Source organism: Eulemur rufifrons, chromosome 25, assembly GCF_041146395.1.
Source record: "Eulemur rufifrons isolate Redbay chromosome 25, OSU_ERuf_1, whole genome shotgun sequence".
NCBI lineage: Eukaryota > Metazoa > Chordata > Mammalia > Primates > Lemuridae > Eulemur > Eulemur rufifrons.
In genome coordinates, this window is record NC_091007.1 from 4,454,566 (window position 1) to 4,526,654 (window position 72,089).

Sequence of the window (72,089 nt, forward strand, 5' to 3'; positions counted from 1 at the left end):
ATTTGCTTCTAACTGATACAGTTAATACAGGAGGAAGAAGCTTATTTAGAAGGAAAATGATGATATGTGTAGGAAGATCGAAATGCCTGTAGGAGTGCAGGGTTACAGGCATCCACTGCACAGACACTTGGAGTTAGTTTGAGCCAACCATGCCCAAGGCGTGAGATAGCACAACATGAAAATGAAACTCTGGTCATCCCGTAAGAGGCCTCTTTCGAAAGGGTCTAAGCTCAGGGAAATGCCTGGAAGCAGAGAAGACCAAGGGAGGCAGAAACCTAGGGAAACAGGAACAGGAATTTGTTTTTTCTAGGAAGAAGCAGCCACTCCAGACCGATCCACACAAGGGCATTTGAGATTGCCAGTCAGATGGTGAGAGTCTAGTGTCAGCAGGTGGGAGGAACAGAGACACATGACTTTGCTTGAACCACAGAACCGCGACCAGGGGAGTGTGGGGTACCAAGTCAGTTCTTTTAGGAATTCTTCCAATTGTTAATTCTCAGGAATCTAGGGGAACTAGAAGAATCCATCTGTGCCCCCAGAAGAGGCCATATAAAGTCTTCTAGGCAAAAGAGATTGCAGAAGGTGGGCTGGTTGCTCAAGCTAGGACCTCTGAGGGACTGATTCTGAAAGCATCATCATGGCTAGAACCTCTGGCTTTGAGCATAGCACAGACAGAACAGCTTCCAGCAGAACTAGTGTACAGTGCAAAGAATGCTGAAATGTTGACCCACTAGGTCATTAATTCTTAAACTGGTGCAACCCATGGACCATCTTGCCATGCAAATGCATGTTACATGAAATTACCCATACAATCTCAGGATGTGCACAAGACTTTATAAAGGCTTTCCATGGAAAATCTAAAGGTCTGAGTACCCAAAGCTAAGAACCTAATGTAGAAAAAGGGTAGGGGAGGGAGCACAGTGGTCATGGGTAATTGAATCCTCCCTCTGGAGAATTGTGCTGGGACCAGGTCAGGGCGAGGGTATTATACAAGGTAAGCACGGTTTAACCATGAGGTTAGCCAAAAAGACTCCAAGATTGGTTAAGAACACATTGAAAGTAGCTCAGAAAAACCACCGTTCGTGCTCCATTTTGGTGTAGTGGGTACTGAGGCTAAGAGAACGGAGCCTGGTGAAAAAGTGGGGTTTTGGGAATTTGAGAGAATGAAGGGTTCCAACTTTTACCTGTTAAAAAAAAAAAAAGCCAAATTCAAGCGTTCCTTATAAGATTTGCTTTGAAAGAGGGATTTAAGAAACTTAACTTTCACCTCCCTGGGTTTAGAATATAGTGGCAGGACAGTCGACCCACGGTCTGCTTTGTCTAGGAATGGCACATGTGGCTTGGTGTCCTTACAGAGGAAGGACACTGTGAGGCTTGCGTCTGCTTGTCTGTGAGGGGCGGGCAGCAGTCTGTGCAGGAGGAGACCCAGTTGCTACTGCAGAAAGCGTAGGTGTCCCAGGAATAGCAGACGGGTCTGTACTGCAAAGCATATAGGCATGTAGAGGATGGAGTTTGGGGTCCTTTTGAGCTGCTGAACTACTTCCTGTTCTAAGAAGCTGGAGGTCCTTGCATGTGCGTCCCCACCGAGCACCTGGGGTCTACACATCGGTCATCTTACTCTTCACCCGGTTCTCCGAGGGGAGGGAAAGCCATAGCCTCAGTTGTCCTCCTGCCCTATCTCCTCTTGAGCATATCTCATCTTCTCCTCTCTTTGGGATCCATATGCGTGCTGTTCAGAAGCTGTGCCTATGTGTGCAAATTATTATGAACTCATGTGTATTCAGAGCATGCGATTTGGATTAAACACCTGATATACAGCATGGAAAAATGTGAGGGAGACGAGACACTTGGGGGTACAGGTTCTCAGCCTCACTGTGAGTGGGGATCAGCCCTTCCTACAGTAACCTTCTAACTTGTTCATGGAGTCCTCCCACTGATACTTCTTCCTCCTCAGCCCCCTAAGTCACAGCAGTTCCTCTAAGTTCATTCAAGAGACGAACGTTTCTCATAAACCAACCACTAGCAAAGCACCAAAGCGTTGCATGACATATCCTGGCTACAGTCACCAGTTTGGTTGACAGAGAACATCCTCTGTTCGGATGAGGGATATGACAAACCAAACTCAGCCCCCTTGCCACCCTCATGCCAGATCTGAGTTCTTTGCATATGTTAAAAAGGGAGGGAAAGAGACATGTCCCCAGTAGCTTAGATTTTTGGAGACGGATGATTCAATCCAAGAGAATAAGAAGCCCAGTAAGTGGGAGAACTTGCTTGTGCAAATTCAGCAACGTGGTGTCATCAGCCACATTGAACTCCGAATGTAGTACATTGGAAATACCATTCCGAAAACTCAGAATACTTTTAAAATAAGCCTTGAGAATATAGTTTGTTTGTTTTTGTCTAATATACCAAAAGTTTCCAGAGAGTACAAACAGCACACTGGAACACGGATGTGGGCGGAGTACTCGGTGCTCTGTGTTTATTGAATAATAATGACAAACCACCCTTCTAAATCTTTACCAGGCAGGCACAAATGTGGCACAGAACAAAAACAACTCTAATGACCGAAAAGAACATTTTGTATAATAACCTTTTGATGTTACACAGTAATTATAATTAACTTTAAAGGACCAGCGTGTGATGCATAGTCCTCTAAAAAAAATCCTCATCGATTCCAAGTTGACGCTAAGATTGAACAAACGAATGCAACGAAGAGTAGCTACAGTAACAAAATGACGTTTCAAATGCCCTGTTCCCCGGGCCTCTCCTGCCACCTGCTCGAGGTTTTACCTTTCTCAAGTTCTGATTGCAATGACCCTGACACTTGACTATAGATAAAGCAACACATTTGCCCAATTAAATGTTTTCCCTTAAATATTCAGTGCATCCTAAAAGAAGATGGTGTATAGGATTAACACATATTATTCCTCAATAAAATCCAGTCACGAGCCATTTGTTTTAATGAATCTACTCTAAGGAGACTACCTGTTTGTGCAGAGGGGAGATACCATTGACCAATGCAATGTTCTCTAGGTGAACCCTTTGGTACCTGGATTAAAAAGCATTTCAAGTATTATTTGAATAGGTGAGAACTTGCATCCAGAGAGAGTTGGGAACCGAAGGAAAGCAAGTCTATCTACAGCATTTAATTTCAAATCTTATATTCTACCCAAATACTGAGGCTGAGACGCTGATGCGGCCGAAATCGTGTTCTGGAACCTCAGGCAAGAATGAAAAATGAACACGTTTATTACATGTGGTACCAGCTCCTCTTCAGGAAACGCCATTTATAGATTTATGTCACTCCGCATTCTTTCAGAGGGGCTTTTTTCCACTTCTACCACGGTTCTGCAGGGACTTGGCAATGGGTTATGTACAGGGGCCGTGACTCAGGTTGAGCGGTCGTAAAAAATCAGCATCGAAACACGAAACCCCGGCCACTGCGGCAAACAAACCTCACCTCATGCGATGGGGTGTGGTGAAGTGGCCAGGGTTTCTGCCTTCTTAGCTCCTTGGTTACCGGCCACCTGGCCCCAGGTACAGAGACGCGATACATATGCCTGTAGTTAGGAAGCTGCACATGCCGTTAAGTTAGGCCTGTCTGTGCAAATTATTGTGAACACGTGTGTGCATTCAGAGCTCACTATTTAGATTTGACAACTGAAACTAAAAACCTCAGACACGTTGGACAATCTATGGGACTTTGTCAACTTTTGAGAAATCAAGGACTGATGTTCCACTTTGAATAATTTAGCATTTTGCTTCTCTTTCTTCCCTTATGCCCATATTTGGGCCTGATTTTTAAGTGCATTGATGAGAATTATTAACTATTAATAGTATAAATGGGAAGAACATTGGAGAAAGGTCATTAAGAGCAATGGCTTTTGAAGAAACTTATATTGAAATTTTTAGCTCCATCTCTTAGAATCTGTGACCAGAGCTTGTCACTTCACTTCTCTGATAGTCAGGTTCCCTCCCCTGTAAAATGGTGATAAAAGGAAGCATGTTCTGCTAGGTGTGCTGGGTAGATTAAATAACGTGATGCTCTAAAAGCAATTAGCACAGTGCCTGGCTCAGAATATACATTTAATAAATATGAACAATCTTTGTTTACTAGCAATAGAAAAAGTCGTATTGCAAAGAATATATATTTCTTCTTGAAATCCAGTTGATAGCATGAAGGGTGTGCCCATCAGGACTGTAAAAATGGGACTTAATAGAGAAACCACAGTTGTTCCATAGTTAGAGTGATCTCTTTGCTCCAAAATGTTCAGCCAACATCTAGCTTTAGAATTCCCTCTCTTCTTTCTTTGCAACCAAATGGTGTTTTAATTCCCCTCTAAAATTTCATGAAATATAATTTCAGCCTCGCCATAGTGCTTCAACCCAAATCTCAAAAAAAAAAAAAAAAAAAAAAGTTCAAAGGGAGAATGAAGGGAAACAGAAACGACTCACTTGAAGTTATTGGCACTGGCAGAGAGAGCAGGAATGGGGAACACAGCAGCAAGAGCTGAGAGGAAGATGTTCATGGCGCTGTAAAAATTGTGGTACATCTCCAGTGGGGGGGTTACAGCATCTAATCAGGATCATAAAGAACTTGTGATAAACCCAAGCCCTACGCAGCCCAGAGACACATACACATGGTTAAGTGGGAAACAAACACCGCCCCTGTAGCTTGGGGCTGGGGAAGCCTGTACTGAAAGGAGGCACATTGAAACCACAGTTTCTTCTTCTAATACATTCTGTCTCTAACTTTTTAAAGGTCTAATTGACTGCATTATAAATTTAAGGAATGGCCCATCTGTGTCTTGTTCTATCTTACAAACAAAAAACAAACTTAGCTCCTCTATTGGCATTCGCTCAGTAGCAGTTGAGAGAAAGCCTTTGGTGTCTGTCTTCCTGGGAGTGGCAGCTGGGCCCACGGAGACAGGCTGTGCGCCGGACCGTGCGTGAGCGTTCAAGCCCTTGCTGAACTTGTGTGGTTTTATTAAAGTCGCCAAACCCTGGCTTCGAGTCCTAAAACACCAAGGCTCACTCTGACTTGTGTCTATTCACAATAAACAATAACACTTTCTGCACACTGTAGGAACTCACTTTTTTTTTTTCTGTCAGAATATTACGGGGATACAAATTTTTGGTGTTACATAAATTGCCTTTGCACTGTTTGAGTCAAAGTTAAAAGTGTACGCTATCACCCAGATGGTGTGCATTGTACCCATTAGGTGTGAATTTACCCATCCCCTCCTCCCGCTCCCACCTGCTTGATTTCCAAGGAATGTTGTTTCCATATGTGCACATGAGCGTTGATCGATTAGTTCCAATGTGATGGTGAGCACGTGTGGTGTTTGTTTTTCCATTCTTGTGATACTTCATTGAGAAGAATGGTCTATATTTCCATCCAGGTTTTTCTTGCAGTAGTGTTATGGTCTGGACAAGCCAAACGCAGCAGATACTGTGGTTTGATGACTCTTTATATTTAGGTAAAGCCATTTCCATTTCACGATTTGTTATTGAGCAATTGACTAGGTAGCAAACTTGAGACTTGGTGGTGAGATTTCAAAAACGGGCAATTCTGGCTTCTCCCTCTAATGCTAGAGGGAGATATTTTTATTTTGTTGCCTAACACGGTCTTTGGCTATTTTTTAATAGGCAGACACTTGGTGAGCAGGTATACGTTTCTAAAAAGCAGGGAGGTGCCTCAGAACTGTACCTGAGAGCCGCAGCAGCTGGCCTTTTGTTTTCAACAACTTGTCACAAGTGAACCACAAAATGGATAAACCGGGGGTGGCTAATTCACAGATACCTTTTTCTGTCCTTTCCTTACTGGTACTCCCTGGGAGATTTGGAGTGGTCTCCAAAACAAGAGACTGTGTATATCGAGGACTTAGGAAGGCACAAAGAGGAAATGTACATTTATGTTCAGAAATACTTTGGACTTCATTCGTATCTTTGCCAAGTAGTCCTAAAGGTGTCCTATACCAGTGTTTTCATCAAATCACGCTGTAACCATAAATCTTCAATTTCATTTTCTATTTCTAACCACAGGAAGAGTTAGATAAATGTGTGCGTATTGAAACACCTGATAGAGCTTTAATGGTGCACCGCTCTGTTGGGTGGGGAATTGGAAATCCAGTCTTGTAGGAAGACTGAAATCTGTTCTAAAGGAATTTTAAGTGTGCTGAGAAGGCCCAAAATAGCTCCGTGCAGTTTCAAAATGAGAAAAATAGCCAAGAGGACAATGAACTGGAGGTAGAATTATTTTCCATATATTTTGCAAATCTAGGCAATGCATTCTCCATTCAAGCCACAAAATGAATGAACCGCCCAGAGAGAAGCCCAAGATGAACGCTCAAATGGCTTTTACCTCGGGGCCACTGTCTTCTGCCTCTTGGGAAGCATTTCAATCTAAACTCTTATTTTAGGGGAGTAGGAAGGAAAAGGGGACTAATTATCACAAAAGTAGACCTCATCACTAATCTCATTACCAGAACTAATGTACGTGAAAACTTGACATATTTTACTTTTTGCAAAAAATCCATTCTGTCTCTGAATGACATAAGGATAAATGCTTTTTTTCTAACAGTTTGCTAATGAACCTCTATGTCTTTAGTGTTACTACAGAAGGTGCTCAGATTTCTTAATGCCTAAACACAGACATCGTTAGGAAGCAATATCTGGGATATTGTACACACACACACGTCCTTAAATAAACTTAGAAGGTTAATATTCATGATGTGTAATGGTAAAGGTTGGAATACTATAGAGAAAAACAATATTAAAGCATTGTTTAGAAGACTTAGAAATAACTCTCATAAGGTGAAACAAATTAGCATAAGGTACTATATATTTAGTATTTTTGCTGCAGCTCACTAGGAATTAATGCATCAAATGTTCCAGTCAAACAGAAGTTTCATGGCTACAAAGCCTTGACCAAAAGGATAAAAACATGTTGAAATTATTTAATTCAGTGGGTTTATCTCCTGGAGACAGTAAAATGACCTCTAAGTTTTCTCATAGCAGTAGTAATAATTCTGAGAATCATTATATAATTTATGTTGAAGTAAGCCAAGAAACAAACACGAGTACTTAGGAAAAGAACACGTGTTGCATTTACTTAACTGTTTTTTCTACAAAGAGCTATTTTGATCGATTTTGCTAGAAACCTACCAGTTCTAGCCAGCCTCCAATCGGTTAGCAAAATAGACATCTCGATTAGATACTGGGGGGAGAAAAAGTCAAATAAGCATGTCTGACTTCACTGTTCATGCAAACATTTTGTTCAAAGCAATAATTACTGGTGTGGATAACTTCAATGTTCTGTTAAAAAATTGAAATATTCTTGATGTCTCTCCTTTGAATATGTATGTTTTATGTCACTATTCTATTCCTATCCTCCTAAAAATACCATTAAAATATGTAATTCCCACTGTAGAACGAAGCTGTAGATTTTCCATATGGTCAAGAAAACCTCTGTCTTTACAGCTGAATCACCCCTAATACGATTACTCTTCTGGCTGACTTACTGGTCAAGTCAGAGTCCGTGGTTGATTCTGTGGTTTACCACGTAGTCAAACATGAAATGAGCTTACAGCATTGAATGGGCTGTGCCCCAGCCAATTTGGTCCCATTGTTCGTGCACGCTTAAACTGAGCAGAGTCCAGGAAATGAAGATCATGTGTGTTTGCACAAATATTCTGTAAAACTCTGTGCTAGAACATAGAGTCACATGAGTTACGCAAAAAATAGCAAAGTCATATACCGAGTGGGAGGCATGCTTTTGGAAGGCTCCTTTTAATCAATCCAAGGACCTTACTTGAGAAAGCAAATACAACAAATTGTTTGGAACCACAGTTCAGCCTAGGAAATTACTAGCCTGTAATCGTGAGCCAAAAAGCATTTGCATCATGTGCCTGAAATGCGTGATCTAGGCTGAATGTTCTGCCAACATTTTCAGGGCTATAAGTCATTTTACAACCCCAAATGCGATTCTGAAGCTTGGAGAGCGCTGGTGTTTTGTTCTGTGTTCCTTCACATTCCTTTCTGTCCCAACCCTTCTGTCGCTTTTAAACCAAGTAAATAAGGCCTTGGCTTTCAGAGATAAATAGAGAGGCCTCCAGGAGTCGGTGGCTGTGTTGAGTACGGCAAGTTAGGACGCATTTAATGGAATATCCACAGAGCTCAGATATCTGTGTTCTACTCATAAAAATGTAACTGAGAAGATTTGACCAATTTTACTCCTCCAGGAGTCTTTAGAGGAATTGACACTGTAATGGAAAATTCACTGGACAAAGGGGGGGGGGGGAGACCAGTTTGAGTCCCAGTTCTGAAACTAAAGAAAATTACATAAACTCTTGGAGGATAAAAGTGCTTAGTAAATTAACTTGGTACGACTGACCCGTGGTTAGTTGAAGATGAGCTTTGAACCGGATATGATTTTCTAGTGATCAATTAAGAGGCAGGCGTCGCCGCCACCGTTGGGGCCTTCAGCACGTATTTTCACTAGTTGTGGGTGGTAGTTATGGTCACGAAACAGGAACTTTGACACGAATTGTGTGTGGTTCACGGCGGGAGACTTGGTTCCTTGTAACGTGTTCTAACCAACTGAGATGTTTGTGAAATGGTCACTTTTTGAGGGGTACCTTAAAGCTCTCTGGAGTTGCTAGAGTCAAATTAGAACACTGAAATCATAATTTAGTGGCTAAAACTGGGATGGGCCAACCGGATAAAGCAGTGTCATAAAGGGACTGGGTGTATTTTTTCCATTTATCCAGAAAGGACAGATGGTTTTTCTGGAAAGATGTCATGACTGGAAGATAGCAGATGATGGTTTAAATCGAGGCCAGTTAAGAACAAACTATATAACCTAGGATAAGGTTGCCCTCGCCTTTTTCTGAAGTGTTTTCTAGTGCTAGAATTCCATGGCTGTTTTGATTCAAGGGGAAAACCAAGGGAAACTATTACTGAGATTGTCTTTAAACACCACTGTGGTATTACATGATCTCCATAAATATTCAAAGGCTGTTTAATGGGGGAAGCTGATCCCTGACCAAGAGCAATTTTATTCCCTTACACTGTTTATAACGTTCGTAATATTCCTAATGCTGAAATACTGAACGAAGATTCCACATCAGCCAAGCACTTGAAATGAATAATGGAAGTGCTCTTTGGGGCACCTCCTCATGTGTTTTTGTTTAGGTATGTCATTTTTCAGTGTTACATTTTATTTATGTAAAGAGGATGTCAGAAAAAAAAAAATAGGAAACATTAGCAACGTGAGCTTCCTGACAGCCTAACAAAATGCTTGCCATAGGGATTGAGTCCCGTTTGTAACTTGTAGGTTCAAACAAGGAGTGAAACTACAGGTCTATTCTTCGATAGATCTCAAAGCCACACCTGTGTAGAAGCCCATTCTGAAACGCAGCAGGTGTTTTTCATTCATCCCGATTTTCCCCAAAACAGTGCTATCAAAAGAAAAACATGGTAAGGAAGGGAGCAAGGACGAACATTACTAACTCTTTCTCTGTTGTTTTTAGAACAAGACCATTAGGTAAATTTTCTTGCTCAGATGCAAGACTTCAGGGGAAAGGCATAGAAGGTGGAATCCTTCAAAACTAGCAAGCAAATCGCTTTTGATGAGGTTCAACTGCTTGCCCAAGATCCCTAAAAATGGGAAAACAAAATTTTGGTTTTGCGAATCCCAACAATAGAAAGTTCTAAATATCAGTTGACTCAAGCCAAGCATTTGTTATAACCATGGTTATATCCCAGAAAGGTGTGGAATTACACAGAAGCTATTTGGTTTGGGGATTTCCAGCTTAAAGTAGCTGCTTGATTTAGATGAAAGAAAGCATTTTTGAATACCAGATGTGTTTGCCTCAAGACAACCAGATTAATACTGGTCCAGGGACCCAAAATCATTCATCCTTAGTGACTGCTGATTCCCTTAGGCAAAATAACATCCTGGACTTAGCGCATCCCGCAGGATACTTAATTGACTCCAAAGACAAAATTGGACGTTGCAGATGCCTCTGTTGTTTCATCTTAGCATGGGTGGGGTTGGATGGCTCTGGGAGCCAGACTGTTTCATCATCTTTAATGGGTGTGCTTTAAGGAAAGATTTGAGACTCCATCGAGGTTGGATTAGAGGCAAGGGGGAAAGATCTGGATGAAATAAAAGCAAATGAGGCCTGACCTCCCAGATAGCTCTGCGCTTGGGTCCTACAATCAATACTTTCCAGCTCCCCCCCGCCCCAGCCCAACCACTTGCCACATGGCAAGGTCTCGCCTCACACTGACACCCAATAGATGGGGTGATTCAAGGAGTCTCTGGAAAGTTCCTACTCTGCCAAACACATTCGCCTGTTGTTGGGGAATTCCTCAGTAAACAGCAGGGGTATTCTCTAGAACTAACTATCTTGAGTAGAACTACCTAGAACTGGAAGAACCTGTAAAAATACAGCATGGGGGTCCCCTAAATCAGCAGGCTTAGTATGTGAAATGATAAACACTCTGGGGGTGGGGGCAGAAGGGGGTGGCTGTGATTTACGCCCAGGGTTGGGAACACCAGCCTCAGTGGGCTGGCATGCAAAGCAGCCTCCTCACAAATGTAATCCCGGACAGAACCATTGCTCCTTCCTGCCCTAATTGTAACTTCAATCACGTTCTCCTGTCATTTCAGTGTCAGTACAGTCTTGGTGTGTTCATCTAGTCTACTGTGCCCTGTCTATATTCTAGGGGAGAGAACTAAGTCCACAGAGAAAAATGAGGTATTCCCCAAGGTCACACAGGTTTGCTGGCAACAGCTAAAGCCAGAATGCCATTATTTCTGATCCAGTAAACATTCTATGACACTTTGCCACCACCGGCACCACTGTCCATTGTTGGCTTGTTTAGCATCTGATTGCACGGATATTCTGAAATATTTTCCCAGGCTAATAAGCGGTAGGAAAGCTGGAAGGAGAAAATGGTGCAAAGTACCCAAAGCTCTGTTTGCAACAGAGAACACGGTTAACAAACATTCAAGGAACATTCCCTTCCTTAAGCCTGCCTATGTGGCGTGCCCCAGCAGAAGTCTCTGAACAACCATGCAGAATGTTGTGGTTGGAAGCAAAAGGAGGGAAGAAGAGGCTGGGATGTGGTAATAGGAAGAAGTGCAGGGGTGCGGAAGTCAAGGCAAACTTTGCGGGACTGGCTCTGTCCCTGCTAATAGATTCAACAGATTCTTCTAACAAAGGAACAGATAATTGGCTTCCAAAATCTCCTTAAGGAACAGATGGGATGTAGGAGTTGAGAACTCTATTCAGGGAGTGCAGTAATCACATTAGATGGTACGGTTTTAGCCAACTCACCCAACTGGCTTGTGACTCAGTTCTCTCCATCTGCTAATGTGCTAAAGTAATGGTCTGCAACGACTTGCCTCACAGACAGGCTTTGAGGGGCAGCATACAAGCCCCCTAAGACACTATGCATCGATTCGAAACTATTCAAGGTACAAGGAACTTGCTAATCACTATCGCGTTAAGCAGAAATTAATTTTAACCTTTGTACCCCATGAATTTCTGAGGCCCTTTCTAAATGTAAACATTATTTTTCAAAGGAACAATTGATCCAGAACGTATTTATGTGGCTCGATATATTGTGCTGTGCATCGTATCAATTAAGATAACTAGTGCAGGCTGAAATACACTCTGATATTTTGATCCAAACCAAAAGGCAGCAACACAACGAACCTCACTTCTCTGCCGTCAGTTAAATAATATCCATCAAAACGGATTCACTACCAGCTTGATGGAATGTGGCACAACCCCCAGCATTACTAATTAAAGCTGTATCTTTAAGATACCCATCATTTAAAGAACTGAAATATTCTTCCTCTGCAAGCAAAAATACATTCTTCGCATTCTCTCTCCCTCAAGGCTTCCTTAAAATGATGCCAACTCTGAACAACACAATTTTTCATTCTAAATTTTAGAACATGTGTGAAAATTATCTTATTCTGTGAGTGGCTTTGGAAAGTTTATATAAGTTACAATTTGAGGGTGGTATTTTTTTTTTTTAGCAATGACATTTTTGATGGTTCATTTAAAATGATTATTGCTTCAAGATGTTTTCGCTAATGTGAGAGAACTTAAAAAAATCTTAAATTTAGCTTTCGAGAGACGTGCATGTTCTTTGAGTTTGGAAGTTGGGAGTTTGAAGAAAGTAGTTTTTCCTTGAGTCAACTTCACTTAGAGGAAACCATTCTTTCATGGTAATAGAGATTTTTGTCTGTATAATGCCCAAAAAGTTAACAGATTCAGCAAGATCAATAAAAATAGTACAACTACTTCTTTGGTAAGTATGAAGCAACGAAGTTAATTGGTTCTGTTGCTCACTTTTAGACCAGTTACAGTGGTTGGGGTGAGGGGATGGTGGAACTCAGAGTTGAGAAAAGAGAGAAGAAGCTGGTAACAGTCGAAATACACATTTTTGCAAATCCTTTTGTACAAATAAAGGAGTTAGAAGCAACATGACCACACAGGGCTTTAGGATAGGTTACTGTCTTTTACGAATGGAAGAGTGTTGGTAGGTGATGAGTTTGGAGGAGGTAGTTCATATGTTCTACTGTGATCTGTGACTTGAGTTTCAAAGGAGAGATGAGAGAAATACCCTGCAGTGGGCCAGCGCAGGTCTGTTCCTGTGTATGCCCCGAGTGGCTGCATGGGAGACAAGGGACAGTTGCTGGCCTCATGTAGACAGGGCTAGAGCCAAGAAGGTGACCAGAGTCCCCTGCATCCCATCCTGACTCTATGGGGTGACTTGGAGAGAATCTCTGTAGCAGGTGAGCCCTTCTGGGGGGATAATCCTATCGTGGGAGGAAAAGACCCATAGAGAGATGGCAGAACAGGTGCCTTCGCTCCCCCTAAGTTCTGTCGCTGTGCCTTGCACGCCTCCTTATCATCCCATTTGACTTTCTCATTTGTGAGCTGCAAGGATGCCACCTCCAATAAATTCACCTCGGCAAAGCACTTGGAAGAATGGTCCCATCGTCGTCTCGGTAATGCCTTTTAGAACCCATAAGTCAAAAACACTTGAAATGATGACACAGTTGTAATAAGCCATATTTGTAACAAAACATCACCGAGATCACTTCAAATTACTGCTAACAACCCTAAAAATCCAACGTGATGCAAAAGCTCCTTCCCTGAAAAGTCAATGTTATCTCTGTCCTTGTCTAACTTGATTTGCGGGGTTAGTGAGAGATTAATGACAGTCGAGAGACGCAGGAAGCCTGGTAATTATACACAAACACTTGAGTACACACACCTCTCTCTAGATGTGTAGACAGACAGAAAGATAGATATATATGTATAAGATCTTTTTGCCTTTTCATATCATAACAAGCTAAGACAAGCTATTTGTCAAAAGGCAGACGAGGCAGAGATTTAGCACAGCCCCTCATAGCTGCAGAGAGGGAGGAGGCGGAGATTCTCCACTCATCCATAGCATCATCTAAACATTTAATAAGACTCGAAAGAGATCTGTGATTTCAGCCTGGTACGTAGTTAATTTTAGGAGAGAAAGAATCACCCAATCTACTTGTTACGGCATGATGTAGCAGAAAACATCGGTTGGCACAATGAAAATTTCCCTTCGAGTTGACTTGTCTCAGTATTAGGTAGACCCACCCAGAGAACTATGACAGTGGCTTTTATCCAAACTATGGGCAACAGTGTTTTCATTAAAAAAAAAAAAAAAAAAAAATGCTTTAGGGGTAAATCCAATCCAATCCAATCATATAGTCCATCTTTAATTTGTGGTCATTTTCCCTAGGATATGGTGATTATAAGCATTTCTACAGATCGTATGACAAACAGGAGGCATGATGCAGTGAGGGGCAAACCACACATAGATAAATGGGAGTTCTAATCTCAGATCTGTCACTAATTAGCTGGGACATTAAGCGTCCTTTCACCAAATAATAAGAATTCTACGTGCTGAGAACTCTGCTAGATGCAGGGACACGTAGATCAGAGAGAGAACGTAATTGTTCTGATTAACAGAGACTAATCTCGGGAGAAGCAGGTGACTTACTCTTCTTGGATGGAGGGAACAACATAGGCAAAGGTGAAGAAGTTCTGCAGCAGGAGATCCTAACACGAAGGTAGAAGGATGTTGAGTCACAGCCAGGAAGCCTCTTGACGCCTCCAGCCATCCCATCTTTGAAGTAATGGGCTTGTATTGGATGCCTCCTTTCTGCTAAGATGGTGATGCTCTTTTGTTATTTTCCTTTGGGGGGACATATGCTTCCATTTGGGGCCACCACATCTGACCAGTTTGCAAGTACCTTCAGAGCCAGATTTTTGTATCAGGTCCTCCTGATTTAGCGAAGCTGACTGGTCCCTTCATCCCAATGAAAAGCCTAGTTTTCTGCAAATGGAGGATGACACACAGTAAGAAAGGTCTTGTTGCTGTCCGAATTGTAGCTGGACATTTCAATCCATGGTCAGATGAGTGCAATTGTTTTGATCATCCAGTTAGCACAAAGTGACAGATTTCAAAATGAGTAGAAGAAAATTAACCTCAAAGGCCGGGCGTGGTGGCTCACGCCTGTAATCCTAGCACTCTGGGAGGCCGAGGCGGGTGGATCGCTCAAGGTCAGGAGTTCGAGACCAGCCTGAGCAAGAGCGAGACCTCGTCTCTACTAAAAATAGAAAGAAATTATATGGACAACTAAAATATATATATAGAAAAAATTAGCCGGGTATGGTGGCACATGCCTGTAGTCCCAGCTACTTGGGAGGCTGAGGCAGTAGGATTGCTTGAGCCCAGGAGTTTGAGGTTGCTGTGAGCTAGGCTGACACCATGGCACTCACTCTAGCCAGGGCAACAAAGCGACACTCTGTCTCAAAAAAAAAAAAAAAAAAAAAAAAAAAAGAAAATTAACCTCAGAAGAAGTAAAGCAGTGTAAAGAAACCTATGGCAGATACCTAAGCAAGGTATGAGCAATGGAAATCAAACCTTCAGGTCTTATAAACTCTTAGCTCAGTCACTTTTAAAAGCAGATTTTTTTTTCCAATATTTTCCTTTCCACAAATCATGAAATAAATGTCAAGTGGAATTATGAAGGGGGTTCTTTTTCTTGATACTGAAATTTGAGGGTGGGCTTCGTGGGGAAATGGGATATTACTGTTGCTTGACAACATTATGCTCAGAAAATATCAAAAAGCAGAGTTTAAAATGGGTATTTACATATAATATCCATGCATATTTACATTTAATATCATATTGGATTTAATTTTATTACTTTCCGGAAGGCAATTGGGAGAAAAATAAACACAGTGGAATGTTATCTCATTGGCATGCAGAATCAATATGATAATCACATGGCTGATATAAACTCATAAAAAAATGCTTCTGACATTTCATCAGAGCTTCTTAATTTAGTATTTACAATGTCTGTGTGAAATGATATAGTAGTCTTATTCTTCAATTATGGAGATGGCGAAATGTAACAGATTCCTGACTTTTCTCCTTAATTACTATTAGCTTGCTCTCAAACTGTTGAATGCAGATATGTTAACATATAAAGTTGGTCCCCTGTTACACTTGCCATTGCTTGTGTTTAAAATAACTTCTAATCCTTCCTGAAAAATGCTTTAAAAGAATAAAGCTTTTCCTCTCCAATATGTGGACTTTTATTATGAGCTATAATGTAACACAAGGGTATGATTATGGTGAGATAATCACAGTGCAAAATAGAAATGATGCTTTGGAGTCCTATAACCTCCCCCAAATTATTATTCATCCTGCTGATGTCCCTTAGATATATTGCTCCTTCCTGTAAGGTGATAAGCACTTTTGGAAACAAGGGCCGAATTTTTTTTTTTTTTTTTTATACTCAATGTCTGTAATTTTGAAATGGCATTATTTGGACTAGCAATTGTATAATAGACAGCAAGTCAGAATGGAGGTAAACAGATGCTTTGGCCCTCTCCCCAGCCAGTGGAGAATTCATGAGAGTGGGCTATTGCCCAGAGTCATGTTTGTGGAAAGAAAACTGGGCTTGGGTTTCTAGAGCAATTTGGATTTGAAGATCTGGGTTAAGCAATCTCTGAGGTTGATTAGGTTGACCAGATGTCTCCTTCCTCCCCCATTTCCCCTTTGGTAATATTAGCAGTTTTTATGATGCTCTTGGATTGAACACCAATTCGATGTCTGTTAGCATCACTACTCTACCAGAGTGGTAGACGAATGCCCCCCTCTCCCCACTCCCATTTCCCTCCAAGTAAGTGACTCCCCCAATCCCTGGGACCCAGGCCCCCGCTGCAAAGACAGCTCATGTGAAATGTAAGGCCGGGCAGCTCACCTGGCAGCAACTTCCACAAGGCAGCTCTCTCCAGACGTTGTTTTTCCTGACTTTAAGGGCAGATTTATCTTAAGGCAAATGGTTCCATTTACACAAAACAAAACAAAGGTTATAGAATCCCACTGTCTCCAGACTCGATCGTGATTAACATTCCCTACAACTTCACTGAGGCTGCCACGAGGAGTTCAGCAAAGGACAATGGACTGAGTCACTTACTCACGAGTAAAAACGAACACGGTGCCAGGCCTGTTGACAGGGAGAGAGATGAGTCCAGCCTTATCTTCCTGTTACTGCCCTTGCCAGCTGCTATCTCGCTATTTAGATAAGGCAGGTTACGCAGGTTCATAAGGCACCGATTGGAAGCTGGATAGTGAATTGAGAATTTTCTCTGTGCAAGTATTGGCCACAGACCAGACAGAAGTGAGCTGGTAAATAAAACCCACTCTTTAGGAAACAGACATACATAAGGAGCAGACCGAAGCACTTATGTAGCACGACAGAGCTTTTTAGACGTAACTCTAGTACCATGAGATGATGGGTAGTGATAAAGGGATGGGAAGCAGTGCAGAGGTGAGTTCTGAAGAACTTGATTCTATCGATAAGTTCAGATTAATAAAAACAGCCTGGCTCCCGGCTCCCCACCCTGGGAGCCGTTTTCCTATCAATCAATGAAGTCTACTGAGCTCTCGTTCCTGATACATGACTGCGTGACCTATTCACTCTTCTCTACTTTAATTTATAAAGCCATAAAGTAGAGACACAAAACACTTAATGCAATTTTTGAGAAGATAAGATGTATAAAAAGGCAGTCCATTTTCACTATTCATGTATTCTGTAATTACCAGTTCACCTGCTCATTGTGTGTGTAACCCCCAAATCAATGCTTGTGGCTCTTCCGTAGTCACGCCTGAACATGCATGAAACAGTGCTGAAACTTGAGTCATCTGATGTGTGAGACCACACTGTGCCTTCTTGCTCCAGCCCTCATACCAAGAACAAATGTCATCCTCATGGACTATATAGTGCCATGTTTTCCCCGTGTTTGTGCTTTTTGTGAATGATTTAGTTGTTTACAATGCCTCCCAAGAGTGGTGTTGAAGGAAGTCTAAGAGCAAGAAAGCTGTGATACAACGTATCGAGAACATCTGTGTGTTAGATAAGCTTTCTTGAAGCATGTGTTAATTGTGCTGTTGGCCGTAAGTTCAATGTTAATGAATGAACCATACGTATTAAATGAGGTGTATTTAAACAGAAACACAATAAGACTAGGTATTGATGGATGGATGAAAATGCTGTGATCAGAGGCTCACAGGAACCTAACCCTATTTCTGCCCCTAGGAGCAATGACTCAGTGTTCCCTAGTTCAGTGTTTGTGGTGACTTCTATAGAACAGGGCTGCCACCAATAATAATCTTTGACTATATTCTAGAAGGTAAAAAGTCCTGCCATAGATTCAAAGGTTTTATTTTGGTTTGGTGTTTCATTTTGCTTTGCTTTTTCGTTATATAAAAGTTTCACAAAGCAAATTGAGAACCTATTGCTTGGAAGAACTGGAAAGATTCCATGAAAATAATTCTCAATCTTTCTAGGCACCGCTTGGTGTAGAGGAAAAAGGGGTTATACAAAGGTTGCTTCCAGGTGTCAGTTTCTGTAGAAAATGCTTAATACTTGTCTGATGAATTAATGAGCTTCTGTCAAAATCCTAACTGTGGAGATAGCCTGCTATGGGGGCCGTGTCACTATGCAGCCAATGCACTTTAGGCAGAAAGGGGCTGTTGCTGACCCAGAGCCCCCAAGAGAATGAGAGCAATGCCTGCTTCCTCCTGTCTCAAGTTCTCTTTTCAAACTGGAACATATTCCTGGCTGAGCCAACACCAGTTCACTTACATTGTGCAGTTTCTCAGATCCCTGGCAGGTACATCTGAAAGAATGAGAGTTTTGGTGGTGGCTTTGGGAATATGGGTTTGCAAAACGGGGCTGAGGGAAAGTCAGGTTTATGTGGCAAGTCAGGTTTATGTGGAAAGCCAAAGTAACAGCTCACCTTTATTGATTCACCCTGGGCTAGGCGCTGTCCTAGATGGTAAGTCATTAACAACAACAGTACCGTGAGGGAAAGACCGTTAGCCCCATTTTTAAAGCAAGACAGGTGCACAAAGAGGTTAAGTCACCTGCCACACACCACATAGCTGATGAGTGCTAACCTGGCCTTTGGATGGAGACTCTCGGACTGCAGAGTGCTGGCTTTAATCCCAAGATGCAGCTGCCCCGCAGGTTTCCTCTTACGGACATGAATAAACCGGAGACTCCACAGTGCGCTGTGCTTTGGAAAAGGGGGAGGCGAGAGAGAGCAAAGTATCAGAGAGGGAGGCCAGAGAGAACTAAAGCACAGAGCTTTGCTGGGACTAAGTAACCACGAAATCAGAGTTCAGGAGCATTGCCAAAAACCGTGCGCATGTAATTTACGTTAATACTCCAGTCCCATAATACCCCGTTTTTTTTTTCCTGATTGGTAGTGAGTTTCTGTGCTGAAACCAGAAAGCACTAAGGCTTAGAAAGAACCCTGCACATGACTCTTGACTCCTTCCCTTCTCTCACTCCTTCCCTAAGTCAAAGCAATCTTGAACTCGGCTGCCTTAATACTTCTTGAGTCTGAACAGTGCTCTCGACCCTCGGGGCTGTGACCTTCATTTAGCCCACAGTCATCTCAGGCCTGGATTGCTGCCACGCACCACTTTTGGGTTTCTAAGCCTGCCTCTTTCCAATCCATTATCTATAATCCAGCTTGAAGGATCTTTTCAAAGTGTAAATTTAATACTGTCACTCCCCTGCTTAAAACCAGCTGACAGCTCCCGCATGCCCTGGGAGTGAACCCATTTCCAGGCGCATGACGATTTGGCTCCTTCCTCCTACCCAGCCCCTCCCCTTGCTGCTCTCTCACTTCATCTCAACACTGCAGACCTTTCCTTCAAAGAGTCTGGCTCCTGTCCGCCCCAGGGCCTTTGCACTTGCTGGACCCTGAACATGAAGGTTTGCTGATGAAATCTTACTTGTTTTTAGAGTATCAGTATCATCATGTCATGGAAGAGGCCAACCCCAACTCACAGGGTTGCCACCAATGATGCTACCACGCACCTGCAGATCACCCCATCCAGTCCCCATGATGGCACCTGTCGCAGTCCATGGAAACGGTCTCTCCTGTGTCTCTTTCCCCCATGGGACTGTGAGGTCCTTGAGGATGGGAACAGTGCCTTGTTTCTCAGGGATCCCCAGAACCTACTGCAGGCACGCAGTAAATAGTATTTCGATGAGCATTTGTGAAAGTGCCCTGCCACTTACAAGCTGTGGGGAAACCACTTAGAACTTGGGTCTCAAATTAACATGTGTAGAAACAGGACATATGAATCGTTACAGAAGAGCTTGCGCCCTGGTACTCACTGGGCTAATTTTGGTCCATAGGATTGTTTTGTTTCTGAGGGTTGACGTGAAGGTCTTTGGGTTGTAGCCTCTTCAGCCCATCTCTGGTGTCCCACACCCTGTGTTCTGACCCACCTGGCCATCTTCCTGGCCCGGAAGAGTTTGTGACCACTGATTTACAGGGTCATTGTGTGGTGGTAGGAATTTAATGAGGCGGAGAATGTTGTTCTTATGTAAGCAGTTAGTGGCAGAATCCTTACGACAGAAGAACTTTGTTTGGAAAAACATTTTCACAAAGTTTGGGATAGAAACCAAACTCGAGGGCTCAGAACCCATCTGGTGGCAGGTTCTGGGGGAAAGGACAGAATGGGCTGTGTATGGAAAGACAGGGTTTTGGATTTTTTGGTGATGACAGGGATGCAGACAGGGTTGAAGAAGAGACAAACAGAAGAAGGGAGAGGGAACCCACAACATACCAGATCAGCTACCCGAGGCCAAGGTTGCCAGGCTTGGACTCACAGGCCAAACATGACCACCACCTGTTTTTGTGGACAAAATGTTATGGGACTGCAGCCACATTCATTTGTTGACACATCATCTACAGCTGCTTTCACGATACAAGAGAGGGGTTTAGTAGGTTTTCCAGAAACCACATGGCCCATGAAGTCTAAAATCATTACAATCTGGCCCTGTGCAGAGGAATTTTGCTGACCCCTGATGTAGGGGAATGGCCAGTAGGCAACACGCCTCCCTTGTTAGACTGACTCGACAGAACTATTGAGATCAAAAGGCCCAGTGTGCAATTTAATGTGCTGTGTAATTGTTACAGCCCCCTTCGGTCCTGGAGAATAACTCGTTCGCTCGTGAAGCCTTTTTAGGGTTATTTTTTTTGAGCGAGCACTCTCTGGCACATGGGACGGACAGCGAGCTTCCCATCCAGGACAAAGCAGCAAAGCAGAGGCCCAGGGCCAAGGAAGTGGGACTGCACGTAGCCACAAGAGCCTCGGAATCCCCAGAAATCCTCATGAGGAACCCACTGGGCTCCAGATCACGGGGGGCAGGTGCTGAGCCCAAGCAATACCCGCCTTGCTGGGGCTACATGCACAAACCACCCACCGCAGGGCCTGGCACATGGGGCGTTCACGACACAGGAATGACTGTCATTACCCGTTTCCGTTCTCCACTTGATATTTGAGAAAACGGGGGGCACAGAGACACAGAAGAAACTCACAAGGGGATCTGTAACAAATACGTTAATTCAGAGATACCAAAATCAAATGAAAGAGGATGGAAGATACTTGCCGCAAGAGTTCAACTGGCTTTTGTGATGGAACTTCAAGCATCCTTACGCCAGGTATAATGAACAACAGGGTGCATTGCGTCAGTCTCTCTGCTGGGGACAAGAAAGCAAAGGGAATCGTCGGAAAGAAACGTTTCCTCGCCCTAAATTCTGAAAGGAGTTCCTCACGTAGGGCCTCGAGAATATTTGCAGTGGGAAAATGAACAGAAGTGGCTCACAGCCCGCCCGCGTTGGAAAGGCTGTGCGGGGTTGGAACGAGCTCGGTCCTAGGCCCAGTGCTGCTCTCTCTGCAGTCACTGGGGTGAGGCCCAGGCACCGCGTAAAACGCCACGGGTGATTCTGCAGCGTGGCCGAGGCTGAGCACCGCCAGGGCAGATGGTTCGTTGTTCTAGGTCATTTTAGAAGCAGATCGCAAATATCTACCCCAGGTCCCCCAAGTGCGGCTCCTCAACGAAATCCAAACTTTATTAAAAGGATTTGTTCTGTCAAATTTGGATTCAGTCCAAGGCTGTGCTCAAGGATCCAGAAAGCCACATGTGGCCCCAAGGCTGCACGTTCCCTGCCCTTGGAAGACTGTCAACAACTCAGTGAAGGATTCGTCACCTGATTGGGTGGAGTGGCTCTTGTGAACTGCCAAGGTTATTGGCATAGATTCAGGGAAAGCGCTGAACATCTCGATGTTGGGATGAAGATCAGCAAGGTGGTGCGGGCAGCGTGTGTGTGCACACCTGGTTTCGGGAGCAGGTGGTCTGGGGACCTCCTTAAGGCCACTGGGAGCCTCGCTCTGAACAATGCGAGTGGGCGGAAAGCTCTGGATGTTCCGGGGATGTCGCCTGTGGAATTCGCTCCTGGGAATCACAGTCTGGCCATCTCTGTTTGCCGCAGCGGGAAACCCGTCTGCAGAGAGCACCCAGAGGAGGCTCTGCTCCTTCTCCAGAGGGCAGCAAATGTGGGTTATCTGTGTAATAAACACGCATCAGAAAAGAGCTCCCTATTTCCCTAAAAGTAAAAGAGCACTTCGCAAGTTGATTGCAGAGTGATGGTTTAATTTGCTCTGAGTTATCTCCCCTAATGCTGTATATTCTGACTGTGCAGCGATGCTAATCTCAGCACTGGGAATTAGGTCATGCTGGCAGTGTTTGAATGGCACGACGCCTCTTCCCTGAGGCAGAGGGGACTGTCACTCCATTTTCCTTGGCCACATCAGTCACCCAAAACCACTGCAACAAAAGCTACGCTAGGAAACAGCCTGTAAGCACCAGTAGCTTCCAGTATGCGGGGAGGAGTCCGGAAGCACAGCTGACCCCAGGGGTCAAGAAGCAGGAAGACCCTACACAGTCCACAGACAGTGAAAGGAAAGACGTTCTGAAATAACGACAGTGAGGAGGACAGAAAAACAGCTGACGTGCGCTGAGCATTTGCAGTGTTCCATTCACTGTGCTACGAGCCTTATGTCATTTTTTCCTCATTTAATTCTCACCATAAATCCATGAGGTGGGGTCTATTATACTCAATTTACTGATCAACAAGTTGAGAGGCAGAGGTTAAGGGAACTTCCCAGTGTCAAGCAATGAGCTAAATTGGAAAGCCGGGCCCAGAATCCTGGGGATCTCCCTGCAGAGCTGAGGTGCTTCACCCAGCTCCGAAGCAGGCTGAGAAGCCCAGATGATGGAACTCCCATGAAACCGGGTTCAGCGAGTCTTTCTGGATGGACTCCGGTACTCTTGTCTCTGCATTCCCATTGATTATTCCCTTTGTTTGTTGCTTGTTTTACTTTGTGCCTTGGAATGCGAAACAACAGCATATAATGAAAGAATAGGCAGCGGTCACCAGGACGAATGTTCCCATGGGTAACAAAGTGATCCCCGTCTCTGTGGCCTTTGCTTCATTTTTATCATCTTCTCTGCTTTAGTGACAGCTCATATGGATCAGAGCTGAGCTTACCTACAAATTTCTACAATCCACAGAAGAAGTCTGCTCTGGATCAATTTTTACATTCCTCAACAAGAAATACCTTTCCATATCTTTAGCCTGTCACCTTTATTCTAGAACATGCGAGCCGTAGTCACAAGTCATCATGCTCCCTTTGCATTATCCTGGTCACTTTAAAAATTCATTCTGCACGTACACCGTGCAAACGGTTTGGGTTTTCAGCACAGTCGGTAATCTGACCACATTAATCAGTTCACGCCACATTTGGCTACTTTGCTCAATCGATAAGTAACGAGTTGCAACAATGACCCCAATGAATGTTGTGCCATGGTTGCTGCATAGAAATCTAGTTCTGGTGCTATTACATATGTTGATTGCAGAAAACTCCAGAGGGTACCATCTCAAATCCCAGTAGAACTGGAAATCTCCACATAGCATAGTATATTCAGATGATTTCCTGAAACTGGACAAATTAAGGCAGTCAACTTGGGCTCCAAAATGTTTGAGAGAAATTGTGCACTGCTGAAATAACTCAGGGATAATCACCTCCCTCCAGAGAATGAGGGGACAAAAGGCAGATGGCAGGAGGAAAAGTCCCTGGCGCTGCGACTTTAGTTAATAATAAAATAAGATGTCACACGTATTTAGCCTGCTCATTTACCAACAGCATCCTTGCCAAGTCTAGGTGGCAACGTTTCTTCAAATTCACCAAAAAAAAAAAAAAAAAAAAAATTAAGCATAATATAAAGTAAACTAAAAAACCTCAGTCTTTGCACTGCCCTTTTATAACTTCTTTTTCTCTTAAAATTTTCCCTGACTCATTCTCAGTTTAATTAGATAACAATTAAGTAAACACATAGGAAAGGTGAGAGATTTTTCCCTAACCTTGTAGGTACAGTATTGATAGATAAATGAAAGATTTCCCCATTTGGCCTTTAATCCACTCACTGTATTATGCGAGGGCGATTCTCACTATGGAAATGTGGCCATAATAACCGCAGGAACAGTAGCAATGACATTCACTGACCTTGTCCTCTGGGCAGCTACCATTACATATTAACGCGCTTGATGCTTGTGGCAACCTTTTATTAGACACTTTAGTGGGTACCGATATTAATCCCGTTTTACACAGGAGGCAACATTGTGAATCTCAGAAGCACAGTAATAATGCCATATATTTTTGTAGAACAAAAACATCATGCTTTGCTGGATCAGCTGGGGATGTAGGGAAGTTTCAAAACTTCAAATCTTGAAGCCCTGAACAGCAAGGTTTTCCCCATAATGAAATGGCCTTAGGGCGGAAGTGAAAACTCCTCAGTTGATCATTGGTAACTCAGGCTGGGTTTGGAAAGCATCCTTAGAGGGCCAGCCTCCTAGAGCTTCCCTTTCTTCTCTGTATCCTCCTCCTTCAATCCTTAGCCCGGGGTCTCCGTTCTGGTTTTTTCTCCATCCTTCATTGGAGACATGGAAAAGGTACAAGGCCCATGTGGTGTCGTCCTGAGCCACAGAGGAACAGGGTGGGGCTGGGTGTTTGGGTCTCTCTGAGGCTGCACGAGTTATTCATTCTGTCCAGTTCATGTCTTTGAAAGCTGGGGTCATCGTAGCTATTTCATGTGATGATTTTTTTTTCCTAAAAATAGCAAGTTGGCTGCTAACAAGAGTCAAACCCAGTGGAGTGTAACAATATGACAGCCAGTTTCACTGGCCCCTGCAGACGTAGACGGTGAAAGATTCTGCTTTTGCCCAGAAAGAGAAAGACATTGTGGGTTTTGCTCCCCACCTGATGCAAAAGAAAAGCTAATGTAGACTTTTTTCCCCCTGCTTTGAATTGACTCTCATTAAGCTGATGCTCTTGTGTGTCTACACCCAACTGGGAAGCGTGTTAGTTGCTTTATTGATTTACAGTACAGTGCAGATTGGGAGCTTCCAAATTATAGATGCTCCAAACAACTGGGAACGACACCAGGGTCCTCATTCGACAGGAAAGGGTTATTTTCAAGTCAAGACTTGCTCATGTATTCCTGTTAGAAGGAATTGGTATTAGTGATCGGTATAGAATAAATGAGATAAGAGTGATCTAGGGTGGTAAATCTGCCCGACCGAAATGAGTTTCATATGCAGTTAGCAGCGTGCAAATTTCCTAAACATGATTAACAGCTTCATGCATGTGAGACCCATATCAGCTGCTGACAAAGCTTCCATAAGGGAAAGAAAGAAACATGATTACAAATAAACAGATTTTCTGGAATTCTCCCTCTAGGGTTTAGTCTTTTGCTTTGGTTTTTATTTTTATTTTTTTTCTCTCTCATTTTAGAACTTGATATTTAATGCTTTTAAGGGTCCCTATATTATTGGGTTGAAACAGAATAATTTTTCAGCCGCTTGCTCTGATCACAGGCAGCAGTATGTTTTCTATTTGGTGTACTTCATTGACAGCTTATTAAAATGTGCTTTCTTCTGTATATTAATTTTGGAGCCCTCAAATCCTGAAAATCAATCCTTAATCACGTGTTTACAATAGAATTTTAAGATGCTGAGTATTTTTCTCTTAGCACCCCTGACAGCATGTGAAATGTTATCGGGCCCAAAGGGCTTTTTTATATTTTCCCATTGCCTCTTAAACCTTAGCACCGGGCAGGCCATGGGGCTTTTTGAAATAAGAACACATGGTTAGAGAGTCCCTGTAATTCCAAACTCTAGATCTCTGGCACTGAAGAAGCAATCACCTGAGTGGCTGCTATACCTGCCTAAGGAATTTGTGAACAGAGTCAAAGTTCTCAGGCCACCCAATAAAAACGTACAGAGAGGCCCCCTGTACTGTGGAGCCCTCTGAAATACCTTCTTTTTATTCCTAAAAGGTGGCGAGCCAACCTCAGACAGGTTCATGAGACTTCACATCTCGGGGTCTCTACTTTCCAGTATAAACCTCTGAATAAAGGCATCAACCCTCAGAAGGAAGGGGTAAAGTGTAGAGGTTTTGGCTCTCTAGGGATGGGTAGAGTTTAGGTGGTTACGTTCCAGTGTTAATGACATTTTTAGCTGCTTGTCAGCTCATATGCAATGACCTCGTTGTCTCCACGCTGCTTCCCAGTGTCCTCACTGTACCTGCCAAGGTGACACCAGAGAGCAGGGCAGGGAGAGGGACCCCCGGAGGTCAGCCCCCCAGGGTTCAAAGAGGGTGAGGCAAAGCCCTGAGAACTAGAAGCCAATAGAAATACTACTATATATGCCGAAGCTCTGATGATCTCAGTGGAGGGTGACCTGTGGGGTAGGATAGCAAAAGTGAATCACAGACAGGAGGAGGAGAGGAACTTTCATGGTCTAAGACGCCACCCTGTACCCAATAGGGACCCACTTGGGTTTTTTGAACTCTCAGAACCCTTCAGCTTCTGTGCTTTTAATTAAACTTTCTGCATAGCCTCTTACCAATGAAATTCATTTTCATTTTCTGTCAGAGTACAAGCTCCGTCAGAATAGAGCCATGCTGTATTCCTAGTATGTACCCTATTATTTGGGGCCTTGCAGATGACTCACTCTCATCTGACCTTCTTAAAAACAGCAAACCCCTACACGGCACTGTCAAAAAAAAAAAAAAAACGTTGTCAGGATCCTTACGTCGGCAGAACCAAATATTTTATTATCAGATGGACGAAGCGGCTCCCATTGCAAAACAGGAGACAGAAGGAAGGGATGGAAAGAAACTCGTTTATGGAGACCTACCATATGTCAGCCACTCCACCGGATCCGGGCTGAGTGTGTGTTTCACCAGCCCACCCCTAGGATTTATGAAGTGGGAGCATGCTCTGCATTTTGGAGATGAATAAATCAAATCTCCGAGACATTGAGTTGCTTCTCTGCAGTCACTGGGCTAAAAGTGGCTGCATGTATGCTCACGTATCTGACGGTAAAACTTTCTTCTTTATCAGGCAGCCTTCCCATACACATGTGGGTGGAGACAAGAGGATTTCTAGAACAGGATTATGACTATAAATAAGAGACACGTTCTCAATTTAAGAGCCCAGAATTTCTGAAGAGCAGAGAGGTCCCAAGTTTGTAATCGAATTGCATTGATAGGCTGTGGTTTGAAGACAAGGTTTTCTGTTCTCCTCAGAGAGTTAGTGCATGCGAAATTTTTGGGTTCCTGGGAATTAGTAGGTAATGGCCTCCAACTTCTGGCCTCTGTCCTGAACATTCTTTGGTTCTCTCCTTCTCTGTCCTCTTACCCAGGTTCACTTCCCTATCCCCTGAACGTAGCCTGAAGTCAAGAATTTCCCTCCATGGTTTACAAGAGAGTTGTGCTCACAAAAAGCTCTCCTGTTCTTGAAACCTAGCTTACAAATTACTAGATGAATGGGTGTATTTGCTTTTTCTTGCTAGGGCGCTTCTATTCTGTAGAAAATCTGTGACCTGTTGTTAACCTCCTTTTAAAAATTTTTACCTCCTTAAATTTAATTAAGTCTCCGTTTATGTCATATCAGTTAAATGTCTCAACTGTCATGGTTTCTGCAACATAAACTGCAAAATCATTGTTACTTGAGCTACATTCTTTTTGGATTACATGAACTAAGTTACTTTGGGAATAACAGTCTCTCCGACAAAAGATCCAGTGTGTTTAAAGATAGCAGAACTCTTCCAAAGAACTGTTTTCCAGCAAGAATGTTGGCGAGCCCAGTGTACTCCACTTCAAAATACTAATTGCAGGCATTTGTTTGAGGACCTGGACACATTGCACACGATGTCATGTTAAGCAGTAGCTCTTCGCATAAACGAACCATTGCAAGGCATGACTCAGACAAAAAAAAAAAAAGAAATGAAGCTTTTCTAAAGCTATTAAACAATAGCCTATTAGTTGTCTTTTCCCTGAAGGAGTTTTACCTGATGTTTTATTACTGACAAACCTATACCTACTATTATTTTACGTTTTCCCATTTCAGAAGTGAGATAATAACAGAATAATAGAATAATACCTTGCCAAGCAAGACACTCCATCTGCTTTTGTTTGTTACTTTTTTTTTCCCCAATCCATCGCCCACTTTCCCCAAATGCTGCCTCTAGTGCAATAATTTTCTTTTAACACAGACCTATGATTTTAATCAGCCCATCTGTGTGGCTCCATCTGGGGGAAGGGATTGAGGAATTGTTTGTTCAGTTCCCATTTTGAATGGAAGGGCATTCGCAAGCAGAGTTACCTTCTGAAACTCAGAGGTAGCAATTGTGAAGGCAATATGCAATCTTGAGTGACTTTTTCTAGTAGCGGTTGTGCTAAATCTTAGGCAATGATGTGTGTGCTGTCTGGGCAGAGAGGTAATCCTGACCCTCACTGTGTAGACTGGAGGCCACTGGGATCTCTATTCAATAGTGACTGGTCCCCTCGCTGTAGAAAGTCAGAAGCCAACGTCATGATGCACCTTTCCTCATTAAAGTAACAGGATGCTGGTGACTGCAGTCAAAACCAGATCCACAAGGTAGAGATTGTCACTAGAATGCTGTAGAGCATTTTGTAGCCACTAAACCAACAGCTCATAAAATGAATGAGATTTGGACAAGCATAAACACAGAACCTGTTGATAGCTCCAGAAGTTCTTAGGGATTGGACAAGAAATTAATGGGAGTGGGACAGATGCAATAAGAGAAAGAACTGACTTGTATCTTTATAGCACTTACAGCATAAGCAATGCCTTAGAATTACTGAATTATGAGAGCTGCAGAAAATACAGCCGCAGATAAAGAGAAGTGCAGAGGTGAACCATTACAGCGAAGATTTCAAAGAGATGGCTCCCCATCTCCCCTTAACTCTCATTCCCCAAACACATGAAGGAGCCCTGGAGTGCACAATGCACATTTTTATGCCTCGTTAGATAAAACGTGATGTCACAGAGTGACAGTTGCCAAGGGAGCTCTAATTTGGAATTGCCAGTGTTACACACCTCAAGATTCTCAACTATAGTGCAGCGTTAAAACTCTTCTCACCACATTTCTTTAATAAAAAAACACGGCTGTGAACATTTATTCAGAATCCATACTGATCATGTTCTATTCCCATGAGTAATCACTTCCAGACTCAGCCTGACATTTAGAACTCTGTTTCTAAACGGAAGACTTTAGAATTAACAAAGGCATCTCTCCTCATTACAAACAAAGCCAAGCTCATGGTGAGTTTGAACAAACCAGGGCTACAGGAAACGCTGCTTCAAAAGCACATAGGTGTATTTGGAAATTGTAATTTGCACCTGATACTCTTCTCTGTATGCACCATGGTGACCTGAAGGACTTGGGACTCGCCCTACCGTCTCCAACCTGGAAACCATGCTTCAGTTGTCTCTAGAGGTCGTGATTGTCTAGTGAATGTCAGCTTGAGAAAATTCCAGAAGCTCTCAAAAAGCAGGAATAAAGAACATACCATCCCAGTGCCAGCCATTGGATTGAGAAATGACTTGAAACTTGACAATAAAATTACTTAAGGTGCTTAAAAATAGGAAACATAAAATCTTAATTTCTTCAAGGAAGATGGAGAAGGTGTGCAGGTTTCTGAAATGTGAATGAGTGGGGTATTTTAGTGACTCACCCACCACGCTTTTTCTTGTTTGGAAGAGCATCCACACTTGACTTTGAGTTCCTCTTTTGAGTTCATAGCATGAAAATTTTCCCTAGCATAGGTGAACTTCTGAGAAATAATGATGTTCTACAAAATGTGAAATGAAGACAGTAGGGAAGAATTGAGCAAAGATGTCAAATAATGGCTGAATCTCTGGTGCAGGGCAAATGGCAAGAGGTAGTTGGGCAACTTGGTTCTCCTCTTACCAGCTGGAAGGCTGCACTTAGTCTGCGTCTTGGCTTCTTAAAGCATAAAATGGAATTAATAATACATACTTCTTAGTCTTGTCATGAGGAATAAGTGAAAGGACTCTGAAATGCTTAGCGCGATGCCCAGCACCCAGCAGGTGTTCCTGTTTGTTCTTCCTGCTCCCACAAACCAATCCATGTTTATCCTAGCGCTCTCCTTCCCCCTTATTTCCAAATGCCAACATGCTTTAGGCTATGTTCTTCATCACTAAGAACAAACTAGGGGAAGCTATTATTTCTGAATTCCTTTCAGAAATAAATCGGATCCAAAACTTCCACCCACTGGAGCGAGGGCAATGGGTGCATTCTTCCGTCTTAAAGATACCCATGAGAAGGGCTGGGGGGCTGGTCAGGTGGGGAAGAGTGACGGTCATATCCATCCCCTTGCCTTGTAAGTGATCAGGCAACTGAACCAGCGAAGCCTTGCATTGTATGTATTGGGCAAGCGCAACTCCATTTCCAACTTGTCTCGTGCACACGCGCACAAAAAGTGTAAGTTTCTCTGTGGGGGAGTAGATAATCCAGACCAGTTGGGAAAGGTGAAAGCAGACAGAAGGGCTCTGTCATCCAACAATTAAGTCATCGTGAACAATCAACCCTCAAGGGCCGTGTTTTCTGTTAGAGTTCTGTTAGAATTGCTAACACACTTAGTGAAGCAGCACTCTCTGCAAAATCTTTAAGCTTTCTTTTTTTTTGTTTGCTAGTGTTGCTTTTAGAGATGATTTAAATTATTTTGGTAGATGATAAAATCACATAGTAATAAAATTCTTAAAGCAGAAAGATAAGTCCTCTTCCTACCTGTGAACCTACTATTCCAATTTCTATCCATAGAGGCAACCATTATGGCTAAGGCTCTAGGGTACTTTTCCAAAATATTAAGTATGCTTAGTTATTTTGGTACCAAATTATTACAAATTATTACAAAATTATTTGGTACAATATTATTTGGTACCTGTGGTACACACAGGTACAAACACATACAGCAATATTAGCATAAGATACGTGTTGTTCTGCACCTGAACTTTGCATTTCACACTTAATGATATACCTTGTAGTTCCTACCATATTAGTACAAATAGAGAATGCCTCATTCTTTATAAAGTCTGCATATAGTATTCCATTGTATGGATCCCATACTTTTCTTGAAACTAGCAGTTTGTTTCTGAGCATAGAAGTTATTTTTCACTATCATTATCACTATTACAGAAACTGGTTTTTGGACTATATGTGGACCTAACTCATTTCATGGTTGTGTCAGTACATCTGTAAGACAAATTTGTGGAAGTTAAACTAATAGTTTGAAAAAATATTAGCATTTAACAATACATAACACAAGCAGTGAAAAATTATTCCCATGGAGGTTTTATGTGTTGTACTATCAGAAATGCAACAAGTTCCTATTTGTCTACATCCTCATCAACATTGCTTCTGAGCTTAGAGCTTTGATCTTTCCTAATCTATGGAAATAATATCTCAATATATTCTTTTCTTGAATTTCTCTTGGTATCTTTGTGTTTTTATACACTTACATATGAACTATCTGTTCATATCCATTGCTCATGTTTCTATTGGATTGTAGGTATTTATATTTATAAATCTTTTTGTATTAAGGATAACTTTGTCATATCCCCATTGTATGGGTAGCCCCTTGAACTTGTATTTCTTGTTTTATTCCTTTAAATCTACATTAATTCTATATCTTTGAGGTGGGACTGGGGGCTTGCTTGCTTTAAGTACTATGTGCTCCATAAGATATTTGTGTTTAAAAAGATATGTGTAGAAGGGGAATGAATATGCAAATTCACATACACAAATACATGTATCTTCATCAGCTCTCCTCAAAAACCACATGAAAAATGAGTATATTCAAACTGTCTCTAAATTACAAAAATTACAAATGTTGGCAAATGAGAGGAATGATGCTGCATGCTTATGAAAAGATTTTAAGGTATTATTTCAAATTCTGCCCCAAAGCAAGGTAATCTATTAAAAAGATAACGTTCGTGTGATCTTCAAATGCCTCCTCTTTAGTGCTTGGCATGGTAACTGTAATCCTTCTCTTGGACCCATTTGACTCTATCTAAATGGAAACATATGTGATGTGTATTGTGAGGGAAAGATTATTGGGCAGAAATCTTTTTCACATAAGAAATATATCCAAGAACTCACTGAATTTTTAACATTTCCAAAATACCATTTTAATGATCAATTAGTCAAATTTTATTTGAATTATTCCATTCTGAGCAATAATATATACAAAAGAAAATACCTGTTTTAAAGAATTCTCCCCACAATCAAAACAATATACAATTGCTACTTTACTTTGACTTACTTTGTAACAGAGCTAATATTTAGCTTTTCAACCTGCAATAAATACTTTCCTCTGTATTCTCTTCTGATTGTGCCATAATTAACACCAGGGAAGCGCATATTTAACTGTATATGACAGATATTTATTTAAAATACCTTCTGCTGCATATATTAACATTTTTCTGTCTGCTTGTTAAAGTAGCCTTGAGTTCAGCAATGAAATCAGATTCACATTGCTGTTATGTTAATAGCCCCATGCTAGAGCAGAATGTATCATTGCAGAGGAAGTCAGTGAGCTACATCACAGTAATTGTGTGTTTACTCCAGTGGGCTATTTAAATGGAGAAAATACTATGGAAGTACATGACACCTCATTCTCCCCAACCATCCCCAAGTATACACGTAGAAGTCACATCCAAGTCAACTATCAATAATCCATCCCATGGGTGGGTGCCTAATAGTCAGTTTCTCTCTAATTTCTGAGAAAATGGAAATCCTCACTGTTTCAGGATCTTTACCTAACGTTACAGGGTCAATAACATAAACATTTCTGCTGTCAGTAAGGCCTTCCATGTGAAGATAATCTATAAGAGACACTATGAAGGGGACGGCTTCACCAAATTCTGGAAACTTAGCATCAGGAGATACTTGCAAGTGTGGCCATGAAATTATTAAGACAAACAGAAACAAATGTTCTTTTCATATTAGGATGCAAGTTTTGAATGTATCTCTTCCTAGGGATTATATTAGGTGGAACACATAAGTAAAGTCAGCAAGCCAAAAGAGTTTCAAGGTGGGAAGTGCTTTAGATATTTAGATATCAGGAAAATTATATAAATGAGGGAACCTGGTTCAGTGAGTTCCCATGGTCACACAGTTTTTGGGTACTTGTGCTTTTATTAGAACCCAGTGTTCTGGCCCACTGAGACTTTTTTCCCAATCTACCATATAAGTAATGACGTATGGTATATTATTCAGGGAAATCTAGAAATGTTGGAATAAAATCCCTAAGTGTTTGGCAATCTGCATCCTATATATGCAGGTGATAATGTAATATAAGGATTTACGATAGCCTCACAAAATACATGTTAGTGTCCAAGACTCCTGGGCACAGAGACATTCAGCTGAAGATAACATGTTTGTCCGGTAGTAGAGTTGGGACTAGAACCCTGGTCTTCCTAGATCTCCGGCCAGTGCAATTGCCCCTGTACTGTACTATCCTCCTTAGCACTACAGACAGAATCCATCCTGCAGCCAGCATGTTTGAGCTTGTGTTCTGCTCAGAGGCAGGGAAAACATTTCATGTGGGTGCTGGCTCTGATAACAGGTGGTCAGGAAAGAGCCTTGTAGCCATCACTCAAAAATGAGATGGATCATTGCATCAATACTTCAAAGTGGGGCATGTCCAGCCAGTATGACTGTGCCAAAACCCTACTCTTCCTCAGTGAACACGGGATCCCAACAGTCATCCAGATAATTCCAAACTCACCTTTTAATGTAACTCTGAGTCTCAAAGATTTGGACTTGTAGCGTCTCTGCTCTGTTCAAATTAACATAAACAGAACATCATTGGCCCTTTTGGTCCTTCCCATCAATAGCTCCCTTGTTGCAGCTGCACCAAATTCCACATCTGAATAGGGGTTAAGTACAATGTCTGAGGTTTTTACAAATAAGCATCATATTTACAAGGTCGAATAATAGTTTAAAATTGTACTTCTGTAACAGGAAAGAAAAGAAAAATCATAAGGTTATTATGAATGGTTTTCCCTTCTGTTCACTTGATGAATAGTTCATCAAAAAAGAATCTTGAGGAATATTCAGTTTAATCAGGAGCGCTGACATGGACAGAGTTGGAGTATCATTAAGTATTATAAGCAATGCAGCCAGTGTCTTTTGGATACAAAAATTGAGCAGCACCGACCATGCTTTCTTTTTTTTGTATTAATGCGCCTAGATGAACGTCATTGACACTCTTAATTACTGAAGGGCCCAGGCTTATATAAATTCATGGATCCTTGTGATTTCTATATCCAAAGTTCTACCAAAGTATCCTCTGCTCCAAGCCTGTGGTTAACCGTACCACAAAACATTTCATTCATTAATGAATTTCCATATGAATCCATTCATTCACTCATCCAACCATCTGTTCATTGATTGATGAATGGTGGGAAAGTGGTCATATTGTAGTGTGAACAGAGCTTAGAACTCTGAACTAATCTGTACAGTATCTACTGGAAGGTCATGACCATCATGAATAAATGAGTTTCAGATTCTTTGTGTGAAACATTCGTGGAAAGAAAACAAAGAAACATCTATGTGGAGATGAGTCACCATGTTATCTAACTCAATTTGGAGAGCATCCATTGTTCGTATGAAACACAATGTTCCAGAAGTGGGTGCTCACAAAGGAGCTGCTCTTAGAAGTGTATGAGGAGCACAGATAATTAAACACAGGTGCCTAAATTTTGGTATCCGACTCAGGACAAGAGCTACTGCCAAGGGACCAAAGTCTCCCTTGTTTCGGGACCAAATGTTTCCTTCAAATGCAGAACTCTCTTCAAGACCATGAAGAGTTGGTTCCTATGTGAATTGAAATGAAATGTCACTTTCCTGTCAACTTTTCAACCTCACCCTGACTAGGAAAGTAGAAATTCCATTATAAAACTCAACAAAAACGGAGTTTTAGTAGATGCGCAGTCAGAAAAGCCCTGCACTGCCCAGATTTCCTGTTTAATCACCACGAGAGTTTGGACTGTTGCATGCATTTAATTAACACTTTTTCTATGACTCAATTTGGATCTTGGTTTTGCTCTTTGTGTAAAAAACAAGCCTTAAATACAAGTCTATAGCTACCAATGTATGATCATAATAAAATAAAATATGTCCTAGCAAATTGGGTAACTGTTCTGATTGTGATTGGCATTGATGTGGTGAAATTCTTTCTAAGTAATTAAATACCCCAAGTGTTCTGAGTATTTTTAATAGCTAATATTATTGTAAGCTTATGGCTTATAGTGCTGTTAATTATGACAAAAAAAATTATTTTCTAATCTGGATTATACTGCAGAGTGCAGTATAGCTCTTGAGATTTCCCTGTTTGAATACTGAAATAGTGATTGCAACTTACAGAAATTGTGCCTATTTGAAAATATTTCTATCTTAAAATATTAACTATAAAAACACAAGAAATTATATAAATGTTGGAGGAGATATCTATTCTCACAAAGCACTGATGCAAATATTAAGTTCAGTTTTTTTTTTTTTTGACCATCAACTTGGACTTTGTTCAAACTATATTTTATAAAAGGCTTTAGAATAAATGAATTTTAATTACTCTGATATATATCTTTAAAATCCTTCAAAAAACATTACTAAAATGATGAAAGAGCGCTGGGAATCCCCAATCAACATCTGATAACGTTTTTATGTTTAATACATCTTCTTGTTGGAGCAGATAATTACCCAATTTTAAAATAAATGTATTTTATTTTGGCAATTAATTTTCCAGGGATGTGAGGGCCCTTCCTGCCATCCCTGCCAAGCAAACAAGATTTGCTAGGGGCATGCAATGAGAATGGGAGTGCAGGGGGGGTGGAATCCATGTGCCAGGCTCAGCCCTCTCGCTTGCCCTAGAGTCTATGTTCCAGCCCCCAGGAATGAGCTCATTCCTGGGCGAGGTCACAACTCCCTGTCATTGTGTATCTTCTTGCTGCTTGTTACGCCTTCCTCCAATACTGTCTGTTGACAAAATCTGGCTCATGGTTCAAGCCCCATTTCAAATGTTGTCATCTCCAAAAAGCATTTCCCAGTCCCTGTATCCATCACCTTTACTTCTCACTCTCAGCATGCTACTTCCACTCTTACTTAACTCTATTTTCTTTGTGTGTCTTTAATTATTTCTGTATCTGTCTCACCAATGAGACATTAAACATCCTGAGGATGAAAACCTGATGCTATCTGTGCATCTTTCTGCCCCTAATGATGTTTTGACAATGTTAGATGTTCAGCAAAGACTTGTCAATCAGTCTTAGAATTCTGTGACAGCATCATTCTCTATCTCATCTGTTGGACTTTGTCCACACTGCTGTCCCCTGGGCCCGGGGTTCCTTCTCCCAATGATTTCCCTCCTCTGCACCTACATGTCTCAAACCTGCATCAAGACTTTCCGGGTTGGTGTGCCCTTACAGTGAGCCTTCTCCAATCATCCCCTTCCAGCCACTACCAGGTGAGGTCTGAGTTTCTCCTCTGTACTTCCTTTGAAATCTGCACCTTCTTCAATCATGGCATGACTCCATAATGGCTTGCTTTTACACAGTGGTCCTGCTCTGTAGTTTTGTGAGTTCCTTGAAGACAGGAATCATTTCCTGTATCTATGAATTGCTAAGACCATCACAGTAGGCATTCAATAAAAATTTGCTGGATGAATAGATGGACAGATGATAAAATGAAATTTGGTGAGTTAACTGGTGCATCTTGCTGTCTTTCTTGTACTGGAAAGGAAAGGGAAGGAAGGAGAAAAGGAAAAAAAAGTACGTGCCTTAACATATTACGAAACCCTTGGCCTCATTTTCCTTCTGTCTCTGCTATTCCTCATGTAGGTTCATGGCCATGGGTGGACATTCGATCAGCCATCTTTGTTTTCCTCCAGACTGCCTGCCACCTGCCGGCCAGTCTCATTTGCTTGGCTTTGAGGAACAAAGAGGTTTTGACTGAGTATAAGTCAGTTCATTACACGAGTATGCTATACCCTCTTGGAAGAAGAGGAAAAGTTTACAAATCTGTGAACAGGATAGAAACTATGCTGTTAAGAACCTGTACCATGTCAATCCTAGTCTTGTCTTACTGGCCACTCTGGATAAATGTAAAATTGCACCAAATTCCCACGATCTGAGCTCATCAGCAACAATAATGGTATGTTTAATTGACAGGCAACATATGAGAGTGGAAATAAGTATAGACTTCATATACAGGCAGACTGAGGTTTCAATTGTATAACTATACTTCCTCATGTGACTTTAGGCAAGTTACTTAGTTTCTGTACTTGTAAGGTGGAAATAATGTCCTTTGTCACATTGTTCTCAGAAAGTAAACTTCATAATACATGTCTGTCCTTGGCAATGTGTCCAGAACGTACTGAGTATTCTTGTTCTTCTTTTAGTACTAAGGAGGTTGTAAAACATTTCCATGGATTAACTCAGTTTGCTCTTTCCCCTTGCTCACCCCAACCCTATCATTATTTTTAGTTAAAAGTGAGTTAAATCTCAAAATTCAAGGAGTTCCTTTAGGCAGTATGAGGTCCTCCCCCCTTTTTCTCCCAATGTACCCTGCATCTTTTGCTGTTACATCAGTTTTCATGCTGTCTATTTTAATCTTCTAAACTGGATCATGAACCCCACGAGAGGAAGGGGGGGGGGCATTGCTTTTATTTCCGATGCTGGTTGAATAGTAGAGACCTGATGGTAGATGGTTAGTGAATGATTCCTTCCTTCCTTATACTTAATCAAGACCATCCTGGAAGAAGAGAAAGGAAAACAGGAAGCCTGCTGGATACAGACTGAAAAGCAGAGAGGGGCTGTTCCCTTTGCCGTGGCAAGGGTGTTTATAAGAGCCCCAAGGTTATTTGTTCTTGTATTTATTATCGGAGGCACCTTCTGTTTCCCTTCACACAGTCATTGCTCAGTACCTTGTCACTGTAGTGGTGGAGCAAAAGGGACTCCGGGCAGGTCACACCAGCCATCCTACCCTCGGAATCATGTCTCCAGCAAAGTCCTAAAACCAGGCTGATTAGCTTAAAATTCCCCTAACCCAACAGATGCTGAGTGTTGCATGGTCGCCTGCTTTAAATAGTGATGTCACAGCCTGACAGAGGATGTCTTCCGAGCAAGGAGCAAGAGGAAAAAGGAAGCAACCAGAGAGAGGAAATGTTTATTGAAATGCAAATGAATCTTTTGTGCTTGTGCTTTAGCTCTTTTGAAATAGAAAATCTGTAAGAGATACCAGCTTTTGCCTTGCCCCCTCCTCTCCTTGCTTATCTCTGCAATGTTACAGGGCACTAAAGATATGAATATATGTAAGAATTCCGGAGAGGAAATACTTATTTTTAAAATGCATACATTCCATACAAAACAGCAAAAGGCATAGTAAAAGTTCCCAGAGGAGTCAATTGATGTTGGCTCAAAATGATCCTTTTTCCCAGTGGGTCTGTGGCTGGCGGGGTTCTGGGGGAGCCCTCCCTTCTCTGTGGGTTACACTGGAAGCCAGTGGTGGAGGATGCTGTTGAGACCTGCAGGCCTGCGGTGGCATCTGTCCCTGTGCTCACCCCACATGTGTTGCCTCTCAGCCAGCCCCTTCTCAGGGAACAAGAACATTTCCTCATCTGCATCTGCAGTAAACAGCAGTTGGGAGAATTGGAACCAGCTCAGCCCTTTGAGTTCTGCAGATAAGAAGTTTCTCTTGAAATGTAAAATATTTTTAAATGTTTCAACCTTCACAGGGCTACACTACCAGCCATGCTGAACATGCCTAGAAAAGGACATATATGCATTTAAACATCTTGCTGGAGTGAGCCCTTTGCAGGGTCAAATGTCTGACAGTGATGTAGCTCTTATCAAGGTAAATTTTTGAAGAATTGGTCGACAGGGTTTTAAATATTTTCCTGGTTTAGATTGGATCCTTTTGTTTAATGCTCTCTTGTATTAATACGGGTCTTATGGAACAACATGTAAATATTGACCCCCCCCCCCCCAAAGTCCCTTCTTCTAGGGAGGAGAATAACAGAGTCTCCTATAAACCTACCCAACCTCCCCCTAGACCTGAAATGTGAACATCACTCTTTTACTTTATGTCTTAATGTCGCCTCTGAAAACTCTAAATTGCATCAGTCTTAAGTGGCAATTTCTTAACCTCCCTTTGCATTTTGAACCTTTGACACAGTTACAATTTAATGGGTTATGAATCGTAACCCATTAAATTAGTCAATCAGAAATAATCTTCTTTCTCCCCTGTCTTCCAAAAGGTGTAATTTCTTGGAGACTGTCTTAGCCCTTAGGTAGAAATGTAAGATTATGGACGTCCTGCCCTCCCCGCCCACCAAACCCAAGCTCTGTTTTCTAACAGGTGACCAAAGAGGTTTACCAGTGGCTGAAAACAGGAGGCTGCGATTGAGGCTTTCTTTGCAGAATCCTGTCTCCTCTCCACTGCTCCGTGATAAATAGAATCGGTACCGCCTGATACTGGGGAACAATGGATGAAATGGATATTAGAAAAATCTCATTTATTTTCAGCTTTATTTCTTGATAGGGGTCCTTGTCACTAAGACTGTTGTGTGCCCAGCTCTGCAAAGGGCATCTCATTAGTTTTTCTTATCAAGATAGCAAGGTCCTTTTAAACAGCAAAGCGCTTACATTTTAGATTCAATTAGGAAACGGCATCGCGTGTGTATGTGTGTGTTTGCAATTCAGAGCTTCTGTTTGTGTGACAAAACCTTGTCACCTTGACCCATACGGGTTGGGTTTTTACCACACTTGGACCCAGTGGGGGGCACATAGCAAGTCCAGTGTCCTCCTCCGTGCAGGCAGCTAGCTGGTACACTCGTCCTCACCAGGGCCCATGACTTGGTCCGAGGCAGGATCAGTCTGGGCGAGGTGCAGGAAGCAGGCAGCCATCGGTGTTGGGAGGGATGTTCGTGGATCTCTTTTCACAGGTGGTGTGTTTCAAAAACCAAACAAAGGCCATTTTTTAGCCCCAGGAAGTTTCCAAAGGGTTCCCTGCCCCTGGTTTCCTGGGCTCCCTCGCGCGCCACGGGCTCATCTGACAAGTGTGCTTTGGGGCGGCTCACAGTTGCCACCCAGACAACTGGGAGAATGTCAACAAATCGGCAGTGATTTAGGACATGTCAGATGGAATTCTGCTTTTTCACATCGTCTCAAAAATCCCAGTGACAAGGCGGGTGAAGTGCGACAACTCAACATCAGGGCACCGTAGTAAATTGAGCCATACACTAAGAGAAAGCTCCAGTCTCCCGGCAGCTGTGAAAACAAACCCAAAATGAAAATATCCTGCAAGGGTTACGAATGATCTCCTGGGGATACTGGCTGCTTTTGAAAGCGCAAGGATGCTTTCAGGACAGTAGGGCGCATACAGCTCACTGGTGGGGACACGAGATGCTGTTGGCCAGCAAGAGCACACCCCCTGCCCCCCCGTTGTGTTCCGTGGAACCCCCCCTGCGGAATGAATGTTTCAAGGGGAAGAGCCATTCCCTTGCAGGTTTTGGCTGCGTTCTTGGCAATTCTGCTCTTCACCCTGTTTACATAAGCCAGCTTGGGAAGAGAGAGCCACGAATTACCTTCAAACACTTGTCGCGATTGTGATTAAGAAAAATATTTGCTTGATAGCAGATGATCACCTTGCAGAACACAGGGAGAGGCTCCTCTTTACTGTGTAGCTACAGCGTCTAGCAGGTGTCTTGTGAAGAACAGGTGTCAATGAATTTTTTTTTGAATGGACGAATGATGGAATGCAAAGAAGATATCCCTGTCTGAAATCCTCTTCTGTGTATAGAAGCAGGGGCAGTTAGAGGTTCCATGAAAGCGTGACTTAGGGTAACTGAGTCCTGGCTCTGACTTGGCACCTTGCTGGCCAGAACTGACATCAGGACACTAACTTCCTGAGGCCTAAATTTACTCTCGAGCAATGAGGGGTGTGAACTATAACTTTTTCAGATAAACTAATCTTAATCTTCTGGGTTAGGATCCTAGAGAACGCTCATTTCTCTTTGAATATGCAAATTCTCAGATAAGGGGTAATACCGGTGGTTGCTAACAAGTCAGTATCACTGGCATTTTTTAGTCTTTTTTTCCCTATAACACAGAATATCTGAGGCCACCTAAATGTTCTGAGCACCTACAGATAAACGGCTGCAAACACTGAGGGTCTGGAATGAAGGCAGAAAGGAAAGTAGAAAACTATCAAAACCAAAATTCGCCCATTTCCCCAAGGGCCCTTCAGTAACCATCCATGAAAAAAGGCAAAGTATGTTCCTAGAACACGTGGAAGTCGACAAACTCGGGCAAATCCACAGTTCTCCCACGAAATAGTGGTCTGTCATGTGTCACGCCCCTAAAGTGTTGCTTAGTTTCTTGTGAATCATCTCTGGGGCCCCTGCCTTGCTCTCTCACTATTTAACAAAGTTTCATTCCATGGCTACAACACTCAGTAGCGTTAAATGTGATCGTCGTCACATCCACCTTTATGCATAATTAAGAAATGGAGTAGATGTTTTGAAAATAAAAATCGCTGCTACGACTTCTGAGGCTAGAAAAATTATCCAAATACAGTATTACATCCTGAGTTTTGTTCCATGGAATATTTATGACAAGCTGTGATAAAACATTGATCCAGGATGTTCAGACTAGAAACAGGTGTCATCGAAGTGTCACATCATTATGTGGAAATCTCCTGGCACTTTATTTGCCGAGGGCCTCTCGCTAATACTTAAGCTTTGCTGAGCATTAACTTTGTCAGCTTTGCGATTTTGCACTAAGAGCCGAGAGACAAAAAGCAGAAGGGGAAGCGGTTCCCCACCCCGCAAGTGATCGTCACACCTTACCCAGCCCCGCCATCCCACTCCCCTGCAAGCCTTCCTGTTGGTGTGGGAGGTGCTGAACTTGCAGGATGTGTCTGACTCCTTTTCTCCTTCTTAGATTTAATCGTAATTTCTGAGTTTGACAACCAGAGTCTAAGTTAACTGGCCCACCTTACCTATCTCACAGCCCAGACTCTGCTTCCTGCCCTCCTGTTTCCCATTTCATTCCCTCCCCTCATGTCCAGCTCCCTATTTTTCTTCCAACCTAAACCCTATACCTCCTCGAGGGCTTTGCTGAATGTCACCTGCTGAGAGAGAATGTTCTGATCCCTGAGGTTTCCTTTAATACCATGCCCACTGCACCCCACGTGTGGGGATGCACAACATCACTCACTGCCTTTACGCAAAAGCTGTCTCACATTTGATCTCACCTCTTCTGTGTGCTTTTGACAAATTAAAGACAATTTTAAAATGCAAACATAAACATGGATAAGATTAGCCACCAAATTTCAAAGCCATTGCTCTATAGCCACGGTGCAGATCTTGCTTGGGAAGGACTTAGATGACGTATCTGTAGATCACAGATCATTAACACTACCATTTGGACAGGGTTCTACATTTCCTACAGTGCCTGCATGGACAGCACTTCTCACACAATGGATGCATGTCCCTTCGGGTTGGAGACACAGCCCCAGAGGGCAGGCAAGCCTAAAATATTTTGTCTCCTGCTTTATTTTAAAAGTCATGTGAATTTTTATCTTCCGTGACAAACCTGCTCGTTCACAATTTTGAAGTGTTTTCACTGACTTACCACTGAGTTAAACACGCTAGTCCAAAAGGATTTCATGGGCCTCCAATACCAGCTTGAAAAACACTAAGATACCCTTTAAACTTGTTTGTTTTCATTCCTCTGTGCAAGAGGTGACATACTTATTACTAATTCATTGTTTTAGGAGAGAAAATTGATCTGCAGCTTGATTGATTTCCCTAAGTCACCAAATTAGTGACAGAGTTAGGATTCAACTGCAGGTGTGTTTAACTCCAAACCTCTTGTGAAAGTTCCTTTGCCCTTCAGGAAACCTCCAGCTGCACTGGCATCGGGGTATACGAAAGTGTGTGGGTTTTATCCCCCATGGACCACCTAGCAGCAATGGAAAGAAAAGACCCACTGGCCGGGCACAGTATGGACCCCTTGTGTTTCCACGTCCAGTGTCTGATCTAGAAACATGGGACCCCTCATCAGCGTCCCTGGATATTCGTGTATTGTAGCTCCCAGAACCACTTTATTCCCATTGTCATTATCATGTCTGTCTGACTAGGCTGTAAAGTCCCTGAACATAGAGACCACCTTTGGTATATTTCAGTGTGTATGCTGGACTTGGTTCAGCATCTGGCCTATCAGAAATGCTCTTTCTTGCATATTTATCATATGAATGAACAAATGAACTAGCTCATTAGTTTCTTGCAAGTGGGCAGGGAGGGTTGGAGTGAATTTTTTAAAAAGCACCATTTCCCTATCAGCCAAAGAGTAGCTGCAACAGCCGCTACGTGACATCGTGTGGCACCAGGCGAGTCTATAGCCTTTCTCCTCTGCTGTGCATAACGACAGATGGTGTTCTGGAAGTAATGGTCTCTAGCTTAAGTGAGTCAGGTGTATATTTTGATTTTCTCTTACTGCTTGTTGAAAAATATTTTACGGCTTTATAATTTTGTTTCTTAATATCCGAGATGATTGAGTGTGCTACCCAGCAGCCTGAAGGAAGACATCCTTAAATGTCATGATTATCTCAAAATATTAAAACAATCTTACTTGAAATTTGATCTGCTCAAAAAGTACTACTGTAGCCACATTCCATTGGGTTCAGTGACTGAAACATGGACGGGACGTGCTGCTTACAGACCACGCTCCCTCCTGTTACTGTGCCTCTCCCCTCCTGAGAGCCACTAAATTGAAAAGTAGCACGGTCCTCGCCTTTCCTTATGATACATTGTAACTTCTCAAGGCTCAAGATTTCACTCCCGGCTTTTCAGCTACTGGGCGCAAACTGATTTCCCGTCTGTTGCTCTTTCAAAGAGGTACTGTGTCTAAAGAAACCATTATCCGCTGGTATTTTCATGCTGGTGAAAGCATGGGTTCTCATAGATAACCCAACACACACTTCCGTACTCCTCATAGCCGGAAACGGAGAGGCTTTTGTTTTCTAAATGACCTAATAAATAAAAGACAAACATGTTTTCTGAATCTACTTATCTTTACTATCTTATAGTGAAAAAAAGTTATTCTATTGGGGAAGTTGGAAGTTGGAAGTATAATATAGGGCAGGATGTATTTTCTCCTTATGTACATTCAGGTCAATATTACTGCCATTTTCCCTGGGGGAAAAAAAAAGGTGAATTGGGTCATCCCCAAAATTACTTTTATGTTTCACATATGTTTCAGATATGCCCTATGAGAGGGATATAGCACCAGAAACTACACAGTTTATCTTACACAACAATTTAAATTTGCAAACATGTCCTCTGTGTAATAACAGACTTTAATAGCAGATTTAAAATGTGTGTAATAGCAGATTTTAATTTGAATCTGGAAGTATGATGATTTTCTCAGTTTCTAGAAGAAACAAGAAAATTCCCATAACCCCAGATGTCTCCAGAGTTTCCCAAAACACTGGATCCTGGCTCTACCCTCCCCAGCACCGTAAAAGGACCCAGCACGTGGCGTGGGTGAACTGAAAATCCCCTTTTCGTGCCACTTGCCTTCGAGGATATTGCAATGCCTGACGGCCTGTATTCAGATTCCTCCGGATCCTGACGGTCCTTTTGCTCACTTTTGCCACCTCCATGTCAGTCTCTGCAGGGGGATGACTTCAGTGGCTGTTTAGATGGATACCTGAGACAGCCCAGCAAAGACAGCCACTCCACCGTAATCTGCTCATTCTGTACGGGTGGACGTGGACGTGGCTCCAAGAATGCCAACCACGTTGTAATCTGCAACAAACTTCCAGACTGTTCAGTGCTCTGTGATACTCTTCTCACAGCCAGGGAATAAGAAAGGACAATCCAAAGTACAACTTTGTTCTTCAGTAGTATTTTATTAAAGCCCCAAGTTGAGAAAATCAAAGGAAATTGAAAACAAAAATAAACAGACAAAGCAAAACAAAGAGGCCGCTGTCGTGAGCCTCCAGTCAAAGCATCGACTTGGGTAGAAATGGTACGAAAAGCCTAAATATTTCAGAGAATCAAAATTGTTTTCACTGACCATATTTAAACTTCTCTCCATCTTGTTTCCAAACTATGAAATCTGTTTATTTTACTCAAAGTCTCAAACAGAAGCTTCTGTTCCAGACCCCTGTAAAAATGCTGTGCAAAGTGTGTTACTTAGTATCAACCCACATCCAGCCCATGGTAATGAAGGGTTTTGGTTGTTTCATTTTTTTAACCCACCTAATCCCTCAATTCATAAAGAAACAGGAACATGTTAAAGAAATTGTGTCCTGTGTACAGATAACTTGTCATTGTTTTTTCATAATGAGGAGAATCTTTGTCCGATGAGGTTAGTCACTGAATTGTTAGCTCTTTAATAAAATATTTATGTTTCTAACTCTAAAATGCCCTGAGTGTTGCAATATTTAAAGGAATTTCAAAGTGAGTGATTACAAATGAGTCTCAGGTAAGTTATTTCCCTTCAGCGTTTTATCTACTGTGTCAAAACGCTCTGAAGACAAGAACTCCTTGCTCTCTCTCCCCTCCTCGCTCTCCCTCCCCTCCTCGTTCTCTTCACCTCCTTCCTTCGATCTCCTCCTTCCTTGTGCTGATTGAGGACAGAACCCAGCTTGGGTGCGTTGCTGAAATTCCCAGTTCACGTCTTAGCCTGCCCACTGCAGTGGCTTCCAGGGTTCTGGCCTTGCTCCAGTGCGAGACCCTTCCCACCACCCTCACCCCTACCCAGAATTGACTCTTGGAGACACAGACCTCAGCCTGCCAGTGTGAGAGCTCTGTGTGCCATCCATTCCAGCTCCCTCAGTGACATGCAAGACTTTTCCCTGGTGCTACCCAGTTCTCCCCTCCTCAGCCCCAGCAACCGTGTCCTCCAGCTACCCAGACCCACCGGAATGGCCTCAGTATAATACTCCATATATGGTCTGCTGTAGGCTGAATCATGCTCCCTCCCCAAACTTGTCCACATCTGATCCCCAGAACTTGGAATATATTACTTCACACGTTAAAAGAGACTTGGCCAGGATGCTTAAGTTAAGGATCTTGAGATGGGAAGATTTTCTTGGATTATCCAAGTGGCCTCACTGTGATCACAGGGTACTTAGGGAGGCAGGAGGGTCAGAAGGAGAGTGATGATGTGATGATGGAAGCAAAGACAAGGGAGGAAATGCGGCAGTGGAAGGTCAGAGAGAGACAGGAGAGATGGGAAGATGCTACGCGACAGGCTTTGAAGATAGAGGAAGAGTCCATGACCCAGGGGACGCAGGCAGCCTCCAGAAGCTGGAAATGGCAGGAAAATGGATTTGACCTTTGACCCCACCACATTAATTCTACCAGTAATCTTTGATTATTATTAAATCGGGTTGCTACTCTGATATAGCAAAGCTGTTCATGAATCATTCAGATAGGGTTTTTAATCTGATTTCTTAAATTGAGGTATAATTTACGGTGATACGCTCAGATCTTAATTGTGTTCTTTAACAAGTTTTGATGAATGCGCATCAAGATAGAACGTATCTGTAGTCCCAGAAATTTCTTACTACTCCGTTCCAGCCATTTCCATGTCCTCCTCCAAAGTAATCACAGATTTGATTTCTAACACCATAGATTAGTTTGTCTATTCTAGGCTTTCATTTAAATTGAATTGTGTAGTGTCTCCTTTCTTGTATCTGGCCTCTTTCGTGGTCATGTGGAGATTCACCTCTATTGTGTGTATCAGTAGTTCATTTTCTTTATTGCTGAGTTGGATTCCATTTTATGAACACACCACAGTTTGTGTTTCCATTTTCCTACTGAGAGACACATCTGGGTGGTTTCCAGGTTTTGGCTTTTAAGAATAAGTATGCTGTGAATGTTTTTGTCCAAGGCTTTCTGCAGTCATGCATGTTCTTTTACTTTGGGTATGTAGCTAGGAGCGGAATTGCTGGTTCACATCATAAACACATCTGCGCTTTCAACAGATGAATTACATACATCTCAGTTTCCGAATGTTCAACAAATAGAGTGATGGTCATAATTGTCCTGTGACAGAGAAAGTATCGCCATAGTAGATTTAGTTACTGCATGTCCAGGATCATGTTCCCTGGAAGCAGAAACTGAGACAGGGATGCCTGTGGGAGGGGTCTGAGGGAGTGAGGGAAGCAGGTGGGGCAGGGAAGAAGGAAGCAGTGTGGTTTCAGGGGAAGCTCAGCCCCATCCTTACCTCACAGAAAGTTCTAGAGCACCTCATCTTCAGGTACGAAAACTGGACCTTGGTATGTAAACATTGGCCAGTCTATTAGCTGAGGACAGCCCTGCTCTGGGGTTATGGGGTTTGCATGTAGGAAGTAATCTTCCAGGCATCTCTGGGGTGAGTTGGCACCTGTGGGGACCAGATAAAGGAAGATTCACTGGGGAGGAGAACAGTTAGGATACAGCACCTGGCATGTGGGAGCACCCACTGGTGCCGGGGCCTGAGTGGACCTCCAACAGCTGTGTCTGCTGTACCAGCCCAGTCATCAGGAAACACAGATTCTCCTGATACCACAATTCCCCTGCATATGTTCAGAGTAGAACAATCCATGCAAAGAAATTGCACTCAGACGTCATCCTCCAGAACCCAGATCTGAAGACTGCAGTTGACAGATACATGCCATGGCTTAGGGTAAGTCTCTAATGTGCGTGATGTCGCAGGGAGTAAAGAGCCAGCAGTGGCTGCTGCCATTGAACTTCTCCCTGGTGATCTTGCACCACAAAGACAGCTTGGCCATTAGCTGAGACCTTTGAGCGCTGACCTAGTTCCCAGTGGTGGCTGCTCACCCTGTGTCCTGATGGGTCAGTCACGACTTGACACAGATTTGCAGGCATGGCAGACAGATCAGGACCCACATGACTCATGACCTCAGGGAATTCATGTGCCTAAGAAGAGTCACTTCCCACTAAAAACTAACCTCCTCTGCCACAGACCTGGCCTTTGGAGCAAGTGATGTCTTACTTTTGAGGACATTTTAATACTAAATTGACAAAAATTTGTAGCCAAACCAGCAATGGTGGAGAGAGTGCTAAGGTTCTTGGGAAGCTACCGGATGATCTTTGACATGGTAGCTTTGCTTTCTGATGTGTTAAATGGAGTGCACATTAACCACTTGCTGAAAAAGAGAAGTGTCTGTACAGCATCAAATGCATCCATGGCAACTCCAGGTCAAGATGTCTTTCCATGACCTTTGCAGCACTTTGCATGAACAAAGCCCCCTTCGAGCTTCGTGGTCTGAACTCTACTGTGCTGGAGGGTCTCATTCATGGCGAGATAAGGAACTATTGTTCCACTTCTTAGAAATTAGACGGTGGTGGAAACGAGAGCTGTTATTGCAAACTCATGATACTTTATTATTTCCATCAGAGCAGGAGAGGAAGTCCTCAGGCTGGCTTAGCTGAAATATTACAAGGGCTAAGAGGTGAACTTGAAAAACCTTTCATTTTAAGTGTGCAGTAGCTGCCATGTACACTCAAAATACTGTAAGGGAGAACTTGCCCAAGAACAGCAACCATGAAATTGAGCAGCATTTATTAATCTTGGGTTATTTCTCGGTGGTTGTTCCAAAGCAAGAGGCCACAAGTTAATATTTAGGGACTGTTCAAGGGGAATTGTCTCAGAAATTGCAATTCCTCCTCAGTTTCCCCAAAAGAATAAAAACACAAGAAAAATCTAGTGTATTCGTACACTGATAAAAAGAGTGAGCTTCAGGAACTCTTAACTCTTAATATGTCGGTTGTTTTCAAACCATTACGACCTTGATTTTGGCTGCAAAAGCTATTTAAACCACTTGATACAGGAACCCAAAGAATGTCAGTAGCTGAGCTGGGGACAAAATAGGAAGACATACCAAACGTTCATTATTTCTCACATAATGTCCAGTGATCAAAAAAAAAAAAAAAAGAATAAGACTGTGGATATTGGAAACTACATGGTAAGATGACTAGAAAAGCCTCAGTTCGCCTCTAACCCATTGAAGAACATGCTAAGGCTGACTTTCTGTTTGTAGTTATTTTTTACTGACAGTGTCTCATGTCCTTGGCCCCTTGTCTTTCTCTTGAAGATAAATCACAGCATGTAACTGACATATTACTATATTTCTAACTCGGCAGTCGCCACAGGTGATATAATGAGAGCATAAATAGATTCTTCAGCGTGTCATCTTCAGTTTACTACCAGTAGTTAACCTATTAGAACAAAAGAAACCCATTTAGTTGCAAGGGACGTTCTGAAAGAGAAACTGACTTTGGAAACAGATTTATTCAGCCTTCTGGAGCTTATCTCTAAGAACTTTGAACTCCCGAAACAAATTAGTTTTAAGAATATGAACCAATGAACATAGATGTGTATTAACATCCTTAAAGTCAAAACATTAGAAGCCTGTTCAAAATCAGGGTAAAAGATAAGTAAGCAAAAGTGATAGTCCTAGCAGATCATAAGCTGAAGATAGATTTTTAGCAACTAAACGTAGTAGGCATAGCGATAGAATGATGGCAACATTTATCTCTTCAGAGTAATGTGAGATGAGGGAAGAAAGGAAACCACTACTGATTTCACATAGTCATTGTAACATTCTTTATTGCAATTGGTTTGGGGCTCAAGTTTTAAAAAATGAATACAGAAATATAAACACAAAGTGAAATAAAACAGGCTGTGTGCTAAAAGGTGAATGATAATAGAGGTGTTTTATTTAACCTGGAAAAGTGAAGTTTAAAAAGCTTCATAACGACCCCTGGGTATTTGAAGCAATATGACAAAGACGATACCAAGTGAATTTTCTCTACATTTGCAAAGGAACAAGCACCAGAGAAAATGTAAAAGTAGAGTTTGGGTAGAAATTACGTATGTACTTTTTTATTTTAGCAGTGGAGTGGGCTATCAAGGAAGAACGTAGGATCCCAGAGATCTTTAAAAATAGCTAGATAGAAAACAAGCCAGGATAGAAAACCGTTTGAACCATCTGCCTTCCATTGTGCTACATACGCAATAAACTGAAGAGAATATTTTGCGTTTGCCTTCGCATTAGGGGCTCCTCCAGGTGCGTGGTTTAGGTGAACTTGTCTTCATAGGCAGATCTTGCGTTCTTTGTCTCACAAAGGTGGAAATGAATCGTTTAAAAAATTACTGAACCAGTTAAGACATTTTTGCAATTGCAGAGAGAGATGCCCATTAACTGCACGAACTCAAATCATCACCATTCCAACGATTCAAATACAACCAAGGAAAATAACAATACCAACAAATGAAGCCAGTGTGAAGCCACTCAGCGCTGTGGTACTGGATTAATCATGTTGCTCTTGGAGAATTTAAAGCTTTTAATCATGTAGTGCTGCCTTCTTTGGTTAAAATTTGTGGGCACTTTACAGGTTTATTTTGGCCCCTGGGACCTCTTTATTGTTCACTAAGTACAATGAAAACCTGTTCAGAATAAAGAATAAAAATTAGTGTCAAACTGAATAAAGGAGTTGGAAAGGTCAAAATTTGCTCCCAGGATCAAAGAATGTGCCCGCACAAGGAAACGCCAATGGAAATCAAAATTAAGTACAGAGCTTATGCCCATGAATTTGTAGAAATAGCAAAATTGCCTGCAAATTGAGTTTCCAAGGGTTTTGCTTCACAAATACATAATATGCATAAAGTATGTAATGGGTATATGTAAATCTATGTATAAGCAAGAAACAAAGCTTTTTCTTGTAATCTAAACATTTTGTATTATACACTTAATTTTTTATCAAGACAATGGGGAACAGGCTCCCTCAGAAGGTTCATTGTCTTAACCCAGACACATCGTAGAAACCTACCAGCAAGTATTAAAATTTTACTATCTATTGAGCCACTCATTTTGGCGTTGAAAATAAACTTAATACAGTACTAATGTAATAAAGAAAATATAATTCTGTTCATTTAGTCCCAATTTCAGTGCATCACAAGTTTATTTTAAAAGAATGGGTGATGCTATAATTTTGCAAGTCAGTTATTAATCCTAGGATTTAGGATCCCTTAGGGAGGCAGTGGTGAATACATCAAAATCCTGCAAAATATTTTTAATGTTAAGGTCCACAAAGAACTCATTTGGTAGAGCACATACAATTTTAAGGAAAAAGATAAAAAAGTTCTGCAAAAACTACTGTGCGAGTATAATCCCATACAGTTCTTGGCAAGGTCCAGGAGGGGAAGCCAAGGTCCATGAAACCTGTAATCGGGTTCCACCCACCCTGCCAGAGCTGGGTGATACTAACAGGGCCTTTCTGAGCAGACTTCCCCATTCTCTCTGCTTGCAAAGCAAGAAAAACCTTCAGCTGGCTCGGTTGCAGCCCTGGCTGGGCTTCCAGGTGTCTTAACTTGCCTTTCTTTCCTACTCATTTACTGGGTTTCCAAATCTACTCAACTTGAGAAGGCAAATGTCATTCTTTGTATTCAGTGCCCCCCACATCCGTGACCTTTTCCTACTCCAGGTGAGAGGTCTCAGACAAGAGACAGCTACTGCAGGTGCGCCATTGGTTAGTTTCAGCAGGTCAGATCGTTCGAGGTTGAAGGGGCCTGTGTTGCCTCCGTGTCTCTGAAGAGGAGATATGTCAGGGGACGGCTGTCTCGAGTCAGTGCCCAGCCCTGCACCAGGCAGCCAACGTTGACAACAGCTCTGCTTCCAACCAATGAACAGTCTCCAGCAATTCACGCCATTTCTGTCCCTTGGGCCTAGTAGAAGAAAGATGAGTGTCAAGTAGCTGATGGGAGTAGAAAATAGGAAGGGTAGGAAGGCTCTGAAATAACCAGTGTGAAACAGCCAAGATCCCCACCTGAAGAGGAAAGTGTCGCCCCTGCAAGGAGGCGGCTGGTTCAACGTTTAGCCTGTTTTCAGTGTTGGGTTGGGTTTTGCACGTAGATGAGCACACATACCCCACAGCATACATTCATAAGGCAAAGCCCTCTTAAAATAAATCAGATGAGAGCATGAGAGGGGGGTGAATAATGAAGATAAAATGAATATATATATCAGCCAATCAAAAAGGTCCCTGTTCATTTGAAAATATCTGAAGATATTAGAAAGGCACCACACTCTTTGAATAAATGAATTGATCCACCAGCATTATAGCTATAGCAGCTACGGTTATTATGACTCAAACAGCTGACTTTTCTGTTTTAAGTGTGCAATAGAATCAGGAAAAAATGTTTGGGGTCCACTTGCTATGTTACCGACTGCTTGTATCAGTCCATGTCATGAAAACAGACCAAGCATTTATCTTGGAAAAAATAATCTATTCCAAATGCATTCCTGCATTTAGCTCCTTCCAAACAAGTGAAAGCATGTATGTTAGCCGCTGTGCGAGAGTGCTCTCAGGTGTCAACACATAGAAATGGAGATGTTTTTAAGCACAGAAGGCCACAGGGATACTTGCCAGGCTGGTCAAAATTGTAAATCAGTGTTGAAATATTTCCTGTAACTTAAAGAGCCTACAAGCTGGAGTTACAGCACAGGTTCCCCAAATTTCAAAGAGCCTCTTTATTTTTATCTGCAGAAGCAATATTGTGCCTGTTGATGGATCTTTGAAACACTCTCCAATGTGTGGGCTCGTGCAAATTAGATTTTTCAAAGGTGCCTCTGTGCACGCACGTGTGTCAGCCCCTGATCCTCTGCAACACAGGAATGAAAACACAATGCAGAATCAGAAGCAGATCAGACCGAAATAAAACTGAGCCTTTCTGCTCATCAGGGACCCAGCCCACCCCATTGCCAGCTGGGAGTATCCCCAGCATCTGAGGATGACAACGCGTTGTAGCTTTTTACCCTTCAAACCAACCCCATGATTCTTTGCAATCCTCACCCCTAGCACAATCATGTTCAGGAAATTGACTGTTAAAATTATAAACCCCAAAAGAGGCACAGATTCAAACAAGCAGCCGTGCCAGCCCCGTAGTCTTCTCTATGGCTGGAAAGGATGAAATGGGAAATTCAGGCAAAAATACCCGCCTGGAGGGACAGGCTGAAATATCTAGAAATTGACAATGAGCATCCCTGTAGTTCTATGAATTGCTTTCGCCATTGACATGTTTAACAGTTTTATGGCAATATAATTGGCATTCAATAAACTGTGCATATTTAAAATGTACAATTCACTAAGTTTTAGCATGTGAAATTATCCGTGAATTCATCACCACAATCAAAAGAGCACCCCAAATCCTCCTCAGCTCCCTTTGGTATCCTCCTTTCCCACCAGCCTCTACATTCCCATCCTACCATTTACCAAACTGATCTTTTAACCAGACCTAGCAAGCCACCTTGCCAGAATGTCCAAACTTCTGGATTTTACTAGATGCTTCTTCCTGGTAGCATTTAGCTTATTCCTCACTCTCTCATGTGTGCTGTAAAATGGAAGATAGATTTTCATGACATGAATTCCTCATGCACTTAACGTTAGACAGTTTTGGCTAAATATAACCTATAGGTTTCGTGTAGCATCCCATCAAAGACACCTAATATCCGGTTGACTCAACTGTTTCTATTGTAGCATCTCTGATACCAGGTTTTAGTTGTTGTTTCGTTTTTCTTTGCTTTGCTTTTGATTTATATTTTTCTTAAAAGTTACACGTGAAAACATCTACCTACTTGCACACGAATATTGGTTACGTTGTAGTTAAGGGAGTTTTAACTTTGCCTTTGTTCCCCAGTATTTTTATAGACACTCTTATTTACTCCTCACTGTGAAGAGAGACAGCTTAATAGTGGCTGGGTGGCAGTGGAAGTGGATTTGAATTGTGACCCTCAAATGCAGTTGAAAGCCGTGTGACCTTGGGTAATTTACTTTTCTTCTCTGAGCTTCAGTCTCCTTACCTACAAAATAGAGATTAAAATGTCAGCCCGAAATACCTGAAAGGTTGGTTGTATGAATCAAAGAGATAATATATGGGTTGATGTTTTGTGAAGAGTAAGGTCCTAGTCAAATAAAACTTTTTTGTGTGTGCTGATGTTCCTTCGAGATAAGGAGTCCTGTATTCGATTGCACAGGGGGAGTAATGGAGACAGAGAGAGAGAAAAATGACTTTACAAAGCTATCTGCTTGGCTCCCACCACACTGCAGTGTCAAAGCTAAATGGCGTTATTTTATTTCCAAACTATTCATGCCATGTTCTATCTAAAGAGGATGTGCAAATTCTGATCCTAATTTGTAATTAGGATCACAAAAGATAGGTGTTCTCCCTGGGAGCCATGGACCTAAACACCTAAGAGGATGATAACAGCCTATAGTTCTGTCATCTGCTGTCACTGGCTAAATGCCATCTACAGACCACCCCACTGGATGTCTTACCTTCACAACACATCCCATGATTTAGTACCATTGCTAATGCTGCCTCGTTCTTGACATGCTCATGTATATTCACAAGATACCATTTCCTTTCTCTCTGAATCCTGGAGAATTTCATCTGAACTCCTCTTAGAGATCTTACCCATTTCTTTATAGTATCATTGCTACTTGTGTCAGATTGCCTGCCTCTTACTAGCAAGGATTGAGTCTTACATCTGCTTTAAACATAGTATACGTTCAACATAGATTTGTTGCATTAAATTAAACTTTCAATCCCAGTCTGAGTTCCCAGTGAAAGGTGTAGCACCTTTGTTGATTGTTCAGACCAACAGTGACCATTAGAAAAAAACATACCTCTTACCAGTCAGTAAAATTATGTTTAAAATTTGACAAAAAATAAAATACGTAGTTTGTAGTGTAACAATTAGACTTTTCTTTTAAGACTTCATTTTTTAGAGAAGTTTTAGGGTCACAGCAAAATTGAAATGTACAAAGGATTCCTGTAAACCCCTGTACCCACACTTCCACAGGTTCCCTCATTGTCAACTCCCCAACAGGGTCCACTGTTGGTGTTGTACATTCTGTGAGTTTGGGCACATGTATGATGACATATATCCACCATTATAGCAGCACACAGAGTTGTTTGACTGACCTAAAAGTCCCCTGTGCTCTGCGAGTCCATCCCTCCTTCCTCCCTAACGTCTGGCAGCCCCAGTCTTCATAGTGTTGCCTTGTGCACAAGGAGTTCTGCATATGTAGCCTTTGAGATTGGCTTCTTTCACTTAGTAAATGGACTTAAGTTTTCTCCGTGTCTTCTTACGGCTTGAAAGCTCCTTTCTTTTTAGTACTAAAGAATGACCCATTATCTGGATATCTCCCAGGTTATTTATCCATTCACCTACTGAAGGGCATCTTAATTGCTGCCAACTTTCAGCAATTATGAATAAAGATGTTATAAACATTCGTGGCAGGGTTCTGTGTGGACGTAAGTTTTCAACTCATTGAAATACCAAGGAGTAGATAGCAAAGAATATGATAGTTAGATCATACGGTAAGAGTATGCTTAGTTCTATAAGAAACCACCAAAATGTCTTCCAAAAAGGCTGAACCCTTTTGCATTCCCACCAGCAGTGAATGAGAGTTCCCATTGCTCTCTGTCTTCATCAGCCCTCGATGTTGTCAGTGTTCTAGATTTTGGACACTTTAATAGGTACGTTTTGGTATCTGGTTTTTGTTTTAATTTGCATTTCCCTGCTGACATATGACGTGGTGCATCTTTTCATATGCTTATTTGACTTACCATGAACTAGGAATGCCAAGTTTAAATTTGGGGAATTACATTGAACCTGTCTCTATAATCAATCATTAAGGGATGGATGAGCTAAATATTTAACCTTTAATTGACTCTGTTTATTAGTAATATAAAGTCTTTTAATACAGTTCCCCAAAAGGCAGACCAGTTCAGCCTAGTGGCTCATGGTTTTCTTTGCCAACTATTAGGTAATGATGGCTCTAGCAGCGTATGGTGTGGGGGGAGAACTCTGCCAAGATTATTCTCTGGGGACCTGAGAGTATACAGTTACATGACAATAAAATACTGTGGAGGGTCACATCATTTACATCCTCAAGATTACACGGAAACCAAGTGAGTACCATTTACACACTGGCCAAATGAGTCCTGTGGCTTGTGGACAGAGCCATTGGCTGCAATCCTTTCTACTGGACCATTGAATTACGTGGCCACTAAAAGGTCCTGGCATACGCACGTGAATTACATGGTGAGAGTAGAAACGAGCTGCCCCTTTTGGAAGCCAAAAGCGGTTCTGACTGTTTAAGTTTGGGCTGCAAGGTAAAAAGAAAGCTTTGTGTTTTTCTAAGTGTCTCTGAGACCATCAGTACCAGAATCACTTAGGTACTTAATGAAAATACTCGTCCCTGGGACCCCAACACAGAATATTGAATCAGTATCTTGGGAGTAGAATGTAAGAATGAGAGTTTCTTCAAGCTCCACTGAAGGATTAACACAGTAAGATTTGAGAATCTCCCTTGGTGTGTCCAAGCTCTCCTTGAAACATGCGGTAGGGCTGGCCGGTGGTTTGTTCTCCACAATCATGTTCTTGGCTTGTTCATTGATTTAAATGGTTCAGATATGGCTGCGTCAGGCTTTGGGGGATTCCTAACTGCTATCTGCTAAGCAATGAAACAAGTTGCCACAGGGTCAAGTCAATTGAGTTGTTCAGTTGGCCAGAACAAGCCACTAATCAATGAGACTGGCCTGATTATTTAGGGCCATATGAACAATGAAATCAGATGAAGCCGGGTAATGCAATTGTCAGGAATTGACTTGTGACAGTCGATCTGGGTGACTTTTAAAAGACAGTCACTTTATAAAATGACCTAGTAAGTTACTGTCTTCAGTCTATATATACTGCTCTGAGCAGATCACTGCTGCAGGCCTGTAACAAAACTCTGCTGTTTGTGGTCCACTTTGACTGTTCTACTCAGTAGTTACCAGACACCTTTATAATCTTTTTATTGCCTGTAATATTATTTTATAGGAGATATATATGGAGCCCAACGTCTCGCAAAAAATATTGTTTCCAAACTCTATTGATTTTGGGGTTTTTTTTTTTAAGTCAACAAATTATATCTGATATTTTAAGAAGTTAAAATAAATATTTAAAATTGCTTAGCCTTACTATGACCATATTTTAGCATCTTTATTTCAGTATACTCAGATTTGTGTACTCAGATGCTAAGCACTAGGAGCTGCTAAAGAAGTTTGATGGTCTGACTGTAAAGAATTGTGCGGTATTTTGGAGCTGTTCTTCCCACGTGGAAGAAGATGATGATGACGATGATGGTCTTTCTATGTGACAATGTTACATGTGCTGTGTGGACACGCAGTGCCTGCATAAAGCCCAGGAACTGGGCCTGAATGCATCTCTGTGACTGCAGGAGACGATTCATAGGTTTGCATTTTCCTTGTGATCAGTCAGTTAAACACTATTTACCTAGACACACAGTATTCCCAGGACTGGGGTAGGTGCTCACATGGGGAGAGAAATCCCAGTTCCTGTTGATGGAGAAAGTTACTGTTCTCTGTTAGTATCATACATGGCTTGCCTGGGCAGCTGAGATTTTAAAGTTATTTAATCTAATCTGTACAAATGGCATCAATACTGCAACAGTTAAGTCAAAACAAGTAAATACTACATTCCAAGATACACATGTTAAGTAGAGGAACAGAATTTTTAAGGTGCCAGAGAACAGCAAATGAAACAAATCAGTATCAGTATTTCCTCACATGACCATGAGAATTGTGGTTATGATCCTTGAACAATTAAGCTGAAATAAAGGGATTTCAGGAGCGGTTTTGTTTATTCCCTCCTCTCTCCTGAAGCACATTGTTATAAACAGCTAAAAATCATACTTGTTTGTTCATAAAATGGTAGCTGTATTTATCAAGAGAATGGTGGGAGGTAGGGGCAGAAGGGCACATCTACAATTTGAATGGTTCTTAGTGGCTGTTTCTTCATGAATAACAGGTAATAGCCCTTGAGTAATAAGACTGACGAATGGTAATCTTTTCTGTGGCTCAATGCTTTAGTTGCTGCACTGAAATGTGTGTGTGTGTGTTTATAACTTGCTAAATGGAGAGTTTTTCTCCTTTATGTTGAGCTATTCTAAATACAGGAGAGTTTATAAAATGTACATGTACAGCTCCAAGAATATATTCAGTCCACCAGCGGCTCAAGAAACACATTGTGAGCATCCTGGAATTCACGTGTCATTCTGCACACACACACACACACACACACACACAAAAAAAAAAAAAACCCTGGCAATAACTAGTGTGATCTTTGTGAAATGTATGTACTGTACATATGCGTGCAAATAAAAATAACATGTATATATACACACACACTTCAGAGTTTGGGGGTCCCCAAGACTATGGTCTCTTCTGGCACCAGTTGCAAATTCATGGGTCTCCAAAACCACCTTCAGATGTGTTAATTTTCTAGGAGGATGATGGAACTCAAGAAAGTGCTCATCCTCACGCTTATCATTTATTGAAGTGAAAGGATACAGATTACAGTCAGCCCAGCCAAAGGAAGAGGCCCACGGGGCAGGATCCAGGACGGTTCCAAGTGCAGGGCTTTATTTAAGTGATCCTCTCCCAGTGGAGTTTTGCAGACCATGCTTACTTCTCCCACAAAGGGCCTGTGACAATACATACGCAGTACTGCCCACCATGGAAGCCCACCAAACTTCCTGTCTAGCCCCCCGACCGTGAATCACAGTGTTAGCACAGACTATCAGATTCAGTCCAAGGGCCTCAGGTAAATGATACTCATGAAACAGGATGGTCCAAGGACTTAAAGATTATTTTCCAGGGACCAAGGGCACAGGCCAGAACTCTTTGAGCAAAACTAATCCTTTATTGCACATAGATGATGTTTCTGTGCATATATTTTTATTAAAAATATACTTTGGTTGTGTCCATTTTTGAATCTCATATAAATGCTTAAGTGTTATATATATACCTCATATGAATATGTACATTTTTTTAACTTCATATAATTCTTCATGTAAATAATTCTGTGTATATATATACACTTAAATGCTTTGCTTTGCTGCTTTCAAGAGTTATTTTTATTCCATATAGAGTTAATGTTTTAGATATTCTTATCAAATACTAAGGATAGTTTTAAAGTCTTACTATCGAGTGAAAAGTAGTTTGATAAGTATCCATAGTACAGCAATGAGTCCAGCCTAGAACTTCCAGCACAGACAGCTTAAGGTCTCCATTTCTTCATGAATATGCCTCATGTCACTTGCTGGGAGTGACCTAGAGCACCCCAGATAGGAAAAATACCATTTTTATTTTAATTGATCTGAAACACTAGCACTGACCTATTTTACTGATCAGTTTCATTTATTAGGATCTCCCCCATATCCCAAAGATGAAGTCAGTTACAGCTTTTCTTCATTAAGCTGCCTCAGCGTCCCAGAGTGCTGGGATTACGGGCAGAAGCCACTGTGTCAGGCCCAAATGGTAAATATTTTAAGATGTGCAGCCCATACTCTCTCTGTTCCAGCTAGTCAGCTCTGCCACTGTAGTAGGAAAGCAACCACGGACAATATGTAAACATATGTGTTGCTGTGCTCCAGTAAAACTTTATTGTGCACACTGAAATGTGAATTTCACATAATTTTTGCATGCCGTGAAATATCATTATTCTTTGATTTGTTTCAACCATTTAAAAAGGTAAACGGCATTCTTAGCTTACAAGTCGGATAAAAACAGGTAGTAGTCCGGGTTGGGCCCTGGCCTATGTCAGTAAGTTCAGGGGTTCCAGAATTAACTTCACATTTTTCATTTATAATAGAATATTTCTCACTGTTCCTAATTCATCAGTCTTAAACTATTGACAATCATGGAAATGAATTGTAACTCCTGTAAAGGCATGTTGAACCCAGTTTGTTTTGCTTAGCTGAAAAATAAAAATGTTACACATAGTAAATGGATTTCAGTAAACATTTGTCCAGAACAACTGGCTAACGTTCAAGATTTTACCACCTAAACAAAGCAGACTGAGAGATTCCCATAATAATCCTCTGACATTAAGCATCTAGATAAAATTTCCGTGACAGGAGAAGGACAGTAATTTTCTTCCTTCCCCCCAATTCAATTGATACGAGTAAAATAAAAGGTGGCCATAGAGTATCAAAATCCCCATGGTACTGTAGACCGATCATAGTAAAATCTTACTTGCGCGGATATAGCAGAAATCAGAAATCAATTAATGGAGTAATGTCATTTTATTCTGATGAGGACTGAGCAAGTCCTCCACGATAAAACTTCCCTTCTGCGTTCATTCTAGGTCAGAAAGCAAAAGGAACAATCTGCAAGAACAAATAACAGAAAAATAATCTTATTTGCTTAATTGTTATACATTGCTTTACTCTAAATTTTCCTTTAAAAAAGGAGCAATTTTTTAAAAAATTACATGTTAGCGTAAAAGATCTTTCTCAAATTGAAGGACTGTACTTCATTACTTTTACTTTTATTTTTCCATATTTAGGTCTACAGAGCTACAGAAGGGAGCGATCCACTTCAGCAGGTAAGAGCTGCCTCTTGTGCAGAGAGCAGATGGCCCTACTTCAAGAGTTACCTGCCGGAGAGGTGGTGATGGGGGGTCTATTCATGTGGTTTGGATTTTTTGTTTTTTTATGCTTCCTGGGATATAAAGATTCCTGTTGCTTCTCTTGGATTTTTCTCTTCTGGATTCTGTTGCCTGTCGAGTCTGATCTGTGGTCTCTTTGAATTACATTTCCATGAGGGCCTATCTGTTGTTGGATATTGGCATTCGTGTGTGACTATTCAATTTCATGTTCCTGTATTACAATTCCTTTTGTTTTATTGCTAGGTGTGTTATTGTGTTTGCCCAAAATGTCAGGTTCTTTAAAAAAAAAAAAAAAAAGTATTTTGAATAGAGCTATTAGAAGAATATTCGGAAAATTAGTTCTGTGGGTATGTTTTGAGAATGGTAGCCGTCAGCAATATGAATTGACAATGGCATGTTAGGCCCACGGTGTCATGCACAGACCACCTTTTCACACCCCTTGGCAAGACTGTGAAAAGTGATCAAACTTGGTTTCTGTTTTCTGTGATTTCAAGTATCAAAATAGAATCTCTTTTAAAAGAATAATTAGTTCTCACTCTTGAATAATTCAACACAAGGAGTTTTCCCTACTATAGTATTTCACTGTCCAGACATAGGGGAGATTTACACATGGCCCATATTTCAAGGCAGCCCAGAAGATACACAGAAACTAGTCATCCATTTGCAAGCCATCCTCAGAGAAAGACTATTCAGAAATCCTTTTCATCCTTCTTAAATATCATTGCAACTGAATATTGAAGACCACAAACTCTGGGATAAATGATTCTTATTAATAGCAGTTTTGTTCATTAGAGCTTTTTAGTTCGTTTTGGCTTTGTTTATTGTCATGCTTGTGTTTTCCATTTTTTCCAATGTATTCCATTTTGTTTCTTTTCAATGTTGTAATCCAATTACCAGCGCCGTAAACAAGCGTTTGCCACATCTACAGTGGGTGCACTGAGCTGTGAGTGGAAGTGATTTTTGATTACAGACAGGCTAATTTTCAAGGGACCGGAGGACCGACATGCAGTGAACTGAATAAAAGAATCATGGAAGATACCTTGTTAGGTGACATATGGTGCAGATTTAGAGCACAGATGGGAAATAAAGAAGTTACTTAATCCTAAAATACATATGCATCGCATGGAGAGCAGTTGTAATGTGGGGCATGTATGATAGGCCTGGTTATGGGAGAAAAAAATGTCTCACACGTTTCATTGCTCAGGAGCGTTCATTAATATCAGGATTAGCCTCTCTAGTTGAGAGGGTGACAAAAAGCAATTTAGATTCTTTAAAGCCATAGAGTTTTTGTCAACAGGGACAAAGGCAAAAGTCATTAAGCAAGAGTATCTCCAGGATTCCTGGATTTTCAATTTCTTATTCATTTCCCTGTTCACTGATGCCTTTTCAATCTCTACCCCATTTCAGAACTTCTACCCTCATGACCCCCAATTCACACACACACAAAAAAAACTCACATACTTTTTGCACTCTGAGATCTGATTAAACTCCCTTGGGGAATTACCTATGTTGCAGTCTTTGCAGATTACCTGGGATTCTCACCTTTGGATGAAGGGAGGAGGCACGGACAATGGAGGCTTGTGGTTGTTTTAATCGGAGCCAATGGGTAGACAAACATTCTAGGGGGCAATGAGACCTTCACAGATGCCCTGAAACCATGGGATGGCACCACAGATGGAGTCACCTCTCTGTTAATGTAGAGGCTCTCTGTGACCATCTCACTGTGGGCGGAGTCCAAACAAAGTGAGGCTGGAAACCAGACGCTGCTGTTTTAAGTCCCCTTTTCTTACCTGGTAATATGAGCAATGGCTGTCAGGGGCAACACATGGAAAACGGTTCCCATTGGCAGAAGGTTTGGTAACACGAAGTTTACAAAATGGAAAAATAACAGTGAGAGCTTTGTTAAATTAGGACAACTCCCATCAGGAGAATAGACATCCTATTTTGAAGCCCCTACATCTAAGAAAAGAAGGTACATAGGCTCTAAAATCTTTGGGAAAACTGTCAGAAACATAATTGTCGCAGCACGGGAAGCTCTTGCATTGAGGCTTTAACCGCAGAGCGTGAGGATTTCCCACATAATGGTGCATTCTCTTTGGTCACGGCCAAGCCAACAGAGACGGGAAGCTAAGCACAAGCGACCCCAGGGACCAAAATATCAATTTCTTGGAGTAATGAAGAGCTTTATAGGGTTGTGAGGGCAAGTTAAATGCAGTGATGAGAAAGCGGGTAAACTCTTCACTCGCTCTGCGCACAGTGTGCTTTTGATGAGCCTCTAGGAGTGAGGACTCCAGAAGTTTATAGATCAGCTCAGATCCGGGCCTTTCTCGGAGGCCAAAGAACACTGGACTAATATTTGCCGCCCGTCGTTTCATGCAGCACAGTTCGGCTGCACTTAGTAACGGAGCTTTCCTCATTTCTTTCGGCTCTTTAGGCAAACATTAAATCAAAAAACGTTCCACAGTATTTAAGAGACATTTAGCTGCCAAATGATGAATAAAATGTGTGATTTAAACACTGAAATTCAAGGTTTAATGTCACTTTTATCATTTCATTTCATTCTGTGTTATAAAATACAGAGCTGTAACTTAAAATGACAGTCGTGTACGATATATTCTGTAGGTTCACATGCATTTGAGACAAACTCTAAAGTTCATACACAACTGAGATACAGGGATTTTGACTTTGATTTCAAAGCTTTTATAGGGGTGTCTCAGGGGCCAAGCCCTAAAATACTAGAAGCCATTCATGTGAATCCCTCTTTAATATGAGGTTGCCTGCGTAGCCCAGGACTCCTCTTGAGAAAGAAGGCAGTTCCTTCTCTGTTGTGGGTTGATAGGGGTATGAAAGAGTTTCCTTTCTAAGTGGACCAAGAGTGCTTTCGTGAGCTAGGTAAGGAGGAGAAACACAAACAAGGCTGCTTGTAAATGCAAACTGACATTTAGAAGGTGGATAATCTAGTTTTGTTTTCTGCATTGATCAAATTCACTGAATAATTGCTTCATCGTCCTCTTCCTTTGCAGGAAGAGCCAGAGGAAAGAGGCCGGTGCAGAACGGTAACAGTGGGCCAGGGAGTGGATCCTGCCCTCTTTGGTCTTTTTCGCCCACAGCTATCACAGCAGTCTATGCAAACCACAGCTAATTTTTCAGGCCCCTGCTGCACAATGTGATCGGGGAATTTTATTTACATTCCAGCAGTGTCAGTGTGGTGGCAGTATTGTGGGAAGGTGATTTCATTGTTGGCAAATAGCATTAGGTTCTATCAGTTTGTCGATGAGATTGAGAGAGTGTTGCACTTGACGGTAGCCCTATGTCCTCTGCACAGGAGCTAGAAAAATGTTTGACGTTATCACCCTGGAAGTCTAAATCGGGTAGCTTTAACTGGGAACTGAATTGTTGAAAAACCTTAATCTTCTGTGGTTTGGTTTTTGATTTGGGTGTTTTTTTGTTTTTTTTTTTTCCACGACCTCATGCCACCTCCAGTGGAACAGGGCAAACTCCCCATCACATGGTCAAGATTGGGTCCACTGTGGCCCTGAGATCTTTTCCCTCCTGGAGCAAGAAGTTGATTGCATGCCAGGACAGGCTCATACGGCCATACTGGGATGACGGGACCCATTCCCAGTCCTACCGTCCTGTATTGGGGTCTCTGAGCCTGCCCTGATTTCACATTCTTGACTGAATCTCACATGGTGGTTTTGCTTCCTGAGCTGCCAACCTCGGCAACGGTATGCTACTTAACCCTTGTTTCAGGAACCTGTAGCACTCATCGCTCACCTGTTTGGTTCCTCTCTCCATACACTTAGACTCTGAGGTCCCTTTTCCCTTTCAGTATTTCACACAAGAGTCTCCTATGATACAGAATCGCTGCACAGATAGGCATATGCAAAGCACTGATACTGGTCTAAGTTGTTTTTAACAGAGGCCCACACCCCGCCCCTAAATAGACTTCCCGAGAAATGAAGGTTAACTTTGTCCACTTCAGATTTGCTACTGAAATTAACAGAGCTCACTTGAGAGATGAATTTGCTCTTTAAAAATTTATTTCCTCTGCATTTTCTCTTCCTATAAATGGGAACCTGGGCTCTCATAAAACTGAATTAAAATTATGAAATACTATTGAACCAACCTAATGAAAATTTTAACCGAAAGTCATTGCAAATTAGGTATGTGCTATACTGAGAACACAAGCCTTTGTAAAGCAGATATTGTTCCTGTGTAAACTCATGAATGGAGACTTTCTTGAATAAATTACTTCTTAATAACATCAGACAGTCATTGGCTGGGTAAATATCTCCCTAGGGCGCTCGCTGAGATTCCTGAATTTAAATGTTCAATAGAACTTCACATTTGTCACCTTTACTAACGAGTTTTTCTTTATAAAATCATTATTAGCAAGAAAAAGTTAAATTTTGTATCTAATTTCTAGAATTAATGCTGTTTAAAAGACCTCAAGGGGTTGAAAGTTTTCTTGCTAGAATGCAACATTTACATAATTTCTATCGCCCCACCATTTATACTTCCCAACCTCCTGCCAATTTGCTACCTGAGGCAGGAGAAAGAAAAATGATCAGAACAGCCGGAATGTCTGGGAATTTCTGCAAAAAGGAACAATGGGCCTTCTGAGAGGACCAGGTAGCGAAATCATTTCTGCTGTTCTGACTGGTGATTCTAGCATATAAAGCCTTTGCCGTTCTTTCTGAAGCTCATATCCCAGCAACGGCTACTGCTGCTGCTCCGTGCGTAATATTCATTCAAGTTTATCACAGTGGCTGAATGATTCCCTGAGTGGAAATCTGGTTTGTTGCAGGCACTCTGGGGATTTTATTTCTGGATTTAGGATTTTACCTTCATTCCTTTGATTTCAACGTGGCGGCGGATGGACTAGGTTCTCTCTTACCAAGACAAGAACGGTAGGGCTGTAAGTTCACTGTAGAATTATCAATGCACCCCAGTGCTTGTTCAGAAGGAGGTCTGGACGGCTTTTCCACATATGGGACAGTGAAGCAATGCCCTGGCACTTCAGAGATGACAATCCCATGACTGCACTCGGAAAGAAAGAGGCAGATAAATTACAATCCGTGTTGTCCGGTGCTGCCCAGACCCTACCAGGGCTTCTTCCTGGTTTTCGTTAGACTCCCAAGTTGACAGGTAGTTCTATAGCATAGGGTATAGGGGAAGCCAATAGATGTGTCCAGTACTGAGAATGTCCCAGGTGGCACATAGGGACCTGAGTGCATTGCTCCCTGAGTACTAAGTGTTCGTGGCACCTTCACAAGATTGATAGCATTTAGCATCCCTAAAAATTGAATCAGTACTTTAAGATCAATCCATGTTGATATAATTGGTTGTATGAAAATGAATCATACCATCTCTGAGTCAAATAATTTTTTATTACCTTTGCAGTATGTCAGGTCAAAATAGCATAGTTAACAAAATCATAACATGAAAAATTAAAGCTAGTATTTGAAGATGTTTTGTAATACATGGCAAAGAGTTATTCGAGGATGGTTTATGGCAATGAATTTACTCTGAAGCAAACATCAGAGAAGGAATTCAAATCACCATGGAACAAAGCAGATTTCCCAAAGAACGTGGATTAGCAAATATCTGAGAGTGTAACAGCCTCCTCAAAGAAAGCCCTGTATTCAGCCAAAGATTCTAAACAGAAGTGAGTCTGTTCCACATTATGCTATAAATTCATTGACATACATATATGCTAACAAAATTCTTTATCCATACATAACATTTTCCTACTGAATTTCATCAGGAAATCAAATACGAAATCCCACAGAAAATACTTCCCAGGCCAGTTCATTCAACAAGGATAGCTGGAGAACATTCCAAGCACTAGATCTATGAGCAGAGGCTGTAGTGGCAGGGATCGGCATAGACCAGACTGAGAATGAGATTTAAATACTGACCATCTCTGCAGAGCACAAGCCATGACGTGCACACACAGGCATTGGGAGGTACCATCTCCAGTCAATGCTATGGTTTCTCTTTATATCGTTTTTCCAAATTCTGAATTCTCTCTTCTTCTTCACTGCGTTCCAAGACTATAAGCCCTTCCTCTTTGGGAGAAGATTCTTTGATCTCACTTTGAAACTTCGAAGAATTTTTTACTGTGCCATTTTTTGACCAGTTGATGACAATACCCAAGTTGTGGGTGTCACCCTGCAGAGTTTGATGTGCTCCAGACTGAAAGTCCCTTGTGTTTGAGGCTTGAGTTGCGCAAAACAAACATGTTTCGTAATCTTAGTAAGAGTTATCCGTGTGTGTATAGAAACAATATACTATATATGATATACTGAGTGCCCGATTAAAAATAGAAAACAAGGACAAAAATGGCCACCTGCTGCCACCCAGCATCACACCAGTACACACTGGTTGGCAAGAGTACACAGGCCCAGAAGACAGACTGCTCAGATGCAAAAATCTCAGCTCAACCTCCGTCAAGCTACGTGTCCATGGGGAGGTTACTTTTCTTTTTTTGTCTGTTTGCTTTTCAGAAAAACGGAAAATCACAATATTCCTATCTCACAGCATGGTTTTACAGGTTAGCTAATGAGATATATTTAAGATGCTTGGTGTTATGATTGGAACATGTTATTAGATTTAGAATGAGGCAAAACAAAAAAAAGTAGTGGTCCACCTGCAGCAAGCATCTGCCCTGAGCTGAGTCTGGGATGCACTGAGCATGGAGCATGAGTGTAGAGGACTAGAAATGACCAGATGGGGACATTAACACGGCCTGGGAGTCGCCAGCATGGTAGTGGGTTTTTGCAGGACATGTGCAGTGGGACCGGGGCGGAGGGAATTGGTCGTGCGTTACAAAAGCAGGTCTTGAACAAGTTGTCCATCGTGAATACAGAGGCTCACAGGAGACCCCTCTCACTGCAGGGCTCAGTGCAGGTGTGAGCCCTGGAAGCTGTGTAGGGACCAGCTCCGTGGGCATCGGTGAGGGTCGATGTCTTAGTGTATGCAGGCTGCTGTAACAAAATATACTGGGCTGGGTGGCTTATAAACAGCAGACGTTTATTTCTCACAGTTCTAGCAGCTGCATAGTTCAAGATCAAGGTGACAGTAGGTCCAGTGTCTGGTGAGGAACCCATTTCAGGTTGTGGACTACACATTTCTAGCTGTGTCCTCACGTGGCAAAAGGGGACTCGGTAGCTCCCTGGAGTCTCTTCCAAGGGCATTAATCCTATTCAGGAAGGTTCCACTCTAATAACCTAATTGCCTCCCAAAGTCCCCACCCCGTAATACTATCACCTTGAAGATTAGGTTTTAACATATGACTTGGGGGAGGGGAGACATTCAGACCCTGGCAGTCGGTGTGGCAACAGTAAGCCCTGGCAGGGGATAGCAGTCATTTCCTTTCATAGATGCTACAGACTCATCCAGTAGGACAGTAAAGCTATGGTAGAATATTCCGTTTAACTATAAAATGGCTCCAAGGAAAGACCTTAAGCCAGTGGAATTGATAGAGCTTGGATTGGTAGAACAGTCCCACAAGTCAGGCTGTTCCTGTGACATTATGCGACCTAACTGGCTTTTATTTGTCTTTGATTCTCCATCTAGAACCTGTAAATAATAAAACCTACACCTCTCAGGATGCAAGCAGGATTAAATAAGAACTATGAAGCCTGGGAAAGTGCTCAGCAAAGTATTCAGTGCAAAATAAATGATACACACATATAACTTTCTCTTCTCTGTTCTTCCTAATTTTGCCTACTTTAAAAAGCAGAAACGCCGTTTTCTCAAAATTACGTATCTATTCATTTTCAGAATAACCCATCCAAACCTTGGAGCAGACTTGCTCTCAGCAAACTTTGGGGTCTGGGTAGGACTCGTAGCTAATAGCAGGTTCGTGCAACAAACATGTGTTGAACTCGGCTCCTTCCTAGCTGACTTCTGTTCTCTCTCACTTCACAGAAAAATCAGCAACAAAAGACGTGTCAGAGCAGACATCAATTTGTTAGCCTAAGCAAACAGCAAAAGACAGTGCAAAAATTAAAGAGCCATTTTTACACTCCAACACAAAAGGAAGGATGTCTAGAGGCAGAGTCTTTGCAACAACACCCACGTAGAGTCATCACCATCTTAATCATTGCTCTTGATTCTAAAATTGCGTAATGAATTCTGTCTTTGCCACTAGCCTGCAGTGTGGCTTTCCGTAAAAATATAATATACTAGTAAATTTGTATGTATAATTATGTAATACCCTATTACAGTAAATTAGTATATACAAAAATACAAGTATAAAGATATTATATAGATACGTAGATATATACAGATATATAATTATGTAATATACTACTGTACAGCATATATGTACATTATATATATCTTAATTTCTTCACAATAAAATGTTTTACTTTTCTCACACAGATTTTTTTCTGATCAACAAATACAGTAGATGCAAAAGACCCTTTGAAACATTAAATATTCCAAGTATGCTGCACATTGGTATACATATGTATGTACATAAACATATTAAACTTACCAAAGGAAATCATACGTGTTTTTGAGGACAACTCCATTTAAGTCTCTTTCTGATTGGTAAAGTAACTATCACCATAATAATTGTTCAATCACGATTTTAATATAATTTGTCAGTCCCAGAGATAAACGCGTTGCCGCACTATAAGGACTTCTTTTTGTACCTTCTGTGCCACGTCTGGCAGTAGACATGGGGACATCAGTGGTGAGCGATTCACACACATCCTCTTTGTACAGATGGATACTTACACAGTGAGCAAATAATGGCTCAAATAGATGTATAATTGCAAATTGTCTCAGTGCTATCATGGATAAGGACAGAGCAAATACCGAGGAGAAGGGACCCAATTATCAAGGCATTCCAGGAGGAAGTGACATTTGATCTCCTGCCTGCTGGGTGATTTGCAGTTATGCAAAGAAGCACCTTCCAGAGACTACCTCACAAGGCTTCCTGGTTTGGAGGAGGGGGTTACCTACCTAAGCTTGCATGTCCAGATTTCACAGTCCTTTGCCTCCACTTTGGGGAGACTGATTTTATCTCTTTAGAAGCAGCGGATACTAAAGACCTTAATGCTGACATTTTAATAATTCCAGAGAAAGCCTGGCCTCCACCTTAAGCTGAGGGTCTCACCCCCACTAGACATCTGGAATTCCCAGACAGAAGGTGCACTCCTTTGGCTTTGGGCCTTATCCCTGTTCAAATGCTAAAAGCACTTCAAGAAGTAGCACAGAAAGTCTATCCATCCGTTAAACCTCAGATTGGGTAAATCACTGAATCATCGCACAGGAAGAGATTTCACTCAGGAAGAGGCAGGAGAAGAGACCAAGTACAGCAAGGCTGACAGGCGACTGTGCAGCCCTGGGGAGGAGGACAGGGGAGGAGGGGAGGCCAAGAGCGAGTGCACTGAGTTCACAATTGCTCTAATCTAAGACTGTTTGCATGAACCCCCTGTAGGAGTGAAGGTCGTGCCATCCCAAAATAGGCGGGATTGGTATATTGATTGAGTTAAAGACATGGAAGAAATTGTAGTTTTAAAAAGTGGCTAAGCTGACGTGTCCTTTTTTGCACGCAGCAAGCCATGAAGATTTCTCTGGGCGGGGTGCCCTCTTGGTACGTGCCAAGGCAAGGAAACAGCCCCTATCACCAGAGACTGGGACCTGGGTGCCACCATGGGTCTGAATAAACATACTCACCAAGTCACCCTTGTCTTCTGCTAGTTTCACACCCCATATATCTCCTAGTAAATCCCCTGGAAAGTTTACTGCCCCAGTCAGATTTTCTTGGCCCTGTCATTCCTTCTCAGATTTATCATTCTTGGTCTAAAAAGTCTAAAACCATCTTGCTTTGGCCACATCTTTGGACTTCACCGTCTTGTGACGATCTCCATGCACATGTAGAATGAGTAAGATTTGCACGCTTTTCTCTTGTTCATCTCCCTGGTGTCAGTTTGTTTCTAGATGCAGCCAAAGCACCGACCTGAGAACTGAAGGGGGAAGTTCGAGGGGATCTCTGACTCCCCTGCACCCCCAACTACCAAGTTCTGGCTTCATCATTCCTTCTGCTGTACCCCAACTCAAGGACCCAAACTTGATGTCTGCGTTTCCCACTATAATAAATTCTAACAATAAACACTAAACCCAGATGGATCAGTGGCCCCAGGTACAGCAACTCACAAAAGCTATAAAAACACCAGGCTCCAGGCTCGAAGGCCAAGCCAGGGACGGTGCAGCCTGCAGGAAGCCGGGAAGAGAAGAGGCTCGTGTGCTTCCCAGCCTGCTCAGAAGGATTAGACAGAAAACCCCAAGCACAGAAAGAGATGCAAATATCCCGAGGAACTGGGACAAGGATGTGCCTCAGCTCCAAATGTCAATTACTGGAAGTCTCTAGAGCCTGGTTAAAAATAGATGTGCAGGTTTCTTTGTTCACTTGTCAGAAAGGGTCATCCCATCAAATCAGATTCTCGTCACTCTCTTATCACCCAATAGCTGAGTTGTCAACCATTTGCAACTGGAATTCTTGGTTACAACTGCTGTCACAGGGTCCAAATTAGCATGTGTCCTTTCAATTTTATCCAAATACCAGAGGCTCCAGGCTTCTGCAGGGTATGCATGATGTGGTGTGCACATGAACGTAATGTGTGTACACATTGCTATAATTAGGCTTTTTCCACCTCTCAAATAATCTGTGTTTGTGGAAAGAGAGAGAGGGATGGGGGCAGAGCAGTCACAAGGTGCCTGCAGGTGAGCTTAGCCAACCTGGAGTCAGTGCAGGGCAGAGAAAAGCCACATCCCATTTTCCATTTGTGCTGTCACCTCCTTTGCAGACATTTAGAAAGTCCCTCCTGTGGCAGTTTTCCTCTTCCCTGTTCTTAGGTGAACCCTTAGCTACCCACCTTTGCCCAAGAAATACTGTACAAATGAATTAGATTTAGTCCGACTGTCTCATGAACTTCTGCTAAAAAGTGCTTAAATTTGCAGTCAACTCCAAATTAGACTTGGTAATTGAAGGAGCGGCGGTACAGATATGCCCAAATAACAGACAATCTAAAAGTCATTTTGACTTCATTCTGGTATGCAGTGTTTGATTTTTGAGGGGAGCGGCAGATTTGCTTCCGTAATTAGCTTTGGCTTAAGCCAATATTAAACTTGTGTTCTATTCTCTGAGCCCTGCCTTGCTTGAAACAAAAACACGTGAAACAGGAGAGAAAGGCCCACGGTATGAATATTGCCACTAAAAAAAAAAAAAGTGGGGGCAGGGTGTGAGGGGAAATTGCCACAAAATGAACAATTTGCAAATTTTTAGTAAATGTAGACTTAACTTTAGAGGGAAGAATGGTGGAGGATTAACTTTCTCCTTCTTGCCAGAAATTTCCTTTTCATGTGTCTGGCCCGTTTATCTCTCTCTCACACCTACAGGCTTTGACATTGAACCTTGCTAAAGACACCCCTCTTCCTCTTTGGTCCAGATGAACCACTATGGTTGCATCAATTTTGGGGACATCTTAATTGAGCTTACTCCATCCCTACAATAGTCCCTTCCACAAATAAGCAAGTGTTTTAAGAACTAGTTCTGTCTCTAAAAACTATTCCAGATCCATTTTTGGTGCCAAAGAGAATTGTATTCCAACTCAG